The 71,595-nt window shown below is 54.1% G+C and overlaps 1 non-coding gene and 1 pseudogene across 1 annotated transcript; one reads left to right on the top strand and one right to left on the bottom strand.

Moving 5' to 3' along the window:
- The first annotated feature begins 11,735 nt into the window (after positions 1-11,735).
- On the top strand, positions 11,736-11,807 carry TRNAA-CGC (transfer RNA alanine (anticodon CGC)). Its single transcript has one exon. It is a non-coding gene; the product is annotated as a tRNA-Ala (tRNA).
- Positions 11,808-14,900: 3,093 nt separating this feature from the next.
- LOC142076284 (scavenger receptor cysteine-rich type 1 protein M130-like) lies at positions 14,901-55,868 on the bottom strand (annotated as a pseudogene).
- Positions 55,869-71,595: the final 15,727 nt, after the last annotated feature.

The raw sequence follows: 71,595 nt of genomic DNA, 5'->3' as shown, positions 1-71,595 counted from the left end.
TCCTGTTTCCTTTCAATAGCTTTTATCCCGTTTCCTTTCAATGGCTTTGCAGTTAAGCGGGGGATCGTCACCGGATCGGCAATTGCCGACTTTATGGCCCTTCAGACAGAATGTCCCTGGCCCTGTTCGGGCGCCATTTGTGGTGAATAAGGACACAGACTCCGTCTGAGAGGGCACAAAGACGTAGATGAAAATCCCGTATTATACAGCACAAGCGCCTTTTTATACCTCACATTATGCCACGTATGCACTTCAAAGAATTCCCTAGTACATCCCCTAAGCAAAGGTCATCTCGACACTCTTCCGCTAATTTCCTTATCTTTGTCACGCCCTCAGAACCGTTAACTGCCACCTCTTATCTCCCTTTTTCCCAGGGCTTCATTCACTTCCCATCTTCCCATGGCTTCTTGTTTACCAACGCTATGATACTGCTTGTACTCTCAGACATTGATTCCTCCACACCAGCCCATGTCCTGGCTCTGACCCACGGGGTTTGGCGTGCCCTGTCCCTCTCTGGTCCATGACCTGTGGGGTTTGGGCTTGTCCAGCCCATGTCCTGGCTCTGACCCACGGGGTTTGGGGTGCCCTTTCTCTGTCTGGTCCATGACCTGTGGGGTTTGGGCTTGTCCAGCCCATGTCCTGGCTCTGACCCACGGGGTTTGGGGTGCCCTTTCAATGTCTGGTCCATGACCTGTGGGGTTTGAGAGTGTCCTGCCAGCATCCTAGCTGTGACCCACGTGTTTTGGGGTGTCCTGTCCCTGTCTAGACCATGATCTGTGGGATTTGGGGTGTCCTGCATGTGTCTTCGCCTTGAGCCACAGGGTTTGGGGTGCCCTCTCCCTGTCTGGTCCATGACCTGTGAGGTTTGGGGGAGTCCTGCTCATATACTTGCCCTGACACACCAGGTTTGGGGTGTCCTGTCCCTGTCTGGTCCATGACATGTGGGGTTTGGGGATGTCCTGCCCATGTCCTGGCCCTAAGCCACGGGGTTTGGGGTTCCGGGTTGCTATCTGGTCCAAGACCTGTGGGCCTTGGGGGTGTCCTGCAGGTGTCTTGGCCGTGAGCCACGGGGTTTGGGGTGCCCTGTCCCTCTCTGGTTCATGACCTGTGGTGTGTTGAGGTCTCCTGTCCCCATCATGGCCCTTACGCACGGGGTTTGGGGTGGCCCGTCCCTGTCTGGTCCATGACCTGTGATGTTTCGGGATGTCCTGCCCATATCCTTGCCCTGACCTACGGGGTTTGTGGTTCCGGGTGCCTGTCTGGTCCATGAGCTGTGGGGTTTGGGCTTATCTAGCCCATGTCGTGGCTCTGACCCATGGGGTTTGGGGTGCCCTTTCTCTGTCTGTCCATAACTTGTGGGGTTTGGGAGTGTCCTGCCAGTGCCCTAGCTGTGACACACGTGTTTTGGGGTGTCCTGTCCCTGTCTAGACCATGACCTGTGGCGTTTGGGGGTGTCCTGCACGTGTCTTGACCCTTCGGCAAGGCTTTTGTGGTGCCCCGTTCCTGTCTGGTCCATGACCTGTGGGTTTTGGGCTTGTCCAGCCCATGTCCTGGCCCTGACCCGTAGGCTTTGGGGTGCCCTTCCTCTGTCCTGTCCATGACTTGTGGTGTTTGGGGAGATCCTGCCCATATCCTTACCCTGACCCATGGGGTTTGGGGTTCCAGGTCCCTGTCTGGTCTGTGACCTGTGGGGTTTCGTAATGTCCTGCCCATGTCCTGGCCCTGAGCCACAGGGTTTTGGGTTCACTGTCCCTCTCTGGTCCATGACCTGTGGGTTTGGGGCTGTCCAGCCCATGTCGTGCCTCTGATCCATTGTGTTTGGGGTGCCCTTTCTTTGTCTGGTCCATGACCTGTAGGGTTTGGGAGTGTCCTGCCAGTGTCCTAGCTGCGATCGACGTGTTGGGGTGTCCTGTCCCTGTCTGGTCCATGACCTGTGGGTTTCGGAGTGTCCTGGTTTCAGCTGGGATAGGGTTAAATTTCTTCCTAGTGCTGTGTTTTGGATTTAGTACGAGGAGAATGTTGATAACACACTGATGTTTTCAGTTGTTGCTAAGTGCCCTCCTAGTCCAAGGACAGCTCCCGTGCCTACTGACTGAGCTAGGTACACAAGATGGGAGGGAACATAATCAGGACAGCCAGCCCAGCTGGCCAATGGGGTATTCCATACCATGTGACGTCATGCTCAGTATATGAATGGTAGGCGTGATCCAGGAAGTACCGATCGTTACTTGGTTATCGGTCAGCGCGGGTGGTGAGCAATTGCATTGTGCATCACTCATTTTCTATATTCTATCATTATTTATTAATATTATTTTCCCTTTTCTGTTCTATTAAACTATCTTCATCTCAACCCACGAGTTTTTCTCACTCTTACCCTTCCGATTCTCTCCCCGTCCCGCTGGGGATGGGGGGTGTGAGTGTGCGGCTGCGTGGTATTTGGCTGCCTGCCAGGTTGAACCACAACAGTCCTTTTTGGCGCCCAATGTGGGGCTCGAAGGGTTGAGATAACGATAGATCTGACCAAAGGGTATTAAGGCAAAATTGTTATAAGCATTCGTTATATTGATTGGTCACAATGTTGATGTATTGGCTGTCAAAGTTGTGGGGCTGGCTCTCAATGTTGGGTCATGTAATACCTTGCTTGCAGTATATGTTCCCTTTTGTGCTGTTTATCATTAGTCGGAACTGGGCCAAGATTATCATTTTGCTGCTGTTTTATGAGGTGATAAAATCATTGGTCATAAGTCTAATCTGGTATCTGTACTCGGCACTGCCGTCATTTCTGTACCTCGGGAATCACCTCTTAGAAATTATTGGTAATTGCACTTGCTTCTCCTCGGAGAATGAATTTAAGGGGGAGACGGGATGGGACACTTTCTCCCACTTGTTCATCTTCCCTTCCATATCGTCAGAAACTCCTTTTTCTTCTATCCTCTTCACGAAGATGTCCACAATATTCCCTGAGAATTTTGAATATCCTTGTGATGTTCAAACAAGCATGTTCATATTGCTATGTCTCCTGAATGTGGTTCAGGTCTTGTTTAGGGTTAAACAACTATTCAGGAATACTGTCCAGAGATCAACCCCGGCAACAGACACGGTGACTACTCAAACCCCCACGACAGGCACTGTGGCTACTTCAACCCCCACGACAACCACTATGGCTACTCAAACCCTGGCAACAGTCACTGCAGTTACTCCAACCCCCATGACAAGCACTGCAGCTACCCAAAACCCAGCAACAGGCACTACAGCTGAACCAGAGGACCAACCCTTGCTGGTATCCATCGCCCCTGTACAGAAGAAGAAATCTTGGAAGCGGAGGTCAGGTCATTTAGAAAGGGATAATGGAAAAGCAGGGCCATCACGAGGAGGGGAGGAAGAAGAGGAAGAACTCATAAATGAAATGGAAACCACCTGATCCCTATCCCTTAATGAGCATATTGTTACCTGGCTGCTCCGATGCTGGGATAATGGGGCCAGTAGCCTGGAATTAGAGGGGAAGGAAGCCAAACAGCTGGGATCCCTTGCTAGGGAAGCAGGTATTGACAAAGCAATTGGAAAAGGGACACAGGTCCTCAGCCTCTGGAGGCGACTGCTGTCAGGCGTGAAGGAAAGGTATCCCTTCAAAGAAGATGTTATATATCGCCTAGGCAAATGGACCACTATGGAGAGAGGTATCCAGTACCTGAGAGAATTAGGCGTGCTGGAGGTGGTTTATAGTGACCTGGACAACAACCAAATGCCCAAAGATCCAGATGAAGTCCAGTGCACACGACCCATGTGGTGGAAGTTTGTACGGAGTGCACCAGCGTCGCATGCCAGTTCGTTGGCAGTACTGTGCTGGAAAAAGGAAGAAGCACCAATGGTGGATGATGTGGTTAGCAGACTCTGGGATTTCGAAGAAACTGTCGCCTCCTCCCTTGTCTCAGCTGTGGAGAAACTGTCCCGAGAGCTCCAGCAACTCAAAGACGATGGGTCCTATCCGCCACTTGTACGGACCAGTATCTCAGCCATTAGGAGTCAGCGTTTTTCTCCTCAAGAGAGAGGATATAGAAAGTACACACCACGGGGCACCCTGTGGTTTTACCTGCGTGACCACGGAGAGGACATGAGGCAGTGGGATGGAAAACCTACCTTCATCCTAGAGGCACGGGTGCGCGAGTTGCAAGGAAAAACAATGACACAAGGGGGTTCTCCAAGGAAGAATGCTGCTCCAGTTTTCAGTAAAAATCTGTCTCACGATGGTCATATTCCAGTGAGCAGTTCCCCAGACAGAGTAGAAGGGCTGATCTTACTTTGAATTGTAATCATGATGAAGAAATTCTTGACTCACGTTTGCAAGAAGTGAGAGTTGGTTACTATGACCAGAACTAGAGGGGCCCTGCCTCCGGCCAGGTGGAGGAAAGGGGCAACCAGGTTTACTGGACTGTGTGGATTCGATGGCCTGGCACATCAGAGCCACAGGAGTATAAGGCTCTCGTAGACACTGGTGCACAGTGTACCCTGATGCCATCAAGCTATAAAGGGGCAGAACCCATCTGTATTTCTGGAGTGACAGGGGGATCCCAAGAGTTAACTGTATTGGAGGCCGAAGTGAGCCTAACCGGGAATGAGTGGCAGAAGCACCCCATTGTGACTGGCCCAGAAGCTCCGTGCATCCTTGGCATAGACTACCTCAGGAGAGGGTATTTCAAAGACCCAAAAGGGTACGGGTGGGCTTTTTGTATAGCTGCCCTGGAGACGGAGAAAATTAAAGAACTGTCCACCTTGCCCGGTCTCTCGGAGGACCCTTCTGTTGTGGGGTTGCTGAGGGTTGAAGAACAACAGGTACCAATCGCTACCACGACGGTGCACCGGTGGCAATATCGCACCAACCGAGACTCCCTGATCCCCATCCATGAGCTGATTCATCGACTGAGAGCCAAGGAGTGATCAGCAAGACTCGCTCACCCTTTAGCAGTCCCATATGGCCAGTGCGAAAGTCCAATGGAGAGTGGAGACTAACAGTAGACTACCGTGGCCTGAACGAAGTGACGCCACCACTGAGTGCTGCCATGCCGGACATGCTGGAACTCCAACAGGAACTGGAGTCAAAGGCAGCCAAGTGGTACGCCACCATTGACATTGCTAATGCGTTCTTCTCCATCCCTTGGGTGGCAGAGTGCAGGCCACAGTTTGCTTTCACTTGGAGGGGCGTCCAGTACACCTGGAACCGACTGTCCCAGGGGTGGAAACACAGCCCTACCATTTGCCATGGACTGATCCACACCGCACTGGAACAGGGTGAGGCTCCAGAACTCCTGCAGTACATTGATGACATCATCGTGTGAGGCAACACAGCAGAAGAAGTTTTTGAGAAAGGGGAGAGAATAATTCAAATCCTTCTGAAGGCTGGCTTTGCCATAAAACAAAGTAAGGTCAAGGGACCTGCACAGGAGATCCAGTTTTTAGGAATAAAATGGCAAGACGGATGTCGTCAGATCCCAATGGATGTGATCAACAAAATAACAGCCATGTCCCCACCAACTAGCAAAAAGGAAACACAAGCTTTCTTAGGCGTTGTGGGCTTTTGGAGAATGCATATTCCAGATTACAGTCAGATTGTAAGCCCTCTCTATCACGTGACCGGGAAGAAGAACGACTTCAGATGGGGCCCTGAGCAACGACAAGCCTTTGAACAAATTAAAGGGGAGATAGTTCATGCAGTAGCCCTTGGGCCAGTCCGGGCAGGACAAGATGTGAAGAATGTGCTCTACACCGCAGCCGGGGAGAATGGCCCTACCTGGAGCCTCTGGCAGAAAGCCCCAGGGGAGACTCGAGGTCGACCCTTAGGGTTCTGGAGTCGGGGATACAGAGGATCCGAGGCCCGCTACACTCCAGCTGAGAAGGAGATATTGGCAGCATATGAAGGGGTTCAAGCTGCTTCGGAAGTGGTTGGTACTGAAGCACAGCTCCTCCTGGCACCCCGACTGCCGGTGCTGGGCTGAATGTTCAAAGGGAGGGTCCCCTCTACACATCATGCAACCGATGCTACGTGGAGTAAGTGGGTCGCACTGATCACACAACGGGCCCGAATAGGAAACCCCAGTCGCCCAGGAATCTTGGAAGTGATCACGGACTGGCCAGAAGGCAAAGATTTTGGAATATCCCCAGAGGAGGAGGTGACGCATGGTGAAGAGGCCCCACTGTATAACAAACTACCAGAAAACGAGAAGCAATATGCCCTGTTCACTGATGGGTCCTGTCACCTTGTGGGGAAGCATCGGAGGTGGAAAGCTGCTGTATGGAGTCCTATATGCCAGGTTGCAGGAAGTGCTGAAGGAGAAGGTGAATCGAGCCAGTTTGCCGAGGTAAAAGCCATCCAGCTGGCCTTGGGCATTGCTGAACGAGAAAAATGGCCAGTACTCTATCTCTATACTGACTCATGGATGGTGGCAAATGCCCTGTGGGGGTGATTGCAGCAGTGGAAGCAGAACAACTGGCAGCGCAGAGGTAAACCCATCTGGGCTGCCGCGTTGTGGCAAGATATTGCTGCCCGAGTAGAGAATCTGGTTGTAAAAGTACGCCACGTAGATGCTCACGTACCCAAGAGTTGGGCCACTGAGGAACATCAAAACAACCAGCAGGTGGACCAGGCTGCTAAGATTGAAGTGGCTCAGGTGGATCTGGACTGGCAACATAAGGGTGAATTATTTATAGCTCGGTGGGCCCATGACGCCTCAGGCCATCAAGGAGGAGATGCAACATATAGATGGGCTCGTGATCGAGGGGTGGACTTAACAGTGGACACTATTGCACAAGCTATCCATGAATGTGAAACATGTGCTGCAATCAAGCAAGCCAAGCGAGTAAAGCCTCTTTGGTATGGAGGACGATGGTTGAAATATAAATATGGGGAGGCCTGGCAGATGGATTATATTACACTCCCACAAACCCGACACAGTAAGTGCTATGTGCTCACCATGGTGGAAGCAACCACCGGATGGCTGGAAACATACCCTGTGCCTCATGCCACTGCCCGGAACACCATCCTGGGCCTTGAAAAACAAGTCCTGTGGCGACATGGCAGCCCAGAAAGAATTGAGTCAGACAAGGGGACTCATTTCCAAAACACCCTCATAGACACCTGGGCCAAAGAGCATGGCATGGAGTGGGTCTATCACATCCCCTACCATGCACCAGCCTCCGGGAAAATCGAACGATACAACGGACTGCTAAAGACAACACTGAGGGCAATGGGTGGTGGGACATTCAAGCATTGGGACACACATTTAGCAAAGGCCACCTGGTTAGTCAACACCAGGGGATCTGTCACTCGAGCTGGCCCTGCCCAATCAAAACTCTTACGTACTGTAGAGGGGGATAAAGTCCCTGTCGTGCACATAAGAAATATGCTGGGGAAGACAGTCTGGGTTACTCCTGCCTCTGGCAAGGGAAAACCCATCCGTGGGATTGCTTTTGCTCAAGGACCTGGGTGCACTTGGTGGGTGATGCGAAAGGATGGGCAAGTCCGGTGTGTACCTCAAGGGGATTTGATTTTGGGTGAAAATAGCCATAGAACTGAACTGTATGATGTTAAATGTTATATGATATTATATATCATTATTTCTATGGTTGCTATCAATGGTATAGCAGTAAAAATCACCCAGATTAATGAAGAATGAACTAACTGTGATGAAACTGAGCAAAGTGCAACGATGATAGAACCAGACAAGCGCAGCAGTACCGAAATGAGAACTGGCTTCAGGATGCAACAGTCCAACACCACACACCATCTCTCCTGCCCTGAAAGACTGTTATGACAGATGGAGCCCAAAGTCATGGACTAAATGAACTCAATGGACATTTTAGAGGGATGTCCCTTGGACTAAGAGAATCATATCTGTGTGTATATATAAATATAAAGACAAGAAAGGTGATGGTGATAAATTGGAATGTATTGGAAATTATGAAACCTAAGCATGACGTAAATGGTATAGCATAAGGGGTGGATACTGTCCTGGTTTCAGCTGGCATAGAGTTAAATTTCTTCCTAGTGCTGTGTTTTGGATTCAGTATGAGGAGAATGTTGATAACACACTGATGTTTTCAGTTGTTGCTAAGTACCTTGTCAAGGACAACTATCCTCTGCTACCAAGCTAGACTGGGAGGAGGGAACACAGCCAGGACAGCCAGCCCAGCTGGCCAACGGGGTATTCCATACCATGTGACGTCATGCTCAGTATATGAATGGTAGGCGTGATCCAAGAAGTACCGATCGCTACTTGGTTATCGGTCAGCGCGGGTGGTGAGCAATTGCATTGTGCCTCACTCATTTTTTATATTCTATCATTATCATTATTATTTTCCCTTTTCTGTTCTATTAAACTGTCTTCATCTCAACCCACGAGTTTTTATCACTCTTACCTTACTGATTCACCTCCTCTTTTACTAGCAAGACCGGCCTTCAGGAATACCAGGTGCCAGAGATGAGGGGGGCAAGTCTGGAGCCCAGCAGACATACTCCTGGTGCAAGAGCATCAGGTCAGGGAATACTTACGTGACCTGGATATACATAAGTCCATGGGCCCTGGTGCGATGCACCCATGAGTGCTGAGGGAGCTGGCAGATGTCCTTGTGAGGACACTCTCAATAATCTTTTATCAATCATTGAAACTGCGGGAAGTGCCTGAAGACTGGAAGAAATCAAATGTCACTCCTATTTTCAAGAAGGGCAAGAAGGAGGACCTGGGGAACTACAGGCCAGTCAGCCTCTCCTCGATCCCTGGGAAGGTGATAGAGCACCTAATCCTGGAAAATATTTCCAGGTACATTGCACTGGTTTTGTCTGAGATGGAGTTAATTTTCTGCAGAGTTTTCTGCAGCTCTCACAGACCATAGGTGCTATGGTTGGGATTTGTGACCAACACAGTGTTGGTGTGGTCACACTGCGACCACATCACATTGGTATGTTGTAGCTATTGGCTGGACAGTGCTTTCACAGCATCAAGGCCTTCTCTGTTTCTCTCTCTTCCTTCCCAGCAACTAGGTTGGATTTCTTGATGAGGGAAGAGCAGGGGATGTCATTTAGCGAGGCAAAGATTTACACGGCGTATTGGTGTCCATGTCCAGGTTTTGGTAGTGAGGGGGCTGCATGTGTGGCCTCTGTGAGGTAAGACCAAGGGCTGCCTCCGTGCTGGACAGGGCTGGTTCCAGCCAGCTTCAGAATGGACCCACCGCAGGCCAAAACTGAGCCCATCAACAAAGCTGGTGGAACCCCTGTGACAAAGTATTTAAGAAAGGGAACAATCGCCAGACTGGGATAGGACTTAGGAGAAAAAAAAAGTGTGAGTAACAGCCCTGCAAGCACCGTGGTCAGTGAAGAAGGAGGGGCAGGAGGTGGTCCAGGCACCAGAGCACATATTCCCCTGCAGCCCATGGAGAATACCCCAGCAGAGCAGGTCTTTTCCTGCAGCCCATGGAGAAGACCATAGTGGAGAAGGTAATCCCCGCAGTCCGTGGAGGAGCCAACACCAGAGAAATTGAATAATTCCTGGAAGAACTGTGGCCTGTGGAGAGCCCACAGTGGAGCAGGTTCACCTCGAAGGACTGTAGCTTGTAGGAGGGACCCCATGGGAAAAGTGTGAGAAGGAAGGAGCAGCAGAGAGGAACTGTTATGGCCTGACTACAACCCCCATTCCCCATCTGCTAGCGCTGCTCAAGGGGGAGGAGGTAGAAGAGCTGGGAACAAAGGAGGGAAGTTGAGCTGGGGCAAAAAGGGTGGGGAGGAGGCCTTCCATGGGGAAGGAGATAAGGTCTTCCAACAGCCCCACACTTCTTCCACCCTCAGCCTGTGCAGTTACACGTGCTTGGCCTGCCCCCTTGCTTTGCCACTGTCGTGTTGGTACTAAAGTCCCCCACACATTTTGGCATGCTCCAAATCTGGAGCCCACCTGGCCATGGAGGCAGGGAGAGGCCAGGTGCCCTCTGCCCAGGGCTGGGAGCAGCTTTTCCTGGGCTATAGTCCCACAGCAACGTGCATGTTCTAACCCTGTGCAGTTCTGGTGCCTCATAGCCGGCTCCTCAGGGATGCACCTCCAGAGAAGTTTGGCTTTTGTCGTGAGTGATCGCAAGTGCGAGGAGGGGAGAGGGAGAGACTGTCTGTCCAAGCAAAGTTACTGTCTTGTCAACTTTGAGCACGAGCTTGAAAATGCTTGGCCGCAGGGGTAGTGCCTGCAGGATTATCACTGCTCCAAAAGAGTCCTTCTAGATCTTCCTTGAGCAAGAACGGGAGAGTCATTGCTGAGGATAGGCTTTGGGGCCATGTATGCAAAGCAGAAGAGATGAGCAGTCCATCCCCTTAACTCCACTCAACGACTCCAGAAGTTCACAGTGACTGTGGTCTGGTTTTGATTCCCCTAAACCCTCTCTGCTAGGCAGGGGCTCAGCAGGGAAAAATCTATGGCATTGGGCAACACAATTGCCCCAGCTGTACCACCATGAGGACACCATCCCTGCGTGTGGTTGTCCTGGTTTCAGCTGGCATAGAGTTAAATTTCTTCCCAGTGCTGTGGTTTGGATTTAGTATGAGAAGAACGTTGATAAGACACTGATGTTGTCAGTTGTTGCTAAGTACCCTGCTAGTCAAGGACTTTTCAGCTTCCCATGCTCTGCCAAGTGCACAAGCCGCTGGGAGGGAGCATAGCCAGGACAACTGGCCCAGCTGGCCAATGGGGTATTCCATACCATGTGACGTCATGCTCGGTATAAAAATAAGTGGTGTTTGGGCATTGCTTGGCAGGTGGTGAGCAATTGCGTTGTGCATCACTTATTTTGTATATTCTATCATTGTTATTATTGTTATTATTATTATTTTCCATTCCTTTTCTGTTCTATTAAACTGTTGTTCTCTTAATCCCTGAATTTTACTCATTTTCTGATTCTTCCCCCCGTCCCACTGCGGGGGGAGGAGTGAGCGAGCAGCTGTGTGGTGTTTGGCTCCCTGCCGGGTTAAACCACTCCAGCGGTCAAACCCTCACCTTTGAGTTAACAGCTGCACATGCCCACCCCCCCTGCCACAGAGACCCCAGCCAGGGCCGTCCAGGGCACTGCTTTGCTGTCAGGACAGTCACCAGTGCTGGAGGAATGGGAAGGTCCCTGAGCCCGACCCACATCCCCAGCCCCGTGGAGATGGAAGCCTGTGGTCCAACTCACCTCCAGGGAGGCTGGGAACAGCGGGGTGCAGGGGGAGGCCCGGTGCCCGGAGGAGGGCGTGTAAGATGTCTGCCTCCATGTCCCCTCCATGGCATGCCCTGGGATGCCATCAGAGCCTGGGGGCACATCAGCCCAGGGAGCGCATTTCCCTCACCCTGCTGCACTGCTCCTGCTGTGGAGTTCGGGACAGATGTGGCCCAAAGGGGTGTTGCTCTGGGTGGCAGAGGAGGCTCAGGGGAAGGGGTTTTCTCCTCTTCATTGACCCATGCTGGAGTGGGCCCGAGCGTGGGAGCAGCACCCGCAGCAAGAGCCTTCTCCTGCCCCCTTGCCCTGCAGAGACGTTGAAGGGGCAGCGCTCTGCAGTGCAGCCCTGTGCCAGGATCAGACCCCAGCGGAGATGCAGTCCCAACTTCCGCCATCTCAGGAGGATTCGAGTGCTGTTTTCTGCAGAGGGTCCCTGGGCACCCAGGGGACAACAGGGCTGTGCTGTCATAGACACGTCACGGGAGGAGGGTGTCTCTGCCGCTGGCCGGTGTCAAGGGGATGTAGCTCAGTGGCAGAGCGCCTGCTTCGCGTGTGGAAGGTCCTGGGTTCAACCCCCAGCATCTCCAGGGGTGCTTTTGCCCTGACTCCCCAGCCTCAGGCAGGTGTGGGCTGGAGCTGGGCACTGGTCCTCCTGCCCACCCAGGGCTTGGCTGTGAGGTGAGGAGGGCTGTGGGAGGGCTGTGTGCCCTGCTGAGTCCTCTCCTGGAGGAGAAGCTGTGCTGGACCTGAGCTCAGGGTACTGCCCTGCGCCACAGACCCACCCCACCCACCGCCCAGGGACAATGCTTGGCAGCAGAGTGTGCTTGTGGGGAGACCCAGGGAGGGGACAGATGTCAGCAGCACACTACAATCGTTTCTGGCTGCACCGAGAGATGTGGTGTGAGGGTGCTGGTCCAGCCCAGGTGTCCTCTGGGACCAGGGCCACTCTGCCCTGGTGGCTTTCCAGGGGTAAGGGTCTGAGATTGTCTCCAGGTGGAGACCCCATACCACATGGGAAGCACCTCTCTGTGCCAGCAGGTAGGGGCGTCTGAGTTGGACAAGCCTGGGCAGGGCTGTGGGACTCCCAGCTGGAGGAATGACATTTCTTACCCTGAGCCTGTCTCCAGGTCCTTCTTCCACCATCACCGCTGGCTTGAGCAGAGCCTCAGCTCAGGGAACCTGGAACTGCTGAGGTCAGGCACAGCCCTGCAGAGGTGGGACTGGTGGGGCCGGTGCCCACCTCTTGTTCCTGGGGTGTTTGGTGTCTCTGTCGACGCTGTGCCGGTGGGATCAGGGAGGCACAGGCCTGTCCACAGCCGTGCACAGGTGGGGAGGGCCAGATGGTGCCTCGGCTGCTCCCCCGGCAAAAACACCCGCAACAAAAATGGGGAGTGAGACACCTTCCACTGCAGGGTGCCCAGCCCCTGGGAATGGTGACCCCAGACTAAGAGCAATAAGGCTGCTCTCCCATGGGCTTTGACAGCTGTGCTCTGCCTGGCGTGGGGCAGCAGTGCTGAGGGTTGGTCTCCCTGTGACCACCCTCAGTTCCCCCTCGGGAGCTGCAGGAGAAACCACAGGTCTGGGGCACAGCGAGAATCCTGCTTTGCTGCAGAGAATGGACCCAGCCTGCAGGGCCAGACTGTTCAGACCCCAAAATGCCATGAAACAGGCTCTTTCTGCTCAGGTGTGCTGCCCCCAAGCACACCCAGGCCTGTGGCTTATCTCCATGAGGAATAGGAGGCAAACCTTTACCAGGTGCCAGAGTAAGGGAGAAATATTCCACCTGTGGGAGGGCAGAGCTGGTGGAGAGGTGGCACAGGACAGGCACTGGGCTCTTCTCCCTGGTCCCCACTTGGGCCACCTTGAGTCTGCAGGTCAATGTCCATGCTGCCCATAGGCCCCCACCGTCCTGCGTTCAGAAGAGAACACTCCCCTCTTCTTCTTTACTTCACTTTTATAACGTATTTCTCCGAGATGCAGGGCTGGAGCTTACCCTAGTGGGAGTTTTCCAGGGGAAGTAGGCTGGGTTTGCAGTGCCCATGTGTGTCACCCATCACCGTGGGAGTCTCACCCTGGGCACGCTGCTCTCCCATAGGGGCTGCCAGCAAAAAGGCTCCAGGGTATGGAGCAGAGGGATGTGGCAGCCTGGGCCTCCTCCAGATCCCCCCAGGGTGACCCCAGGGGTGGAGTAGCTCCCAGCAGGGAACGGGGCAATGATGAAGTGGGAGAGGATGTTGGCAAGAGCTGCCTCCTGCCCTCTCCTCCTCCAGGGCCAGACCCTGCTGTTTGCAGCAGTCCTGAGATGCAGCAGCTCCCCACAGGGAGCCAACGCACCTTCCAGCCTGCAGCAGAGGAGCCTTTCAGGGAGGAGCCGGAGGGTGTGCAGACCCACCAGCGGGAGAGGGAGGGCACTTTGGGCTCCAGGTCCTGCCCAAGTGCAAAGCCTTCTCCCCGCCTGACTCCTGTGTAAGAGGGTTTTCTGCCCATGGGCACTGGGGCTGGTGAAAGCCCTGGCCAAGGGAGAGGGACCCTGGCTCAGCTCCCAGCAGCACCTCTTTTAGGGGAGGGACACAAAATCTCCTCTGCCACAGAAACGTTCCCGCATGAGCGTCCTCCTGGATGGGCCCTTCTCCAGGCCAGGGGCTAGACCATGGCTTTTGGCTGCTGCACGCGTCTCACGGGGATCCTTTCTCCATCCCCGTGGCCCTCCAACAGTGCTGAGGGAAAGGTGCCCCCAAGCCCCCTGCTCCCATCCCTCCTGTACCTGCACACGAGTGCTGCCCCGACACAAACCCAAACGGACGCCTCTGGCGAGGCAGCAGGAGGACAAGGGTGGGGGCTGGAGGGGAGCAGGGGAAGGGGGTCTGAGGGCTGCTGTGGGGCCTTACAGCCCCTGCTCAGGAAGAAGGCAGCTCTGTGGCTGTGACAAGAGCGCTCGGGCTCTACGAGGGCCCAAGGCAGCAGGAACAGCTCATGGAAAGTGGGGCACTGGCAGAGCATGAGGAGAGGGAATCCCAGCCCCGTGTGTCCCAAAAAGTGGCTCTGCACCCTGTGCTGGGGCAGTGGGGAGCAGAGCTGCCTCTTAACCATTGTGGGAGTTAATCCATGGGCCGTGAGGTCCCCTGGGGCTGGCTGGGGTGTTCAGGGCACTGCGGCCACCTTCGGGCTCACTTGTGTGGGGCCACAGCCCAGGGCTTACCCTGACACGGCAGCTCTGTTATGGCCTCTGCACTGTGGGCCCAGCGTGGCCCGGACAGGGCCTGGGGGAAAGAGGAGCTGGAAAGCCAAGGGTGAGGAAATGGGTGCTCCCGCTGGGGTGCATCACGGGACCATCAGAGAGACACTTGGACTAGAAACTGGCTGTGGGCAGCAGGATGGAAATGCCTCTGTCAGCAGGATTATTCCCCAGGGACCATGGGCTCTCGCAGCCCCACAGCCTGACCCCAAGCCTGCTGTCCCTGAGACGCGCCCCTTCCCTACCACCGTGTCCTTCTTCTCTGCGCCCCCTGATCAGACTCAGGGAGACAACCCGACACCTGGGCCCGCCAGCACCAGCTCTGGCTCAAAGCCCTCACAGACTTTTCATAGGAACAAATATGGATGCACCGTGTAAAAATGGGAATAAAGATAGAGGAAACGCCAGGCGGTGTCTGCTGCCCATGGCACAGGGAGATGTTTCACAGCTCACAGCTCTCCCAGCTGCACAGACCTCTCCTCCCTCCTGGCGGCACCCAGCGGCACAGCAGAGATGGGCTCTGCTGGCCTGGGGCTCAGGGACGGTTGCGTAGCAAGCTCTGGTGTCACAGCCTTTGTGTCCTCACGGGGATGTGCCAGAGACACCTCTTCAGCATCGTCATAGCCCATGCTCCCCAGGGTCAGGGATGAGGTGTCTCCTTCAGCTCCAGGGACCCCGTCACTTCTCCGGGAGCACAGGCTACCCCCTGCAAGCAGCAAGGCAGGACACTGCAGTTCGTCCCATGGGGTCTGTACATCACCTTCCTCCCTGCTCCTCACCACATTCAGCTCCTTATCCCACGCCCAGTCCCTCCAAGGAAAACTCCTGGGTCACGTTCCCCCTTCCCGGGAGGTTTGGGTGTCAGTACAGTAGAGACCTGGGTGGCACCAGGGACGGCACCCCAGGAACCAGCAGCGCGCTCTTTTCCTCTCACCTCCCAGAGCATCCTTGGGCCCTGCTCCCTCCTCTGGTGCCCTGGGCATTTCCCAAGCTCCCTGCCCAGGGGCAGCACCATCGCCAGAGTCAGAAACCTCCCTGGCATCATCATAGCCATCTGCTGGGTCACCTCCGGGCAGGACAAGAACATCTGAAAGGAGAGGGGAGCTGGTGACAGGGAGAAGATAGGTCCTGCAGAGCAGAGGAGGGGAGGACGAGCAGGGACAGAGGGCTGAGACAATGCTGTTGGCAGCACCATGTCCTCCCCATCTCTGACGGTGACGCTCAGTGACATCCCTGTCTATCACATGTCTGCAGGGAGATCAACCCCTTCCTGCCTCCGTTACCTGGTGCTGATCCCAGACCATCCTCCTCCTCGGTGTTCCCAGGGTAGGGCTGCAGCTGGCTCGGGGATTCCTCTGAAGAGGAGTCTGGAGAGATGCACAGCGGGGGTCAGGCAGTGAGCCCCACTGCCCTGCCGCATGGTCAGCACTGCGGGGGAAGGGGGACCCACAGAGCTGGGGCTGCATGGGGAGGAAGGCTGGGAATTGACCCTGCTCCCCTGGGACAAACACTGTCTCAAAGCTGCTCCCAGAGCTGCCCTAGGACAGCCCCTTCCCTCACTCCTCGGGTGCCCCATTGGGTGCAGGGGCAGGAAGAGAGGGGCTGTCCAGCTGGTTGGCGGAAGCTCCTCTCCCGGGCCCAGGACCTCGATGCTCTCCCCACAGACCACATGGCCCCAGCGCTGCAGGAACCATGGGCTGGGGGGCTTCAGGGGATCAGCCCTGGTTGGGGCCAGGGGAAAGGGTCCTGCAGATGTGCCTCCCGCTCAGGGAGGACCCCCACCCACCTGAGCGACCAAACCTTTCCTGCTTCTCCCACGCTGGGCTGTAACTGATCTCCTCATACACGGCCTCGGGGAAGAGCTCCTGAGCTCTCCTGGAGCCTGTGGACAGAGACAGGGCTGGCCCAGGGAAAGGCAGAGGGGGATGGGACCTCACTGTGCTCCCCCAAACCTGTTCCTTTGGCCAGCCCAGGGCTGGTCCGACAGCACAGCCCAACTGTGCCGTCCAGGCACATCGCCCGTGAGGGCAACGTTGCTGTGGAGATTATCTGGGGCAGCGTCACCCTTGCATCATCCTTTCGGAGACAGCGCTCATGCCCCTCTGGCCCCTGGGTCCTGCCTCCCTTGTCTGACCGCGGAGCAGCTCCCATGTCTCCTCTCCACCTGGAGCTGCCCCCTATCTGCCCCACGGGTCTATAGCAGGGCCCCTGTCCTGCCGGGTGGTGGGCAGGGCTGGGCAGAGGGACAGCCTGGGGGCCTGACACCACGGAGATGGACCCTACTGCCTCACGCTCCTCCTGTTCTCTCCCTTGCCCCAGAGCCCCCTCCAGCACTACCCAGAGCGCTGCCAGCCTTGGCCATCCCCACTCTGCCATTTCCCTGCTCGCCCCATCGCGAGCTCCCCCCGCCTCCGGGCTCTCTCCACCCCTTGCTGCTCGTGCCCCACAGCCAGGCAGTCAGTGGGGTGGTGCATGAGGCAGATGGCAGCACACAGCCTCATCCCCCCAGCCCTGCCTGTGCCTGACAGCCCGCAGCACCCCACAGCCCTTCCAGCAGGCTTCTCCCCCTGGCACCGCTGTGGAAGGACCCACCTCTGCGCCCAGCCCTGGCACGGAGCACTTGCCCGGCCAGGAAGGCCAGGAGCAGGCAGAGGAGGGCCCCCAGGATGATGCAGATGATGACGGGCACTGAGACTCTCCCGCTGCTGCTCAAACGGCCCCGGGTGGGATCTGCATGGGCGAGAACATGGAAGGGGCAGCACCAGGCCTGGAGAGCTGGGGGCAGCCCCACTCCTGACTCCCATCACACACGGCAGCAGTGGGTGCAGAGCCCCAGGGGTGAGTGATGGGGAAGCTTCCACCCTGCTGAGCAAACTAAAACCCTCCCCAACCCCCACCACCACCCCAGTGCCTCCTCCTGGGAGTTTCACACCCCAGCAAGAAGCCCCTTCCATCCAGCAGTGGGGCACAGCCTGGCCCCGGGGATACCCAGCCCCAGCGGGAGGACAAATTACCTGCTCGGGGTGGGGATGCTGTTGTCCTGGGTGTAGCTGCAGAGGAGGAAAAGGAGAGCTGGGCTGAGAGGGTGGGGGTGTGGGTACCGGGGAGCCTCCTCCCCAACACACTGTGTGTGTGTCTGTAGATGTCCCTGGCACATCCCACCCAAATTGCCCCTCCGGTAGTGCTAGAAAGGGAGGCCGGGACAGGGTGCAGCGCCGCTGCTCTGGGCAGCAGGCAGGATGGCACAGGCAGCCCAGGGCATAGCCCTGGGGCTGCAGGGCCCCATGGGCAGTGGCCGGAGGACACCCAGTCCCATCACGGCTGCTCCCCACCTGGCACCAGGCTCCTGCACTCTGCAGGAACCTTCGTGCTCTTGGCAGGTCAGGGGCCATGCCAGCACCAAGCGGGCGAAAGGCCTTCCCCAGCTCCCTGCCAATACGCGAGCAAGGGGTCCCAGCCCTGCCGCTCACCTGAGCAGCGTACGGCCGCGTCTTCCTTATGCCGGCAAGCACCGCCATCCCCGGGCCGGGCCCAGCAGTCCTGCAGGGACGGCTCCGTCCCCTGGCACTCCACCTGCTCCAGCCAGATGGGGCCTTGCCCCATCCCAAATGCAGCCTCCTTCAGGGCAGACAGCGCGGGGCCACAGCCCAGCTGCCTGCACGCCACCTCGGCATCCCGCATGTCCCAGGAGTCGTCGCACACCGTCCCCCAGGAGCCACGGTGCCAGACCTCCACTCTGCCTGAGCACCCATCCTCGCCTCCCATGGCGCGAATCTTCTCCCTGTCTGGAGAAAGCAAAGACCTCCCAAGGCACTGAGACAGCCCACAGAGCCCTGCCAGACAAGAAGGGTGCACAGGGGAGCAGCTCAATACCTGTGCAGCTCGTGGAGTTGGGGCACGGGGCCAATGGGGCTGGGGACCTTTCTGGGCGTCCCCCTGAAGAGAGAAACACTGTAGTGAAGGGGCTGGTTGGGGGATGGTGCAGAAGAGAGCGAGGCTGAGCTCTGCTTGTGCCTCCCCGTACCATCTTTGTCACGGCAGCAACTGAACCCCGGTCATTCAGCGGGCATGCGCAGGCCTGGGGGGACCCTGATTGCTCAGCCCCTAAAGGTCCCTGGTTCACAGAGCAGCAGTAGTGTGTCTGTGGAGGGGAGGCTCTTCTGAGCCCTGTCTGGTCTCTTCTGAGACCTCACCTGGGGATGCCTCTGCCTCCACCAGGCGCTGCTGGCAACCTGGGTGGCAACTGCTGCTGGATGTGTGTGGCTGTGGTCACATTTGTGCCACCGGGGTGACATGGAAAGGAAAAGCCCCTCCAAGCTCTTTCTCTGCCTTTGGCTGTGCCCAGCGGGGAGCAGGATCTGGGGTGACACTGGTGCCCGAGTGGCTCAGAGTTACCTTTGCAGGTGATGTGGATCTCGTCTCGCAGGTCTTCGCATGACTGCGGGTGCCAGGGAGTGGAGGGACACTGCCAGAAGGAGCTGGTTTTCTCCCCACACTGCACATTATCCAGCCACGCAGGGCCAGACACCCTGCCATAGGGCAGGCGTGTTTCCAGGGATCCTCCGTCCCCGCAGCCCAGCTCCTTGCATGCCAGCGACACCGTATCGAGAGTCATTGAGTTGGAGCAAATGCTCCCCCACGTCCCGTTGTAGAAAACCTGCAGGCGCCCGGAGCAGCCGTCGCTGTTCTCCAGCCTGAGGGCCATGAACTCTGGGAGGAAAGGCAGCAAGGGGGAAGAGGCTGGTCTGGGGCTGTGGGAGAGGGGACGCCTCTGCGCTCGCCAGGCCCTCAGCCAGGCAGGGGCACGGCCAGCACGTCCCCCTTGCACCCAGGGGCAGAGGGAGGGCCCTGAGGGGGACTGAGGGTCCGCAGGACAGGCTCGGGCAGGAGCTTAGAGGCAGCCAGGGACAGCCTTGGCCATGCGCGGCTCTCCCCATGTCCTGGCCTCCCCGGGAACCAGGCTCCCACCACACCACCCAGCACAGACCTGAGCAGATGACTCCCGCGTCCTCTTTGTGCCCACAGTCGTGCTGCCCCCAGGGCCCCGCAGGGCAGTCCCAGAGAGCAGCTTCGGCCCCAGAGCAATTCACGGCACCCATCCAGATCTGCCCAGAGCCTTCCCCGAACCGAGCGGAGCCGGCCGCCTCCACCGCCCCTCCACAGCCCAGCTGCTGGCAAACGACGGCAGCATCAGAGAGGTCCCAGCCATCATCGCAGACAGTCCCCCAGCTGCCCTGGTAGTAGATCTCCACTCTCCCGGCGCAGCGCCCGGCCCCGTTCACCAGCCGGACCTGCCGGCTCCCTGCAGTGGGGAGAAACCCCAGTTGCTGCCAGGGGCTGGCTGCCCACCCACCCCATCATCTGGGGGGCCCGGGCAGTGCCGCTCACCCCGGCAAATGACTCCCACGTCCTCCGCAACCCCTGCTGCCAGCGCACTCTCGGGCAGGGAGGTGTTGCAGAGGCTCAGGTTGGGCTCATGCCCTGCGCACCGGACCCCTCGCAGCCCTACGGGGCCCGTCCCTCGCTCGGGCTTTGGGGGGTTGTAGGCTGTCTCTGCCTGTCCGCACTGCAGCTGCCGGCACACCACGTTGGCCTCCTGCACATCCCACTGGTCATCCAGGACTCTGCCCCAAGTCCCGCGCTGGAAGATCTCCACTCGCCCGTCGCACCGGCTCCCTCCACCCACCAGCCGCAGGGATGCAAAGCCGGCTGACCCTGCGGAGAGCAGAGATGCCACGGCCATTGGCGGCACTGGGGAGCACGGCACCCTTCAGGAGCAGGGTGAGGGGGAATTCTCTGACCAAACAGGACAAGATTGAGCCTTGGGCTGACGAGAAGTGAGGGCAAAGCATGGGCCCACTCTGCAGCTCACACCCAGCTCTGCTGCTGCTGAGGCACCCAGGAGCTCCTGCCTGGGTGGTGGGATGAAGCTCTGCAGGGCGCTCTGTAGAGGTGGGATGTGGTTGTCTGCAGCCAGGGGGTGGAGCAGAGCCCCGCAGCCCCATCCTGGATTCATCCCACAGTAGGAAAAGCCAGGAGGCCAGGCCTGGCAGTGGCGCTGCCCTGGGGGCAGATGCCTGCTTCTGTTCAGCCCTCAGCTCTCCCACAGTAGAGCAGTCAGTCTGAGCAGGCAAAGCCCTCCAGAAGGCTCCTGGGGAAGCAAGGGTTTCTCCAGGGAGAAATTCAGCCTGGGGCTGCTCTGGGAGTCCTGCTTTGGGTGGCCATGGAGTAAATGGAGTTAATGCAGCATTTTCCCGGCACTCACCTGAGCAAATGACAGCGGCGTTGTTCCCATGGGAGCAGGGTGAGGCCCCCAGGGTGATCACTGGGCACTGTCCCAGGTGGGCTTCAGTCCCGTCACAGTGGAATGAGTCTCTCCAGACAGGTCCGGTTCCTCTCCCAAAATGCCCTCCTCCAGGAATGGACTCAGCAAACCCGCAGTTGAGTTGACGACAGAGAACGTGGGCATCCGAGAGATGCCAGCGGGAGGCACAGAGGGTGCCCCAGGTCCCCAACACCTGGACCTCCACTCTCCCCGCACACGCCGTGCTGCCATTCACCAGCCTGAACCCTGTGTACTCTGGGGACAGAGGAGGAGAACTGAGGGTGGGCCGGTGCTCTTGTACCCTCGGTAGCTGGCGGAGCGGCCAGCGGGACAGCATGCCTTTCTTCTCCTTCTGCCCTATTTTCATGCTGCAGACAGCCCATCACCCCTTCTGTCCTCGTGCCCGGCCCAGCACGGTCCTTGCTCTGTTTCCCACCCTGGGGTTCAGCACCCCACCCTGAGTCCTTACGTGTGCAGGTGACAACAGCGCTGTTCATGCGGGTGCAGGGCTGGTCCCTGGGGGACCCCCTGGGGCAGGAGGCGAGGAGGGATTCATTCCCCACACACTGCAGCTCTCCGGCCCAGATGGGACCCACCCCTTCTTCAAAGGGAGCTGGCCCAGCCACAGGCAGGGCCACACCGCACTGCAACTCCCTGCAGACCACACCAGCAGCTTTGGCACCAAAGTGGGAATCACAGACAGTTTTCCACTGGTCCCCGTCATGGACCTCCACACGTCCTGAGCAGTGGCTCTTCCCTTCTACGAGCCGGACAAATCCTGGAGAAACCGAAACACCTGAGAGCTTTCTGGCAGTTAAATGCCCACTTTCCCACATCACCTCCAAGCAAGCTGTGACCAATTTACCCATTGCACATCCCAGAGGAAGCTGTTGGGGGAGTGTTGGTAACACAAACACGTCCAGCCCCCCAGCACCCCTTCTCTACACCATCACAGCACTAGAGGGTCTGTGTCTATTGCAGACACACAGCAGACGCTGCAGACCATGGTGGCACCTTTGGGACCAAGGTGTGAGTCACAGACAGTTTTCCAAGGGTCCCCATCATGGATCACTATATGTCCTTAGCAGGGGCTATTCCCTCTGACCAACCAGCCAGATCCCGGAGCAACCAAAGACCCCTGGGAGGTCCCACAGCCCTCTGGCAGTCCCCTGACCACATCCCGCGTCCAAGTTGGCCGAAGGCAAAAAGCGCCACGACCACCCCAGCGGCTCTCAGGGGGTGCTGATGGCACAAACAGAGCAGGGCCCGCCTGCCGCTCCTCAGAAATCAGCCCAGCACTTGTGGGCTTGCTTCTCTCCCAAACCCACTGCCACAGGCACTGCTCAGACAAACTGCTGCTGCCCCACAGGCCTTGGGCTGCCCGGCACTGGTCCCTGGGCACTGCAGCTCCCAGAGCACTTGGGCTCCAGGGAAATGAGCCCAGGCGCTGTTGCCTGCTGCAGCTTGCTCTGCCCCATGGAGCTCAGGGCCAGGCATGAGGAACCTCTTGGTGCCACCAGAAACGTGCCCTGTTCCCAGGGGGGTCTTGGGCTGTGGGGCACTGCTGGTAGATGGGACATGGCACAGGGCAAAAGTAGAGTGAGGCTGTACCTGCGGTGGGTGTCTGTGCCAGCCCCTGCTCCAGCACCTGCCCAGCAAAAAGGTCCTCAGCCATGGCCAGAGTGCGCTGCTGGATGCTCATGTCCCTGGACAACAGCCAGGCGGAGGGCAGGAGAGTGGACAGAGAGCAACCCTGGGCTTACACGAGCTCCCAGTGCAAGGGCAGGCACAGGGGAGTGCCAGTAAATGCTGGCAAACCCAAAAGTGCAAGGCAGCCAGGGGCTGGGACAGACATGAGAGGCTGGGCAGCAGGTCAGCCCTCCTGGACGGGGCCATGTCCCCACGGGCAGGCTCTCATGGGGTGACCCTGGGAAAGGTGCCACATGCCACCCCGCTCCTCAGACCAGGCCAAGCGCTCCTCCTCTCCAAGCAACCCCTTTGATTCAGCCAAGGGACTTGTGTCTGCCAGGGAGCACAACCCCACAGTATCTAGCCATCTCACGCCCCTCCCCGGTACTGTGGGTGGCCACAGGAGTCACTCTTGGTGCCTCTGCATGGGGGGACCTGGCCCTTGGCACTGCCAGACAGGTCCTGGGTGAATAGGAGGAGAAAGATGGGAATCAACAGACAATGCAGGGCAGGGTGGGGGATTAATCAGAGTCACCGCAGGGTCAGGCAGGTAAGGGCACCCTTGGGCAGGTTCCCACTGGGCTTTCCCGAGGGACAGGGGACACCAGCAATGACAGTCCCAGCTCGGCAGTGCGACCGGCCACGTTGAACAATGCTCCGGTGCCCACTTGTTGCTCCCTGAGGACAAGCCAGGTCTCTTCCCCCGTCCCAGCCCCACAGAAGGGGAATAGGCTCTGCCCTTACCTGAACACATCACTCCAGCGTCATAAGCATGAACGCAGTTATGTTCACCCCATCCGCTGTGTGGGCAGTCAGACAGGGAAGATTCGGTGCCATTACAGCCAACATCATCCATCCAAATGGGGCCAGATCCTGGCCCAAAGTGTCCGTACTGAGGAGCTCCAACAGCAGACCCACAGCCCAGCTGCTTACAAACCACTGCCGCATCGTTCATGCTCCAGTACTGACCACACACGGTCCCCCACTGGCCCTGTTGTTTCACCTCCACTCTCCCAGCACAGCGCCTGCCGCCATCCACCAGCCTCACCTCTGCAGCACCTTCAAACACTGACACAGGACCAGTCAGGACAGCGCTGAGCCCCCCAGCACTGTGGGGCTGGGGGAACCCCTGCCCGGGTGGAGTCAGAGGTGCCAGGGTGGGAGCCCACGCCCCTCCAGGCTGTCCCCGGGGTAGTGCAGGGGTCCCTTCTATCTCCATGGGCTGTGCAAGGCTGGGGATGCCCAGCTCCAGCCCTGCTGGCTCATTCGTGGCCCCACAGACTTTGGCACCCCAGCTTTCCTTCCACCCCAACGGCCCCCTGCAACCTGCCCCCGGCCCATGCCCACCCAGGGCACCCGCTCCTCCCCAGCCAGCACCCCGAGAAGAGACCTGCCCCCACCAGGACTCCCCCAAGCACACACTGCTGCTTCCGCCCAGGGCCCCGAGCTCTCCTGGACCACAGCCTGCCCTGGGCATCTGCCAGGACATCCTCCACCCTCAGGCCTTTCTGTGTCCCCTGCGGTGCAACATGGTGATCCCAGTGAGCCCTCCCAGCCCATGGCCCCTCCTTGTCCTTGGGCATCAGCCCAGCCCTGCCCTTGTCTGGGATCCCCCAGAAGGTCACCTCTCTGCCAGCCTGTGGGAACACACACCCCAGTTCCCTTGTCTCCACAGGCACAGCCTGCACCGCCTCAAGCTGGAGCTCACCCCAGTGTTCAGCACCCCACCCTGAGTCCTTACGTGTGCAGGTGACAACCGCGCTGTTCATGTGGGTGCAGGGCTGGTCCCTGGGGGACCCCCTGGGGCAGGAGGCGAGGAGGGATTCATTCCCCACACACTGCAGCTCTCCGGCCCAGATGGGACCCACCCCTTCTTCAAAGGGAGCTGGCCCAGCCACAGGCAGGGCCACACCGCACTGCAACTCCCTGCAGACCACACCAGCAGCTTTGGCACCAAAGTGGGAATCACAGACAGTTTTCCACTGGTCCTCGTCATGGACCTCCACACGTCCTGAGCAGCGGTTCTTCCCTTCTACCAGCCGGACAAATCCTGGAGAAACCAAACCAACTGAGAGCTCTCTGGCAGTTAAATGCCCACTTTCCCACATCACCTCCAAGCAAGCTGTGACCAATTTACCCATTGTGCATCCCAGAGGAAGCTGTTGGGGGACTGTTGGTGACACAAACACGTCCAGCCCCCCAGCACCCCTTCTCTACACCATCACAGCACTAGAGGGTCTGTGTCTATTGCAGACACACAGCAGACGCTGCAGACCATGGTGGCACCTTTGGGACCAAGGTGTGAGTCACAGACAGTTTTCCAAGGGTCCCCATCATGGATCACTATATGTCCTTAGCAGGGGCTATTCCCTCTGACCAACCAGCCAGATCCCGGAGCAACCAAAGACCCCTGGGAGGTCCCACAGCCCTCTGGCAGTCCCCTGACCACATCCCACGTCCAAGGTGGCCAAAGGCAAAAAGTCCCACGACCACCCCAGCGGCTCTCAGGGGGTGCTGATGGCACAAACACAGCAGGGCCCGCCTGCCGCTCCTCAGAAATCAGCCCAGCACTTGTGGGCTTGCTTCTCTCCCAAACCCACTGCCACAGGCACTGCTCAGACAAACTGCTGCTGCCCACAGGCCTTGGGCTGCCCGGCACTGGTCCCTGGGCACTGCAGCTCCCAGAGCACTTGGGCTCCAGGGAAATGAGCCCAGGCGCTGTTGCCTGCTGCAGATTGCTCTGCCCCATGGAGCTCAGGGCCAGGCATGAGGAACCTCTTGGTGCCACCAGAAACGTGCCCTGTTCCCAGGAGGGTCTTGGGCTGTGGGGCACTGCTGGTAGATGGGACATGGCACAGGGCAAAAGTAGAGTGAGGCTGTACCTGCGGTGGGTGTCTGTGCCAGCCCCTGCTCCAGCACCTGCCCAGCAAAAAGGTCCTCAGCCATGGCCAGAGTGCGCTGCTGGATGCTCATGTCCCTGGACAACAGCCAGGCGGAGGGCAGGAGAGTGGACAGAGAGCAACCCTGGGCTTACACGAGCTCCCAGTGCAAGGGCAGGCACAGGGGAGTGCCAGTAAATGCTGGCAAACCCAAAAGTGCAAGGCAGCCAGGGGCTGGGACAGACATGAGAGGCTGGGCAGCAGGTCAGCCCTCCTGGACGGGGCCATGTCCCCACGGGCAGGCTCTCATGGGGTGACCCTGGGAAAGGTGCCACATGCCACCCCGCTCCTCAGACCAGGCCAAGCGCTCCTCCTCTCCAAGCAACCCCTTTGATTCAGCCAAGGGACTTGTGTCTGCCAGGGAGCACAACCCCAAAGTAGCTAGCCATCTCACGCCCCTCCCCAGTACTGTGGGTGGCCACAGGAGTCACTCTTGGTGCCTCTGCATGGGGGGACCTGGCCCTTGGCACTGCCAGACAGGTCCTGGGTGAATAGGAGGAGAAAGATGGGAATCAACAGACAATGCAGGGCAGGGTGGGGGATTAATCAGAGTCACCGCAGGGTCAGGCAGGTAAGGGCACCCTTGGGCAGGTTCCCACTGGGCTTTCCCGAGGGACAGGGGACACCAGCAATGACAGTCCCAGCTCGGCAGTGCGACCGGCCACATTGAACAATGCTCCGGTGCCCACTTGTTGCTCCCTGAGGACAAGCCAGGTCTCTTCCCCCGTCCCAGCCCCACAGAAGGGGAATAGGCTCTGCCCTTACCTGAACACATCACTCCAGCGTCCTCAGCATGATCGCAGTTATTTTCACCCCATCCGCTGTGTGGGCAGTCAGACAGGGCAGATTCGGTGCCATTACAGCCAACATCATCCATCCAAATGGGGCCAGATCCTGGCCCAAAGTGTCCGTACTGAGGAGCTCCAACAGCAGACCCACAGCCCAGCTGCTTACAAACCACTGCCGCATCGTTCATGCTCCAGTACTGACCACACACGGTCCCCCACTGGCCCTGTTGTTTCACCTCCACTCTCCCAGCACAGCGCCTGCCGCCATCCACCAGCCTCACCTCCACGGCACCTTCAAGCACTGACACAGGACCAGTCAGGACAGCGCTGAGCCCCCCAGCACTGTGGGGCTGGGGGAACCCCTGCCCGGGTGGAGTCAGAGGTGCCAGGGTGGGAGCCCACGCCCCTCCAGGCTGTCCCCGGGGTAGTGCAGGGGTCCCTTCTATCTCCATGGGCTGTGCAAGGCTGGGGATGCCCAGCTCCAGCCCTGCTGGCTCATTCGTGGCCCCACAGACTTTGGCACCCCAGCTTTCCTTCCACCCCAACGGCCCCCTGCAACCTGCCCCCGGCCCATGCCCACCCAGGGCACCCGCTCCTCCCCAGCCAGCACCCCGAGAAGAGACCTGCCCCCACCAGGACTCCCCCAAGCACACACTGCTGCTTCCGCCCAGGGCCCCGAGCTCTCCTGGACCACAGCCTGCCCTGGGCATCTGCCAGGACATCCTCCACCCTCAGGCCTTTCTGTGTCCCCTGCGGTGCAACATGGTGATCCCAGTGAGCCCTCCCAGCCCATGGCCCCTCCTTGTCCTTGGGCATCAGCCCAGCCCTGCCCTTGTCTGGGATCCCCCAGAAGGTCACCTCTCTGCCAGCCTGTGGGAACACACCCCCCAGTTCCCTTGTCTCCACAGGCACAGCCTGCACCGCCTCAAGCTGGAGCTCACCCCAGTGTTCAGCACCCCACCCTGAGTCCTTACGTGTGCAGGTGACAACCGCGCTGTTCATGTGGGTGCAGGGCTGGTCCCTGGGGGACCCCCTGGGGCAGGAGGCGAGGAGGGATTCATTCCCCACACACTGCAGCTCTCCGGCCCAGATGGGACCCACCCCTTCTTCAAAGGGAGCTGGCCCAGCCACAGGCAGGGCCACACCGCACTGCAACTCCCTGCAGACCACACCAGCAGCTTTGGCACCAAAGTGGGAATCACAGACAGTTTTCCACTGGTCCCCGTCATGGACCTCCACACGTCCTGAGCAGCGGTTCTTCCCTTCTACCAGCCGGACAAATCCTGGAGAAACCAAACCAACTGAGAGCTCTCTGGCAGTTAAATGCCCACTTTCCCACATCACCTCCAAGCAAGCTGTGACCAATTTACCCATTGTGCATCCCAGAGGAAGCTGTTGGGGGACTGTTGGTGACACAAACACGTCCAGCCCCCCAGCACCCCTTCTCTACACCATCACAGCACTAGAGGGTCTGTGTCTATTGCAGACACACAGCAGACGCTGCAGACCATGGTGGCACCTTTGGGACCAAGGTGTGAGTCACAGACAGTTTTCCAAGGGTCCCCATCATGGATCACTATATGTCCTTAGCAGGGGCTATTCCCTCTGACCAACCAGCCAGATCCCGGAGCAACCAAAGACCCCTGGGAGGTCCCACAGCCCTCTGGCAGTCCCCTGACCACATCCCACGTCCAAGGTGGCCAAAGGCAAAAAGTCCCACGACCACCCCAGCGGCTCTCAGGGGGTGCTGATGGCACAAACACAGCAGGGCCCGCCTGCCGCTCCTCAGGAATCAGCCCAGCACTTGTGGGCTTGCTTCTCTCCCAAACCCACTGCCACAGGCACTGCTCAGACAAACTGCTGCTGCCCCACAGGCCTTGGGCTGCCCGGCACTGGTCCCTGGGCACTGCAGCTCCCAGAGCACTTGGGCTCCAGGGAAATGAGCCCAGGCGCTGTTGCCTGCTGCAGATTGCTCTGCCCCATGGAGCTCAGGGCCAGCCATGAGGAACCTCTTGGTGCCACCAGAAACATGCCCTGTTCCCAGGAGGGTCTTGGGCTGTGGGGCACTGCTGGTAGATGGGACATGGCACAGGGCAAAAGTAGAGTGAGGCTGTACCTGCGGTGGGTGTCTGTGCCAGCCCCTGCTCCAGCACCTGCCCAGCAAAAAGGTCCTCAGCCATGGCCAGAGTGCGCTGCTGGATGCTCATGTCCCTGGACAACAGCCAGGCGGAGGGCAGGAGAGTGGACAGAGAGCAACCCTGGGCTTACACGAGCTCCCAGTGCAAGGGCAGGCACAGGGGAGTGCCAGTAAATGCTGGCAAACCCAAAAGTGCAAGGCAGCCAGGGGCTGGGACAGACATGAGAGGCTGGGCAGCAGGTCAGCCCTCCTGGACGGGGCCATGTCCCCACGGGCAGGCTCTCATGGGGTGACCCTGGGAAAGGTGCCACATGCCACCCCGCTCCTCAGACCAGGCCAAGCGCTCCTCCTCTCCAAGCAACCCCTTTGATTCAGCCAAGGGACTTGTGTCTGCCAGGGAGCACAACCCCAAAGTAGCTAGCCATCTCACGCCCCTCCCCAGTACTGTGGGTGGCCACAGGAGTCACTCTTGGTGCCTCTGCATGGGGGGACCTGGCCCTTGGCACTGCCAGACAGGTCCTGGGTGAATAGGAGGAGAAAGATGGGAATCAACAGACAATGCAGGGCAGGGTGGGGGATTAATCAGAGTCACCGCAGGGTCAGGCAGGTAAGGGCACCCTTGGGCAGGTTCCCACTGGGCTTTCCCGAGGGACAGGGGACACCAGCAATGACAGTCCCAGCTCGGCAGTGCGACCAGCCACATTGAACAATGCTCCGGTGCCCACTTGTTGCTCCCTGAGGACAAGCCAGGTCTCTTCCCCCGTCCCAGCCCCACAGAAGGGGAATAGGCTCTGCCCTTACCTGAACACATCACTCCAGCGTCCTCAGCATGATCGCAGTTATTTTCACCCCATCCGCTGTGTGGGCAGTCAGACAGGGCAGATTCGGTGCCATTACAGCCAACATCATCCATCCAAATGGGGCCAGATCCTGGCCCAAAGTGTCCGTACTGAGGAGCTCCAACAGCAGACCCACAGCCCAGCTGCTTACAAACCACTGCCGCATCGTTCATGCTCCAGTACTGACCACACACGGTCCCCCACTGGCCCTGTTGTTTCACCTCCACTCTCCCAGCACAGCGCCTGCCGCCATCCACCAGCCTCACCTCCACGGCACCTTCAAGCACTGACACAGGACCAGTCAGGACAGCGCTGAGCCCCCCAGCACTGTGGGGCTGGGGGAACCCCTGCCTGGGTGGAGTCAGAGGTGCCAGGGTGGGAGCCCACTCCCCTCCAGGCTGTCCCCGGGGTAGTGCAAGGGTCCCTTCTATCTCCATGGGCTGTGCAAGGCTGGGGATGCCCAGCTCCAGCCCTGCTGGCTCATTCGTGGCCCCACAGACTTTGGCACCCCAGCCTTCCTTCCACCCCAACGGCCCCCTGCAACCTGCCCCCGGCCCATGCCCACCCAGGGCACCCGCTCCTCCCCAGCCAGCACCCCGAGAAGAGACCTGCCCCCACCAGGACTCCCCCAAGCACACACTGCTGCTTCTGCCCAGGGCCCCGAGCTCCCCTGGACCACAGCCTGCCCTGGGCATCTGCCAGGACATCCTCCACCCTCAGGCCTTTCTGTGTCCCCTGCGGTGCAACATGATGGTCCCAGTGAGCCCTCCCAACCCATGGCCCCTCCTTGTCCTTGGGCATCAGCCCAGCCCTGCCCTTGTCTGGGATCCCCCAGAAGGTCACCTCTCTGCCAGCCTGTGGGAACACACCCCCCAGTTCCCTTGTCTCCACAGGCACAGCCTGCCCCCCCTCAAGCTGGAGCTCACCCCAGTGTTCAGCACCCCACCCTGAGTCCTTACGTGTGCAGGTGACAACAGCGCTGTTCATGTGGGTGCAGGGCTGGTCCCTGGGGGACCCCCTGGGGCAGGAGGCGAGGAGGGATTCATTCCCCACACACTGCAGCTCTCCGGCCCAGATGGGACCCACCCCTTCTTCAAAGGGAGCTGGCCCAGCCACAGGCAGGGCCACACCGCACTGCAACTCCCTGCAGACCACACCAGCAGCTTTGGCACCAAAGTGGGAATCACAGACAGTTTTCCACTGGTCCCCGTCATGGACCTCCACACGTCCTGAGCAGCGGCTCTTCCCTTCCACCAGCCGGACAAATCCTGGAGAAACCAAAACAACTGAGAGCTTTCTGGCAGTTAAATGCCCACTTTCCCACATCACCTCCAAGCAAGCTGTGACCAATTTACCCATTGCACATCCCAGAGGAAGCTGTTGGGGGACTGTTGGTGACACAAACACGTCCAGGCCCCCCAGCACCCCTTCTCTACACCATCACAGCACTCAAGGGCATGTGTCTATTGCAGACACACAGCAGACGCTGCAGACCATGGTGGCACCTTTGCGACCAAGGTGTGAGTCACAGACAGTTTTCCAAGGGTCCCCATCATGGATCACTATATGTCCTTAGCAGGGGCTATTCCCTCTGACCAACCAGCCAGATCCCGGAGCAACCAAAGACCCCTGGGAGGTCCCACAGCCCTCTGGCAGTCCCCTGACCACATCCCACGTCCAAGGTGGCCAAAGGCAAAAAGCGCCACGACCACCCCAGCGGCTCTCAGGGGGTGCTGATGGCACAAACAGAGCAGGGCCCGCCTGCCGCTCCTCAGAAATCAGCCCAGCACTTGTGGGCTTGCTTCTCTCCCAAACCCACTGCCACAGGCACTGCTCAGACAAACTGCTGCTGCCCCACAGGCCTTGGGCTGCCCGGCACTGGTCCCTGGGCACTGCAGCTCCCAGAGCACTTGGGCTCCAGGGAAATGAGCCCAGGCGCTGTTGCCTGCTGCAGCTTGCTCTGCCCCATGGAGCTCAGGGCCAGGCATGAGGAACCTCTTGGTGCCACCAGAAACGTGCCCTGTTCCCAGGGGGGTCTTGGGCTGTGGGGCACTGCTGGTAGATGGGACATGGCACAGGGCAAAAGTAGAGTGAGGCTGTACCTGCAGTGGGTGTCTGTGCCAGCCCCTGCTCCGGCACCTGCCCAGCAAAAAGGTCCTCAGCCATGGCCAGAGTGTGCTGCTGGATGCTCATGTCCCTGGACAACAGCCAGGCGGAGGCCAGGAGAGTGGACAGAGAGCAACCCTGGGCTTACACGAGCTCCCAGTGCAAGGGCAGGCACAGGGAAGTGCCAGTAAATGCTGGCAAACCCAAAAATGCAAGGCATCCAGGGGCTGGGACAGACATGAGAGGCTGGGCAGCAGGTCAGCCCTCCTGGACGGGGCCATGTCCCCACGGGCAGGCTCTCATGGGGTGACCCTGGGAAAGGTGCCACATGCCACCCCGCTCCTCAGACCAGGCCAAGCGCTCCTCCTCTCCAAGCAACCCCTTTGATTCAGCCAAGGGACTTGTGTCTGCCAGGGAGCACAACCCCAAAGTAGCTAGCCATCTCACGCCCCTCCCCGGTACTGTGGGTGGCCACAGGAGTCACTCTTGGTGCCTCTGCATGGGGGGACCTGGCCCCTGGCACTGCCAGACAGGTCCTGGGTGAATAGGAGGAGAAAGATGGGAATCAACAGACAATGCAGGGCAGGGTGGGGGATTAATCTGAGCCAGCGCAGGGTCAGGCAGGGTATGGGCACCCTTGGGCAGGTTCCCACTGGGCTTTCCCGAGGGACAGGGGACACCAGCAATGACAGTCCCAGCTCGGCAGTGCGACCGGCCACGTTGAACAATGCTCCGGTGCCCACTTGTTGCTCCCTGAGGGCAAGCCAGGTCTCTTCGCCCGTCCCAGCCCCACAGAAGGGGAATAGGCTCTGCCCTTACCTGAACACATCACTCCAGCGTCCTCAGCATGATCGCAGTTATTTTCACCCCATCCGCTGTGTGGGCAGTCAGACAGGGCAGATTCGGTGCCATTACAGCCAACATCATCCATCCAAATGGGGCCAGATCCTGGCCCAAAGTGTCCGTACCGAGGAGCTCCAACAGCAGACCCACAGTCCAGCTGCTTACAAACCACTGCCGCATCGTGCATGTCCCAGTTGTCATCACACACGGTCCCCCACTGGCCCTGTTGTTTCACCTCCACTCTCCCAGCACAGCGCCTGCCGCCATCCACCAGCCTCACCTCTGCAGCACCTTCAAACACCAACATGGGACCAGTCAGGAGAGTGCCAAGGCCCAGCTCTGCAGGTCTGGGGTAACGCCCTGGCCATGTCTGAGATACCAGGGTGGGAGCCCTCTCCCCTCCAGGCTGTCCCAGTGCAGTGCGGGGGTCCCTTCTATCCCCACGCTCTGCACAAGGCAGGGGGTGTGCAGTTCTGGCCCTGCTGGGTCATTTGCCATCCCACCACACAAGGCACCTTTGCCCACCCCAATGGCCACCTACCCCCTGCCCACGCACACCTCCACGCTGTGCCCAGCCCTGCACAGGGCACCCGCTCTTCCCCAGCCCACCCCTCTTCCCCTGAACAGCCCCGTGTACCCAGGCCGGCTTCCCATGCAAACCACCTGCCCCCGCACCATCCAAACCCACCCCCACCCCCAGGGCTTTCCGAGCTCCCACCGAGACGATTCCAATGATCTCCCCACCCACAGCCCCTCCTTGCCCCTGCTGTCAGCCCAGCCCCTGCAGGCACCCCAGAGGTTGACAGTGCCCTGGGCATCTCTGGGTGCTGCCATCGCCAGCTGGGCCGGCAGCAGAGGCCACCGGCTCCAGAGGCCACCACCGGCTGGGGAAGAGAGGGTCCCAAAAGGGTGTCTACGAGGGTCTATGAATCCAGCCCGGCACAGGCTGCCCTAAACGCCCAAGCCCTGGAAAAGGAGATTCTCTCTCCCACCCAGACAGGCAGGCACAGGGTCCATGGACTCGAGCACCTTCTGACCCTCAGCTCAGTAGCACCTCAAAGAAACCCATTCCCAGGCAGATCCTATGACCATGCTGGCGCCCGCTGGCCCTGGGCTGTGGGACAAGGGAACGGGCACTTACCGCTGCACAGCTGTACCCAGAGGAGCAACCACAGCATCTGAGGGGACAGGAGTCCCTCTGTGCCCATCCTGAGCCTCCTGCCCTGCCAGCACATCCCTGCTGCGCCACGCTCCCTGCCTCAGCTCCTGGGGCCTCCTGGGGACAATGATGACAGGAGGGCAATATATCTCTGCAGATCCCAGCCCAGCTGCAGGAGGAGCCAATCAAAGCAGCAGGACCTTTTTAGACATTATCGGGAGCTATCTCCCCTCCGACACAGCCCAGCCCTCCAATGAACTTCTCCAGCGCCGTTCGTGACCATATATGAGAGACGGCTCTGCTGCAGGTGTCACGTCACTGTGGTGGGGGGCCCTCACAGGACAGGGCAGGTTGTTGGGGGGGAAATGGGGTTTTCACCCCTTGAACCTCTTGTGTTGACCAGGAGCACTGAGCATCTCCTACGCCAGGCCCATCCAAGAGCCCAAGGTGAGAGAGTCCAGCCGTCCCCGTGCCAGGGGGACCCGAGGGCTGGGATTGCAGCAGGGTCTGTGTCAGGAAGGGAAGGAAACAGCCCCTGCCCCTGCTACAGACCCCCCTCTGCTGGCAGCAGCAGCTGCGAATGGGCCTTGGCCCAGGCCAGAACCTCATCCCAGCAGTGCTGGCTCCCCCTTCCTTCCCTGGAGAGCCCATGGAAGACCCCTCCCAGGAGCCAGCGCTGGGACACGTCCCTGCCCTGGCAGCAGACGTACAGCCCAGAGGCTCAGACACATCCCTGGCTCTCAGCGTGTCACCACGGGGCCGTTATTCCCCGCCGGCGCATCGGGAGCCGCAGCCTGCAGGTGCACAAACCACAGCCCACGTGGCCTCACGGCGCTCGCCGCGCTCCCCCCGCAGCGCCCAGGCAGGAAGTCTGTGGTTTCCTCGTGGCACCGTGCCCGGGCACAGCCCTGGGGTGCCCCCGAGCCACCCCCACCCCGACTGCTCCAGCCAGGGCTGCAGGGGCTGCTCCTTCGGCCTCGCAGACACAGGGCCGGGCAGCTCCCATCCCCCGGGATGCCCTTGTGGCAGCACACGGCCGCTCTGCACCGAGCCCCACAGCCACGGGGTGCCATCGGTGCCACGGCTGCTGCCACCCTCCTCCTGCCACTGCTGCGTGCCCATGAGTTATACTGGTGGTGACCTCACACCCTCCTACTGCCGACACCATGTGTACGAGTTACGCTGTCACACGTGTGCGCGGCGTACGGACTTCTGCTGACCTTGGTTCTTCCAAAAGGCCGCATTTGGGCATGGCCTGAATATTATTCTGGTGACATCAGAAGCACCTACACAAGCTATGTGCCAGCTCCTGGCCTATCAGCTACTGAGGCACCAGTGACAACACAAGCTCCTACACAGCCCCTGGCTTATCTGTTACTCAGCCACAGATGATGTCATAGCATCCGCCTCTCATATTGGCCTGCTCCTGGCCTATGGGCTATTCAGGCACCAATGACCTCATACCACCTACAGAAACTATGGGCCTGCTCCTGCCCTATCAGCTCCTCAGGCAGCAATGACATTATAAGCACCTACACATGCCGTGGCCTATCTGCTACTCAGCCACAGATGATGTCATAGCATCCGCCTCTCATATTGGCCTGCTCCTGGCCTATCGGCTCTTCAGGCACCAATGACCTCATACCACCTACAGAAACTACGGGCCTGCTCCTGCCCTATCAGCTCCTCAGGCAGCAATGACATTATAAGCACCTACACATGCCATGGCTTATCTGCTGCTCAGCCACAGATGACGTCATAGCATCCGCCTCTCATATTGGCCTGCTCCTGGCCTATGGGCTATTCAGGCACCAATGACCTCATACCACTTACAGAAACTACGGGCCTGCTCCTGCCCTATCAGCTCCTCAGGCAGCAATGACATTATAAGCACCTACACATGCCATGGCTTATCTGCTGCTCAGCCACAGATGACGTCATAGCATCCGCCTCTCATATTGGCCTGCTCCTGGCCTATCGGCTCTTCAGGCACCAATGACCTCATACCACCTACAGAAACTACGGGCCTGCTCCTGCCCTATCAGCTCCTCAGGCAGCAATGACATTATAAGCACCTCCACATGCCATGGGCCTACTCCCGGCCTGTGAGCTACTCAGGCATGAGTGACCTCATAAGCACAGACACAAGCCATGGGCCTGCTCCTGCCCTATCAACTACTCAGGCACCAGTGACCTCAAAACAACCTACACGTACCTGTCGTGGTTTAACCCCGGCCAGCAGCTAAGTCCCATACAGTCGCGTGCTCACTGTTTCACTAAATAGAAAGTTAATTCTGTCCCAGCCAAAACCAGTACAATGCCAGGTGCCTGCTCCTGCCCTATCAGCTCCTCAGGCACCAGGGACCTCACAAGAACATGTACACCCATTTGCCGTGTACTTGCTGTTGAGGTCCTCAGCCTCCGGTGACCTCACAAGCACCTAGAAAGGCCATGCACCCGGTCCTGACCTATCAGCTATTCAGCCAAGAGCGACATCACAAATACATACCCAAGCCATGTGCCTCCCTCTTGCCTATCATCTACTCAGGCATCAGTGACCTGACCACCACAAAGCCACCTACTTGCTACCTACTCGCCTACAAGATGTGAAGGTACAAGTGACCTCACAAGCTACGTGCCTACTCTTGGCCTATCAGCTACTCAGGTATCAGTAGTGTCACAACCACTTACACAAGCCATGTGCCAGCTCTCGGCCTATGATCTACTTAGGCACCAGGGACCTCACAAGCACATACCAACCTATTTGCTATGTGCCCACGTGGTGGAGTGGCCCCATGTGGCAGCCCCCACCCAGTCACTTGCTCACTCCCCACCAGTGGGATGGAGGAGGGAACTGGAAGAAAAAAAGCGAGAAAAAGAAATCTCCTGGGTCGAGATGAAGACAGTTTAATAAGTGCAGAATCAATCGCTCACAGCAGGAGATCAATGCCCAGCCAGTCTCTGAGTAAAGGCCACTTCAAAGAACACACCCTCCTCCCCAGTTTTATTGCTGACCATGACATCACGTGGTGTGGAATATCCCTTTGGTCACTCGGGGGTCAGCTGTGCTGGCTTTGTCCCCTCCCAGCCTCTTGCCACCCCCAGCCCCCTCACTGTTGGGGCAGAGGGAGAAACAGAGCAGGCCTTGACGCTGGGCAAGCGCTGCTCAGCAATAGCTACGATGTCAGTGTGTTATCAGAGCTGTTTGGGCCACCAAGGCAAAGCACGGCACCAGAGGGGCTGCTAACAAGAAAATTCACTTCATCCCAGCCAGACCCAGTACAACCTCCACCCCTTATTCCATACCGTGTGCATCCTGCTCAGGTCCTACATTATTCAGTACATTTACATCCACCACCACCACTCCCTTCCCCATCCCTTGGCATGACATGCACACAGCATACTGGGTTTGGCTGGTGTGGCTCAGGTGGACGTGGGCAAGTGCCAGCACCCTCCTGACTTCTCCCCTCACTCAGTCAGCCAGAGCTTTTTGAAACATGCAATCAGGTCATCAACCTAAGGACAAGGAAACCTATATAGCCCCCACCTGCACCCCACAGGGGTCTTACAGGTAGCTGTCAGATCCCCCACAACCACGGGGAAAGGGAGTTCCCCACCAGCACCCTTCCTCTCTCTTTGGCACCTCGAAATCCAGTTTGGAGTTCATGGGCTGATTGGCTGGTTTGTCTGGCTCACGTGATTTTTTGGGGGATTCCCTTTGGCTCTTTTCCATATTGTCCCCATGCACATCTTCTTCTGAAGTTGGCATTTTGTCCTGGTTTTCCACGTTCGCAGACAGGGCTTCCACAGGTCTGTTCCATGACCTGTGGAGTTCGGGGGTGTCCAGCCCATGTCCTGGCCCTAACTCACAGGGTCTGGGTTTTCCTGTCGCTCTCTGGTTCTGGTCCCCTTTTTCTGGTCCATGACCTGTGGGGTTTGGGAGTGTCCAGCCCATGTCGTGGCTCTGACCCATGGGGTTTGGCGTGCCCTTGCTTTGTCTGGTCCATGACCTGTGGGGTTTGGGTGTGTCCTGCCAGTGTCCTAGCTGCGACCCACGTGTGTTGGGGTGTCCTGTCCCTGTCTGGTCCATGATCTGTGGGTTTCGGAGATGTCCTGCACGTGTCTTGTCTCTGAGCCTTGGGGTTTGGGGTGCCCTGTCCCTTTCTGTTCCATGGCCTGTGGGGTTTGGGGATATTCTGCCAGTGCCCGTGCGCTGAGCCATGTTGTTTGAGGTGTCCTGTCCCTGTGTGTTTCATGACCTGTGGTGTGTTGAAGTGTCCTGTCCCCATCGTGGCCCTTAGGCACGGGGTTTGGGGTGGCCCGTCCCTGTCTGGGTCATGACCTGTGAGGTTTGGGGTTGTCCTGCCCATATCCTTGCCCTGACCCTTGGGGTTTGTGATTCCGGGAGCCTGTCTGGTCCAGGATCATTGCGGTTTGGGGAAGTCCTGCCCATGTCCTGGCCCTGAGCCTCGGGGTTTTGTGTTCCCTGTCCTTCTCTGGTCCATGACCTGTGGGCTTTGGGCTTGACCAGCCCATGTTGTGGCTTTGACCCATGGGGTTTGGGGTGCCCTTTCTTTGTCTGGTCCATGACCTGTGGGGTTTGGGAGTGTCCTGCCAGTGTCCTAGCTGGGACCCACGTGTTTTGGGCACTCCTGTCCCTGTCTAGACCATGACCTGTGGGGTTTGGGATGTCCTGCATCTGTCTTGGCCCTTAGCCTCGGGATTTGGAGTGCCCTGTCGCTTTCTATTCCATAGCCTGTGGGGTTTGGGGATATCCTGCCAGTGTCCTTGCGCTGAGCCATGGGGTTTTTGGTGTCCTGTCCCTTTCTGGTCCATGACCTGTGGGGTTTGGGGATGTCCTGCACATGTCTTGCGACTGAGTCATGGGGTTTGGGGTGCCCTGTCCCTGTCTGGTTCATGACCTGTGGGGTTTGGGGATGTCCTGCCCATGTCCTGGCCCTGAGCCACAGGGTTTGGGGTTCCGGGTCCCTGTCTGGTCCATGATCTTTGGGGTTTGGGGATGTTCTGCCCATGTCCTGGCCCTGAGCCACGGGGTTTTGGGTTCCCTGTCCTTGTCTAGTCCATGACCTGTGGTTTTGGGCTTGTCCAGCCCATGTCGTGGCTCTGACCCATGGGGTTTGGGGTGCCCTTTCTTTGTCTGGTCCATGGCCTGTGGGGTTTGGGGATATCCTGCCAGTGTCCTTGTGCTGAGCCATGTTGTTTGGGGTGTCCTGTGCCTGTCTAGACCATGACCTGTGGAGTTTTGGGTGTCCTGCACGTGTCTTGGCGCTGAGCCACGGGGTTTGGGGTGCCCTGTCCCTTTCTGGTCCATGGCCTGTGGGGTTTCGGGGTGTCCTGCACGTGTCTAGGCCCTCAGCCACGGCGTTTTGGATGCCCTGTCCCTGTCTGGTTCATGACCTGTGGTGTGTTGAAGTGTCCTGTCCTCATCGTGGCCATTACGCACGAGTTTTGGGGTTGCCCGTCTCCGTCTGGTCCATGACCTGTGGGCTTAGGGGGTGTCAAGACCATGTCCTGGCCCACACCCACAGGATTCGGATTTCCCTGTCCCTCTCTGGTCCATGACCTGTGGGTTTTGGGCTTGTCCAGCCCATGTCGTTGGTCTAACCGATGGGGTTTGGGGTGCCCTTTCTCTGTCTGGTCCATGACCTGTGGGGTTTGGGGATGTCCTGCCTATGTCCTGGAACTGAGTCACGGTGTTATGGGTTCACTGTCCCTGTCTGATTCATGACCTGTGGGGTTTGGGGCTGTCAGACTCATACCCTGGCCCTAACCCACAGGGTTTTTGTTTCCCTGTCCCTCTCTGGTCCATGACCTCTGGGGTTTGGCCTTCTCCAGCCCATTTCATTGGTCTAACTGAAGAGGTTTGAGGTGCCCTTTCTTTGTCTGGTCCATGACCTGTGGGGTTTGGGAGTGTCCTGCCAGTGACCTAGCTGCGAACCATGTGTATTGGCGTGGCCCGTCCCTGTCTGGTCCATGGCCTGTCGGGTTTGGGGATATCCTGCCAGTGTCCTTGTGCTGAGCCATGTTGTTTGGGGTGTCCTGTGCCTGTCTAGACCATGACCTGTGGGGTTTTGGGTGTCCTGCACGTGTCTCGGCCCTGAGCCACCGGGTTTGGGGTGCCCTGTCCCTGTCTGGTCCATGGCCTGTGGGGTTTCGGGGTGTCCTGCACGTATCTTGGCCCTCAGCCATGGGGTTTGGGGTCCCGTGTCCCCGTCTGTTTCATGACCTGTGGTGTGTTGAAGTGTCCTGTCCCCATCGTGGCCCTTACACACGGGGTTTGGGGTGTCATGTCCCTGTCTGGTCCATGACCTGTGAGGTTTGGGGTTGTCCTGCCCATATCCTTCTGCTGACCCACAGGGTTCGACGTGTCCTGTCCCTGTCTGGTCAATGGCCTGTGGGTTTTGGGCTTGTCCAGCCCATGTCGTGGCTCATACCCATGGGGTTTCGGGTGCCCTTTCTATGTCTGTCCATGACCTTGGGGTTTGGGGACGTCTTGCCAGTGCCCGAGCTGTGAACCACATGTTTTCGGGTGCCCTTTCTCTGACTGTCCATGTCCTGTGGGGTTTCGGAGGTGTCCTGCCAGTACCCTTGCTGTAACTCACGTTTTTTGGCGTGTCCTGTCCCTTTCTGTGCCATGACCTGTGGGGTTTGGGGATATCCTGCCATTGGCCTTGCGCTGAGCCGTGTTGTTTGAGGTGACCTGTCCCTGTCTGGTCCATGACCTGTGGGGTTTGGGCTTGTCCAGCCCATGTCGTGGCTCTGACCCATGGGGTTTGGGGTGCCCTTTCTTTGTCTGGTCCATGACCTGTGGGGTTTGGGAGTGTCCTGCCAGTGTCCTAGCTGCGACCACGTGTGTTGCGGTGTCCTGTCCCTTTCTGGTCCATGACCTGTGTGGTTTGGGGGTGTCCTGCACGTGTCTTGGCGCTGAGCCACGGGGTTTGGTGTGCCCTGTCCCTGTCTGGTTCATGACCTGTGGGGTATGGGGATGTCCTGCCCATGTCCTGGCCCTGAGCCACAGGGTTTGGGGTTGCGGGGCCCTGTCTGGTCCATGACCTGTGGGTTTTGGGCTTGTCCAGCTCATGTCGTGGCTCTGACTCATGGGGTTTGGGGTGCCCTTTCTTTGTCTGGTCCATGGCCTGTGGGGTTTGGGGATATCCTGCCAGTGTCCTTGTGCTGAGCCATGTTGTTTGGGGTGCCCTGTCCCTTTCTGGTCCATGGCCTGTGGGGTTTGGGGGTGTCCTGCACGTATCTTGGCCCTCAGCCATGGGGTTTGGGGTGCCCTGTCCCTGTCTTGTCCATGACCTGTGGTGTGTTGAAGTGTCCTGTCCCCATCGTGGCCCTTACACACGGGGTTTGGTGTGGCCCGTCCCTGTCTGGTCCATGACCTGTGAGATTTGGGGCAGTCCTGCCCATATCCTTGTCCTGACCCACAGGGTTTGGTGTGTCCTCTCCCTGTCTGGTCCATGACCTGTGGGGTTTGGGGATGTCCTGCCCATGTCCCAGACCTGAGCCACGGGGTTGAGGGTCCTGGGTCCCTGTCTGGTACATGACCTGTTTGGTTTGGGGGTGTCCAGTCCATGTCCTGGCCCTAACCCACAGGGTTCGGCGTTACCTGTCCCGCTCTGGTCCATGACCTGTGGGTTTTGGGCTTGTCCAGCCCATGTCGTGGCTCTGACCCATGGGGTTTAGGGTGCCCTTTCTATGTCTGTCCATGACCTTGGGGTTTGGGGACGTCTTGCCAGTGCCCGAGCTGTGAACCACATGTTTTCGGGTGCCCTTTCTCTGACTGTCCATGTCCTGTGGGGTTTCGGAGGTGTCCTGCCAGTACCCTTGCTGTAACTCACGTTTTTTGGCGTGTCCTGTCCCTTTCTGTGCCATGGCCTGTGGGGTTTGGGGATATCCTGCCATTGGCCTTGCGCTGAGCCATGTTGTTTGGGGTGCCCTGTCCCTGTCTGGTCCATGACCTGTGGGGTTTGGGCTTGTCCAGCCCATGTCGTGGCTCTGACCCATGGGGTTTGGGGTGCCCTTTCTTTGTCTGGTCCATGGCCTGTGGGGTTTGGGGATATCCTGCCAGTGTCCTTGTGCTGATTCATGCGGTTCTGCGTGTCCTGTCCCTTTCTGGTCCATGACCTGTGGGTTTTGGGGGTGTCCTGCACGTGTCTTGCGCCTGAGTCACGGGGTTTGGTGTGCCCTGTCCCTGTCTGGTTCATGACCTGTGGGGTTTGGGGATGTCCTGCCCATGTCCTGGCCCTGAGCCACAGGGTTTGGGGTTCCGGGTCCCTGTCTGGTCCATGACCTGTGGGGTTTGGGGATGTTCTACCCACGTCCTGGCCCTGAGCCACGGGGTTTTGGGTTCCCTGTCCTTGTCTGGTCCATGACCTGTGGGGTTTGGGCTTGTCCATCCCATGTCGTGGCTCTGACCCATGTGGTTTGGGGTGCCCTTTCTTTGTCTGGTCCATGACCTGTGGGGTTTGGAGGTGTCCTGCACATGTCTTGCGCCTGAGTCACGGGGTGTTGGGTGCCCTGTCCCTGTCTGGTCCATGACCTCTGCGGTTTGGGGGTGTCCTGCACGTGTCTTGCGCCTGAGTCACGGGGTTTGGGTTGCCCTTTCCCTGTCTGGTTCATGACCTGTGGGGTTTGGGGATATCCTGCCTATGTCCCAGCCCTGAGCCACGCGGTTGAGGGTCCCGGGTCCCTGTCTGATCCATGACCTGTTTGGTTTGGGGGTGTCCAGCCCATGTCCTGGCCCTAACCCACTGGGTTCGGCGTTCCCTGTCCCGCTCTGGTCCATGACCTGTGGGTTTTGGGCTTGTCCAGCCCATGTCGTGGCTCCGACCCATGGGGTTTCGGGTGCCCTTTCTATGTCTGTCCATGACCTTGGGGTTTGGGGACGTCTTGCCAGTGCCCGAGCTGTGAACCACATGTTTTCGGGTGCCCTTTCTCTGACTGTCCATAACCTGTGGGGTTTCGGAGGTGTCCTGCCAGTGTCCTTGCTGTGACCCACATCTTTTGGGGTGCCCTGTCCCTGTCTGGTTCATGATCTCTGGGTTTTCGGGATGTCCTGCCAATGTCCTGGCCCTGAGCCACAGGGTCTGGGGTTGCGGGTCCCTGTCTGGTCCATGACCTGTGGGTTTTGGGGTTGTCCAGCCCATGTCGTGGCTCTGACCCATGTGGTTTGGGGTGCCCTTCCTTTGTCTGGTCCATGGCCTGTGGGGTTTGGGGATATCCTGCCAGTGTCCGTGCGCTGAGCCATGTTGTTTGGGCTGTCCTGCGCCTGTCTAGACCATGGCCTGTGGGGTTTTGGGTGTCCTGCACGTGTCTTGGCGCTGAGCCACGGGGTTTGGGGTGCCCTGTCCCTTTCTGGTCCATGGCCTGTGGGGCTTGGGGGTGTCCTGCACGTATCTTGGCCCTCAGCCAAGGGGTTTCGGATGCCCTGTCCCTGTCTGGTCCATGACCTGTGGGTTTTGGGCTTGTCCAGCTCATGTCGTGGCTCTGACTCATGGGGTTTGGGGTGCCCTTTCTCTGTCTGGTCCATGACCTCTGCAGTTTGGGAGTGTCCTGCCAGTGTCCTAGCTGTGACCCACATCTTTTGGAGTGTCCTGTCCCTGTCTGTTCCATGACCTGTGGGGTTTGGGGGTGTCCTGCACGTGTCCTGGCTCTGACCCATGGGGTTTGGGGTCCCGTGTCCCCGTCTGTTTCATGACCTGTGGTGTGTTGAAGTGTCCTGTCCCCATCGTGGCCCTTACGCACGGGTTTTGGGGTTGCCCGCCTCTATCTGGTCTATGACCTGTAGGGTTTGGGGGTGTCCTGCCCATACCATTGTCCTGGCCCGCGGGCTTTGGGCTTCTGGGTCCCTGTCTGGTCCATGACCTGTAGGATTTGGGGATGTCCTGCCCATGTCCCAGCCCTGAGCCACGGGGTTGGGGGTTCCGGGTCCCTCTCTGGTCCATGACCTGTTTGGTTTGGGGGTGTCCAGACCATGTCCTGGCCTAAACCCACAGGATTTGGATTTCCCTGTCCCTCTCTGGTCCATGAGCTGTGGGTTTTGGCCTTGTCCAGCCCATGTCGTGGCTGTGACCCATGGGGTTTGGCGTGCCCTTTCTTTGTCTGGTCCATGACCTCTGCGGTTTGGGAGTGTCCTGCCCTGTCCTAGGTGCGACCCACGTGTGTTGGAGTGTCCTGTCCCTGTCTGTTCCATGACCATTGGGATTTCGGAGGTGTCCTGCACATGTCTTGGCCCTGAGCCTCGGGGTTTAGGGTACCCTGGCCCTTTCTGGTCCATGGCCTGTGCTGTTTGGGGATATCCTGCCAGTGTCCTTGCGCTGAGCCATGGGGTTTGGGGTGTCCTGTCCCTTTCTGGTCCATGACCTGTGGGGTTTGGGGGTGTCCTGCACTTGTCCTGGGTCTAAGCCACGGCGTTTGGAGTGTCCTGTCCCTTTCTGTTCCATGGCCTTTGGGTTTTGTGGATATCATAGAATCATGGAATCATTAAAGTTGGAAAAAACATCTAAGGTCATCGAGTCCAACCATCAGCGTAACACCACCATACCCGCTACACCATGTCCCTAAGGGCCTCATCTACACGTCTTTTAAATACTTCCAGGGATGGTGACTCAATCACTTCCCTGGGCAGCCTGTTCCAAGGCCTGACCACTCTTTCAGTAAAGAAATTTATCCTAATGTCCAGTCTAAACCTCCCTTGCCGCCACTTGAGGCCATTTCCTCTTGTCCTATCGCTGTCACTTGGGAGAAGAGACCAACACCCACCTCGCTACAACCTCCCTTCAGGTAGTTGTAGAGCGCGATGAGGTCTCCCCTCAGCCTCCTCTTCTCCAGGCTAAACAACCCCAGTTCCCTCAGCCGCTCCCCATCAGACTTGTGCTCCAGGCCCTTCACCAGCTTCGTTGCCCTCCTCTGGACACACTCCAGCACCTCCATGTCCTTCTTGTAGTGAGGGGCCCAAAACTGAACACAGGATTTGAGGTGCAGCCTCACCAGTGCCCAGTACAGGGGCACGATCACCTCCCTGCTCCTGCTGGCCACACCATTTCTGATACAGGCCAGGATGCTGTTGGCCTTCTTGGCCACCTGGGCACACTGCCGGCTCATGTTCAGCCGGCTGTCAACCAGCACCCCCAGGTCCTTTTCCTCCGGAATATCTCAGATAGGGACCCTTGTCAAATGCTCACAGCTGCTTAAAAGTCGAAGGGGTAAGGAAGCTTTCAATTTTCAGCTAAAAAGGATTTTAAAATATATATTTATTTGAGAAGGAAGCATCACTACAGGAAACGTCTTTTCAGTGTGGCTTGTAAATTAATCAGTTAACGTCTCATCATTTGTAAACGCACATGGTTATGCTTTTAGGAACACAGTAGTTGCCTGTCAAAGGAAAGCACAGCCGTATCAGCCCTGAAAGATGAACTCTGCCCCTCCTGTCAGTAAGTTTAAAAATGCAACCTCACCAGACCCCACAAAACCCAAATAAAAACACCAGTCCAAGACATCAGCCATAAAAGGAACCCACCACTTTGTCTAGAAAAAGAATAAACTGCTCAAATTATTGAATTAAAGGGCTTTACCGTGAAGGAGTAGCCTTCAAAAACTGACAAAACTGATTTCTTGTATTTTATTAGGCCACAGGCCGTACTATCCAAATAGTTTGGGCAGTGTGAGAATTTAATAGTATTCTCCTTGCTATCAGACCCAAACCAATTTTTAATAATGATGAAAACATGGGTTCAGAGCACAATCCTGTGATTTTTTTCTCCATTGCAACCACACTCCTGCCTCCCAACTCCCTACTGGAAGAGCTTGCAGGAACAAAGTCCTCAGGCCACTGGTTAGTAATGGGCTGCAGTGCTTATTGAGGACTAATACTGACGTGCAGTTTTTCCACAAGTAAAAAGGGTAACTCGTATCTTGTTCCTTTTCCAGTATATCGAATTATATTATGCCACAAGCAGCAGTTAAGCTGACCCTAGTAAAACATTATCAGAAAGACACTTGAATCACTGCTTATTATGCCTCAAAACCATAGAATGTAAATGCAACTGCTCTCCTCAAGAGGTCACTAAACTGATCAGAAGAGAGATTAAAACCCTTCCTTGGAAAAAGCTCTTGTCCTTTATTACCTAATGCAGTGGAAGAATTCAAGGGAGCAGTTTTTGCAGACTATGGGGAAAAAAAAAATCTACATGCAAAAGATGATTCCTCACTCCAGTTCATCATGCCTTCTCTATACGTTTAGGAAAGCACATCCAACAGTACTGTATTACGAACTCAAGAGTTCTTGAAAATGGGCCTTTGGAGAGGAGCACCCAGATCTGGAAAAAAAGACCTTCTTTCAAATTTCCTTCTTTTCAGAATGTTTTGTACCTAGTTATGATAAAAAGGAAGCCTGATCAAGTATTTTGCAGCTTCACGCTCCATATGCCACTCCTTTTTACATGTGGAAAAACAGCCTATGTTCCCTCATGGCAGGCACAACCACTGTCATTTAGTGGTTTTTCAGAAGCAAACAAGAAGTTAGGAAAGCTCTCTGTTGAAGTCTAGCATGAAACAGTCTAGTATTGACCAGTAACTGAAACAGAACAGTTCATAAACTATTAACTAGTTCTTGTCTTTTTTAGGAAGCAGTTATTATATGGCCTGCAGGCAACAGACTAATTTCTTAAAGGAAATGATTGCATAACAACAATTATCAAAAGCAGCAGATAGATAATTAATGTACTATTTAGTACGTTTGCCCAAAGGCCATCTTCCAATGATCCTACATTCTTGTGTCTTTTTTTTCCCTTTAAATTTCTACTGAAGTAGAATTTCTTCCTGCCAGTTCCTCCAATCAGTCAAGTAGAAACAACATCTCCATGGAACTTGTATACAGCCCTCAGATAATACTGCAGAAGAATTGGGAAAAAAAAACCAAACCCAAAAAACAAAAACCAAACCCAAAACCCCAGCATCGACAGTCAATGTATTCACTCCCATTTCAAACAGAAGACTAAACAGAAACTAACACAAAGCAAGTGGGAAAGGGGACAGGAAATAGGAGGAACAGGCTGGTCTCACTGCTGGAGTGCTACATTTAAATTACAGTGGTTTCCTAAAACCCGATAGCTTGGCTAAACTAAAGCTTCAGCCAGGAAGGAGCGCAGTGGTGCTGGACGGCGCTAAAACAACGGGCATGACTCTGCATTTCTGCAGCCTGTAAGGACAAATACCAACCAGAGACCCTTGCAGTTACTGAACTAGTAACACTAAAACAAAAAGGATCCACTTTCTTGATTTGGCTGTAGTAACAGTAGGACAGCAGCACAAATTTGGAAGTGTAGAATGACAGCTAACAGAAGAGCAAGACAATGAAGAAATATTCAAAGTATAACCTTTTGTGCATCCTCTTTAAAAAAATCTCAACTAATTTTAATTTTGCTGCTTTACTGTTCAACAATAATCGGTGAGCTTTGCAGTGATTTATTCCTACCACACTAAGATCCAGGTTCTGCTTTGAAATACATACAGAAATATGTGTATTTAAAAAAAAAACAAACAAAAAAAACCCCACCACACTTTAGACCAAGACTTGAGTTAGCTTTAAGAATAAAGCTAATTGTGTCTCCAACACCAGAAGCACCTGAGGCCGCAGTGCTTCTACAGTGAGAGAGAGAGAGGACGTGTAAAGAGAGATGCAAAGCTTCCACCCTCCCTATGGCTACCCACAACCCAAATCAGGTACAGTCAGAGCAAACAAGAAGGAATGTTTTTGCTTTGTCTTTCCTTTACTTTAATTAGTTCTAACTAACACTAAATCTTCCCTCCCATTCCAGGATTTTTCCTTTTTTTAAATTTTTTTTTGAGACATCTATGTTAGCTTATGGCAAGGTGCCACTTAGACATGTAATACAGACATGCCAGGGAACACACGAGACTAAAGGAATGTTAACTTTATTTATGAACACGTGATTTGTGTTTATGCACATGCTAGCAAACAAAGAGAAAAATAACTTGTCAAGAAAGAAAACCCCATCTGAATCAGATCAAATACTTTAAATGCGGTTTACATAAATGCATTACATTAACTGCTAGGGTCACTGTTAAACTAACTCAAACTCCCAATGAGAGGCATTCATGTCCAAAAAGGAATTCAAACCAGTCAGTGATAGAATTACGGATGCCAGATTTAGACTTAGTGCTTTCAGACCTACCTACGAAAAGTTTTTGATTTTAAGTTGATTGTGTACCATTCCACGAGAATCAGAGGCTGTATTCTTCACAGAACACAGACCCAGAGTTCATGAATTTCTAGATTAAGTTATCCTAACAGCTTATCAAGTGATCAGATCCAGTGATCCAGGGTCAGTGTAATGCCTCACGCTATTCTAGTGAAGAAAAAGCAGTTATACTTAAAGATTAAATAAAAAATACCACATAGTAATTTTTATCCTATAAGGACTATTTTGAAATGTGTAGTTACAGATAGTATTTGACCCAAGCGGCAAATCAAGATCTAGACCATTACCAGCCAAGTATTTCCTTGTGTTACTTATTTCTATTTTAGCAGCAGAACGACAGTGTTTTCAAACCTGAAAAAAAATGCTGCCCCTTTTCCAAATGTAAATTCAAAGTGGCGGTATCCTAAAGAAAAGCTTAGCCTTTGGGAAATTAAAGCAGCATCCAGCCCTGAAGTCACCCAGATCCAAAAATGTACTGCAGGCGGAGATTAAGAAAAATGACAGGGATTTTTACCCACAAATGCACCAGGCTCTAACCTTGTGCCAAAATTTGTACACTGGGTTTTAGGTGTTCTCATTTGCAAACAAACTATTAAACTAAACTGCTTCGACAGATAAAGTGGAAAGATCAAATGCAGAACTTTAGCATACCACTCTGTGTAGCAACGATATTTACATTCACGGCAATCTGTTAAAGACATTTATGCACTCGGAGGGGCCCAAACAATATCACTTCAGTTAACACAGTTTTAGGAACAAATACCCAAGTCTTTAAGGACATGAAAAGGAAGCATTCAGCTGCACGGAACTGTCCTCAGAACGTATGGGATATGTTGGTTTTGGTATTTGTTTGAACCCCCAAGTCAAAAGTAAGAAACAGTACCAAGTTTAACAATAATGGTTTCTCAGTGGTTTTTGATAACATTTTCAAAAACCATTAGGCAAAAAAAAGTATTTAAAAACAAAACCTAAGTGATACAACGTCAGAATGGCAAAAAATACACTCCAAACAATTTTTATTGCAAGAAGCAAAAAGCACACAACAAGCTACACAAACATACTTATTCCTAGCTATACACAGGCAGATGTAGGACATGGCACCATGTTCAGTTGTGCAAACCTTGAACCTGCGTGATCTAAAAACGATCGTGCATTACCTGCAGAACACAAAGTCATTCAGGAAATAGTCTGGCGTATCCAATATGAAATACAATGCATTACTAGGCACGAACACCAATAGCCACATTGGAACTGTGCAAATGATGGCATTACTCAGTTTTGACTATGCTGAATCAAATACATTGTATTTACAACATATACTATGTTTTACTGGAACACATATTAAGTTAATGTTTGGAAAATTAATCCAAGGCTACATTGTTTAGAATTAAGTGCAGTGTGCAGAAAAAAGGGTGAGATTGTGTTTTTACATACTGCTTTTGGTGTTCCACTCCCTGGCTCAGTTTGACTTCTAGAAGAAGAAATAAAGGTGATCAGAACTTCAAATAAAGCACTTGTACCAAAAACATAAAGCAGTGAAAACAGATTATAAAACCTGAACATCAAACCATTATGTTCTGATAGTCTAGTGAATGTGGAAATTTATTCGTATAAATAACCTGCTCTCTCTTGGTACATTCAGTGCAACTAAAAAAAACCCCCAAAATCCTATTTCGACTTTGTCACAAATTACTCTAAGACTTACAGGTATAGAACACAACAGTGCAAGAGGAAGTCCTCAAATATTTTGTCTCTGCCATGTATCAAAAATATGAAGTCTGTACAACAGTTTTGTGTTCTTAAATAATCAACCATCAAAATACGAAGGTAACTTCAGCCAACCTGTCTATCGCTAGTATTACAAATAGGTACCAGATAGAGTCCTTTAGTTTCTAAGAAAGAACAGTGATAGTCTAGACACTTCCAAGTGCACGTTTACTTAAGTGAAATAAACCAGTCACCTGACAAATAACAAAAATGTCAGCAGCATCGTCTTTAGAACAGGGTTTCTCTGTGGAAGCCCAAGCACTGTTGGCTTAGCCATGAAAGTGCCAAAATACTAAATGTGTTACATATGCTATATTGACTAAAAACAGTGGTAGAAATGTCACCTGAAAGCAGGTCCTAGGCCTTTATATGATTTAGGAGACCTGTGACAAAAGAAAAAAGGTCTTTGCCAGAATTTGCTTCAAGATAATCTTGAAAATGCTACGATATTTTAGGAAATATTTATTAAATTTGAAAACTTGCTGAGATTCCACATACTCATTGATCTGTATCTGCACGCTACTCATCATGAATCAGCCATGCAACCATTGATATCGTTAACAAACAATTCACACATCATCCAAAGTGTCCCATGAGCAGAGGCAATTCAAAGGCTGCTGTGCAACTGGTGTACAAATAGAAAGGCGCACGCTCCCTGCCACTGCTAGAACACCACCAGGCTCGCAATGACAGCCACGGACCTCCTGAAGTTGAGGAAGGACAAGGACATCCTTTAGATTACCACAGCATGGATTCTTCATACATTTACCTTCAAGAGCGTACTAAAAGGAGAGTAACGCATTTTTGAAGGCCTCTCCACCATTACAGCATACATTCATCATTCCCAAACATTCACCACTCTACCAGTTGTTTCTGCAATGTTCACAGCTGAAAGACTAGAAAGCTAATCTGCCTGGTTAATTTTCAACGCTAGAACAGCAGTGCCATTCCTTCCTTATCCCCTTATACATACAGGTATGTATCTGACCTTTGATGTTAGCAGCATCTATCCTCTCATTTTAGGGCAGCATTACAGTACCAGGAGAGGGTGCCATCCAACCAGAAACGCAGGATGTACTGACAAGACAGCACTAAGCAGACATGTTTAAATTAACCCCCAAAACAAGGCCATGTTTATAAGCACAGTGCTGCGGTGTCCAGAATTACTAGAGGGTGCCTGAAAACACTGCAACAACTACTGCAGGAATACACCCAAAGTTTACCTGCAGAGCCACATAAATTCAGGGTTTTTTGCTTGCAGATGCCTCGTGGGTACCGGGAGGCTGCTGTGCTGTTTGTTCGAGACACAGTGTAACTCATCCGTCTACTTGATTTATTGAGAACCAACATTAGAAAGACATGGCAAAACCACAAGCTAATAATATCTACTAATTGTGGTGGAGAGGCCTATCTTTAAGAAGGCTGGACCATTCAAACCAATGCTAATGTAGCTGATACAGAACTGGACTGTATGAATACATAAATGACAGCAATAATCCTCTAGTTAGGATTGCATTTGAATAGCTGTAATTTTAATCAATACACCTAATTCTCTGTCCTCTGTAAATCTTAGGAATACAGAATTAAAACCTGGAGCACAGATATCAGCTTAGGGTAAAAACAGACTTAGAAAGATAACTACTAACATTTGGTAATGTGCTAAACTGCTTACTGAGTTTCAAGTTTGGAAAGGATTAACAATTCCTTCATCGTACTCGCACAAAAGGCCATACGCTTTAGGAGATTGTTCTTTTTCTCTTGCCTGAAATGGACATTGTCTTTAGGAAACTAATAGGAATCACTTACGAATGGAACTTTTTGTTCGCGTGGTTCGCCAACTGTCGTGGTTTAACCTGGCAGGCAGCCAAATACCACGCAGCCGCTCGTTCACTCTCCCCCCCACAGTGGGACGGGGAAAGAATCGGAAGGGTGAGAGTGAGGAAACAAACTCGTGGGTTGAAATAAAGATAGTTTAATAGAGCAGAAAAGAGAAAATAATAATAACAATAATAAATAATATATATAAAATGAGTGATGCACAATGCAATTGCTCACCACCCGCGCTGACCGATAACCAAGCAGCGATCGCTACTTCCTGGATCACGCCTACCATTTATATACTGAGCATGACGTCACGTGGTATGGAATACCCTGTTGGCCAGCTGGGCTGGCTGTCCTGGCTGTGCTCCCTCCCAATGCTTGGGTTTTTTTTTTTTAAGCTGAATGTCTAGCAGGGTACTTCGCAACAACGGAAAACATCAGTGTGTTATCAACATTCTTCTCATACTAAATCCAAAACACAGCACTAGGAAGAAATTTAACTCTATCCCAGCCGAAACCAGGACACTTGGTCTTTCCTCTATAGCTAGTACGCAAAAAAAACAGATTTGGGGAGTAAGAATACCTGCCATATCCCCCCCAACTGCAAGAAATAGTCAAACGCTGAGAATCAGACTCTTCTGAGACGGGAACAAAGTATGCGTTTATGCTACAATGCGTATCTGTCTTTACTATAAAAGCAATAAAAGCAAACACATATAATAAAGAATCTCCGCACATAGAGGAAACAGGATCTAGAATTTGGGTCTCAGAACAATCAACCCCAAGAACAAACCCAATAGAATAATCTTAAAAGTTGCCATGGTTGGAGTTCAAACTTCATGTCCCAGCAGGCCTAAAAATGTAAGTCTGCTTTGGGACAGATACATTAAAATCTACTCCCTGACAACAAAAATTAACAGCAGCTTTAACAAGAAAGAACGCCTCTGTAAACTAATATCCATAAAAAAAGTTGACACACTGAAACCCCTAACAAAGAATACAATGCTTTATGGATACTTACATAACATCGGTTTTGCCGGTAGCTTTAACTCCTCCAACAGGGATTCTTCTAACAATGACCGATGAGTTCTCAGGAATGAGGGCATTCTCATCTGTGTATTCTGAAAACAACATACAATTCACAAGAATGTATATTCATATGTAATTACATAGCACTTCAGAGAATCCCTTTACAGATATAAAAGCAAAATTTTATATGTATCATCGCGCTTTTATCGTCTCAACACACTAACAGTATATTTCAAGAAATCTTCGGGTTTGAGAATCAAACACAAGCAGCAAAATCTTTTTCCTTTTTTTAAAACAGTTTGAATGCCAACAGCAAAATGGACTCAAAGGTCACGAAAGGAGAGTCTGCTAATGCACGAGGTTCTTTCCTGACCTTGCTTAAGCTGCTTTTGCTTCCGTTAGGCTACAAAACCCATAGATCTTTGGAGAAAAACAAACCACAGCAAAGTCTCCCCTGCCTAAACCAGACTCTAAAGTCTGACTAGCTTGCCCTGCAACCAAACAGGCACTTAGCTAAAGCACGAGAACTCTGCGCCATTGCTTTCATAGCTGTTAACTAAAAACCAGTCACCTGTGCTGCCAGTGCTCAAGCCTGACAGAACACAGAAGAGAGCCTGCCGCCTCTGCCTGTTTCTTGGAGCTTAATCCATCAACAACCACACTTTTCAGCTGCTCAGGGCTTTACGTTTGAATGGAAACAGAACTGGCAGTGCTAGAATTTGGATCACAGACATTTGGGGGTTTTTTTGAGCTTGCTTTCACAAGTAGGGCAGAATTGGCTCAAACTCAAGTGGTATCTCCCCTCTTAAGCTAATCATCTAGTTTGAATTAACCAAAGGGACGTGAATTCGTTCGATTCCCTTTTTGCAGAGCAGAGAGGCCCAAACAAAATTGCTTACGAAGACAGCCTTGAAAAGCCTTTCAGGAACAGCGTGTGCCTGAAGCTCTCCATGCTTTGCCTTGGCTTACACCCTGTTAGTCTTCTGAAGAGGAGGAAAGCCTTCTGACCTTTTACATACGGCCCAAACAAAAAAACCAACTACCTGAGACACTTGGACTGAGTAAGCTTAAAATGCAAAGATCTCTCCAGGAGAGTGCTTTTTCTATTGTACTTACACAAGCTGGATAGGACTGAATATTTTAAAGCACTATCAGCAGGCATCCCCTGTAATCTGCCTACAGTTTTAAATATTCAAAGCCCTTACCTTTGCAGAGCGAATCAGAACAATGGTCTGAAAACCAAAGATGCTGATACCTCCTCAAGCCCTGTCAGGGTGGTTTTGCTCAGTGATCACACACAAAATAGGAATATTTCAGCATTTATGCTCCATTTTTCAGTATATTATTCCTACGGGCAGGAATCTTTCTTAGACCAAAACATACCTACCAGAAGATATTATTTCAACCATGAAATGAAAATTTTACTTCGATTTCCAGATGACAGAATGCTTCTTCAGAAAACTGAGAAATCATTTTGCTGAAACTCACTCCTGCTCTTCCCCCCTAGGAACAGCGAGCTTCCTCTGGACTTCAGAGCAGTTTCAAACTGTAGGAGAAAGGACTACCAATGATGAGAACAGAAGCTTTTACAGAAGTCATATCCTGAAACCGACCCCTAGAGCTCTTCTCAAAAGGGAAATCTCACCACTGCACCGCCACCTGCCAAGAAAGCCTCACTGGGACTTTTTGATGGAGAAGGAGCTCACCCAGTGCTGAGGCCCAGACAAACAACGGGGAGATCCCGCCAGCTGCAGCTCTAGAAGCCCACAGCAGCTGTTCCTACCTGCTGAACGGAGTCACACAGAGTATTCCTTCTGGTCCAGATCACAAACCACTGGATTGAGGCCAGTTCAGAGTCCCACTGTTGGGTGTTTTTTTTTTTTTTGTATTTTGCCTGATAAGTAGAAGAGCGCATTCTCCAGGTGTTTGGGGTCAGAATGTTACAGGGCAGGAAAGAGTACTCAAGGAACCGGAGGTCTGGAGTTCGCGGTTCTTCCACAATATTGCGAATTTATTATAAAAGAGAGGTCAAGAAATTCAGATCAAATTAAAAGGAGGCAAGTTTAAATGCATCATTCTTGATTATAGGCTTTTTGAAGGGAATTCTGCCTTTGTAGAACATGCCTCTATAGCAAGCATGGGAGAGGACACATTCCCCCTCCCCCACCTTTTAAAATAGGTCCCATTTTGCCTTCCCAGCATCTTAGAAAGAGTCCACCATATAATTTTTTTCCACTGATATTCAAAATCCTGTTTACTTTTAGCTTATATTAGCATTGCTTCTATTACCAGATTTCCATTATGAAAAGTAACAGTTTCTGAACTGTAAAAGGTTAAAGTACTCGAAAAAATCTGAACAAGTAGGCCATCTTCACTCAAGGTTCACTTTGTTCTTTCCGAGATCTTTTCAACATTTAGTCAGGACTCCCGCACAGACCAAGTTATAAAAAACCAATACTTTATGTCCACATGTAAGAATTCCAAACACCCCATTTAGGCAGAATATCCGGGTCTAGTTTTTTCCTTTATCTTCTGAAGGTGAGTTTAAGCATCTACATCTGATTAATAAAAAATGAAATTCACGGTTATGCATATAAACCAAAAATACGGCGTACATATATATTACACTGAAATGTGTTCTCTAGCTTTGCTCTGTAAACCACTGGGGGATTTTTGCCTTTTCACATGGAAAACCACCCTTACGAAAGCTTCAGTAAGCACCTGTGTCACTAATATACCAAGTTCAAAACTTTATACTCATTTTACAAAGGTCAAAGTGCAACACAACCTACCTAGAGGAGGATCTTGTCACTGTTAAACAAGAGTGATGCTCTTTAAAGTATGAAAGATACTCCTTCTCTAACTTCACCGTTAGGCAACACCACATTTCACAGAACCCAGTGAAGCAGATGCTTTTTATTCACTGGATTCCGATTACATATGAAAACAAAGCAACACACTTTGTAAAACTGGTATTATGTGTATTAGAGTAACACTTTATGGGGTAACATATTTATGAGCATAAATTTTTCTTCTAAAACTTTCCTTTCTGTTCCTCACCTGCTATAACAGGTGGAGCGTGGAGCACTTTGTCCCCTGGCTCAAGAACCCCTCAGGGTTCTGGCTCACTTGGTGGGCACGTTGTTGCCGTCAGATGCCCTGCGCTTGCTGCTGCCCGCTTGCTGCCTGCTGCTGCCTGCTGCCGCACCGTCCCCATCCGGCTTCCCCGCCCGCAGGGTTTTTGAGTGTTTTACCACCCGGCGCACCACCATCTTCTTCCTCTTCTTGGGTGGCGTGTTGTCCCACGGGGAGGTCTCTTGTGTCCTGGGGGTGCCGGCTGGCGCGGGGCGCTTGGCCTGCTGGCCACCCGCCTCACCCGATCTGGGCACCACCCGGCGGGAGACGATGCCCAGCGACAGCGGCAAGCGGGTCAAAACCACCCGGGGCTGCCTCCGCAGCGCCTCCTCCGCCAGTTGGGCCATGCGGGGCGGATGGCGCTGGGGGGCAGCCACGGGGCTCAGCAGAGGACACTTCAGGGGATTCTCCGGAGGACTCTCTGGGCGACCCTTCAAGGGACTCTCCACGGGACTCTCCACAGAAGTCTCCACGGGACTCACCGTCAGCCCCGTGGGGAGGACCGCTGCCACCCCGCCCTGCTTCCCCTTGGTGTCCAGCAAGGGGGAAGTCACCACCCCCGAGAAGGGGTCGGCGTCCCCCAGCATCGTTGCTGCCACTCAGCCCACGGGGCATTCGCCCTCCGCCCCGTGCTCTGAGAAGTCGGGGGGCTGGTTGGGGAAGGCGGTGCTGGTGAGACTGTCGGAGATGTCGAGGACATCAGGGATGGTGTCCTCGCTGTCCCCCAGCCCCGCCACTGACGCTGGCTCCTTGGGGCAGCTGCCCTCTGCCACGCACTTGGAGAGCTCGTTGAGGAGGGCGGTCAAGGTGCAGCTCTTGGGCTCATCAGGGGTGGTGTCCTCGCTGTCCCCCAGCCCTGCGGCTGCCGCTGGCTCCTTGGGGCAGCTGCCCTCCACCACGTACTCTGAGAGGTCGGGGAACTTGTTGAGGAGGGCGATCAAGCAGGGGCTAATGGGAACTTCGGGGACATCAGGGACGGTGTCCTTGCCGTCCATGGTGTCGAGCCAGGTGAGCGTGTCGGTGATGTCCACGGTGAACGACTGCTCGTCCTGAAACTGCAGGTTGTCCCCTGCCAGCTCAGGAAAGGCCTCAGCAAAGGCATCTGGCCCCAGGTCGGGCAGGTCCAGGGGCTTCTCTGGGGCCTCCAGGATCGTCACCCCTGCTGAAAAAACAATCAAAGCCAGCCCAACCCCGGGGCAACGCAAGCTTTCCTGGGCACGGGATGCCCGCCTGCGGCCTCTGCCATCCCCCAAACCTCACCTTTAGGCTTTGTCTTGGTTCTGCTGGGTGGCAGAGCCGGGGCGGGCCAGTGGGGGCTGGCAGCAGGGACGTTGTCCTCGATGACCACCACGTCATTGTCAGAGGCCTCCAACGGCTGCTTGGTGCTGCCGGGCAGGGTGTGGACCACAGGGAGGCCCTGCACCCAATGCTGAGCTATCAGCTGGCGGGGCACCAGCGTCCCCGTCACCACCTGCTGTCCCCAGCCATAGGCAGGGGGACAGGGAGCAGCCACGGGGGTAAGCGGCACCACGCCGGGGAGCTGCACCACCTGCCCCGGGGCCCCCTGGGGCCCTGGCACCCCCTGCAAGGCGGTGTCCTGGGCCAGCTGGGAGGTGACGATGTGGAGCTGGGCAGGCTCACAGGACACCGGCAGCCCCGGGACAGGGGGCAGCATGCCGGCAGTGACCCGTGGCGGCATGGCTGAGGTGGTGAAGCTCACGCCGGGCACCTCTGACGCCATCGGGAGCCGGAGAGGGAACCTCTCTGTTAGGGGAAGCGAAGAGAGGTGATGGGGTGAGATATTGGCGGGCAGCGCGGGTTGGGGGGTTACCCGGGGGGCAGGAGCACCAGGAGGAGCGGGAGCCTGCTGCTGTACCTGCCGTGGCGGTCGGTCAGAGTGGGGTTTGTTTGGGGCAATCAGCATTCCGGGGGTCCGTCCCCATGGCGATCATTATGACAGAGCCTGCTTCAGCCAGCCTTGCGATGGTTTCATTTTTCATAGCACAGCAACTTCCCATCTCAGTGGTTTCCCATCCTGCTGCTGATGTCCTGTCCTCAATGCTGATTTCGCATCCCCACCATGGTTTCCTATTTCAACGATGTCTTTTTTTGGGAGGTGATTTTTGTGTCCAAGGAGAAGGCATGGGGCCAGCACCACTGGTCCTGCGTTGCTGACATGTGTGCGCTGCCCCATCTTCCACGATGGCGGAGATGGGAGGGGGGCTTGGGGCACTTTTGGGTTGTTTTTGTCCTCCCCCCTCTCTGGTCTGGGCCAGAGGTCAGTCTTGGTCTTGCTGTCGGGGAAGCGAAGCTCTGTGACGTTCGTGTGGCCCGTGGGACTCTAATGGTATCTTTCTTAGCAGATCAGTCAGCCCCGATATTAAGAAACACTTTTCTAAGTATGTGCCAGGATGGCAGGCAAAGGACTGGATGAAATAGTCAGCATTGCTACATCCGTGTTTAATAGAAAAGATGAAAGACAGCTCAAGCAAAAGGATAAAAAAAAAAAAAATAGGAAAAGAACAGGAACAGCGAGCTAGTCTATTGGCAGCAGGGTTGAAGAATAATCCTAGATTAAGGGGACAAGGAGATGGAGATTTCCAAGGTAGGGGCAGAGGAGAAAGTTCTAGAAGCAGTGGATCTCAAGGAAGAGGAGGCTGTTGTAAACTGTTGTAATTATTGTGGACAACAAGGGCGTTGGAAGTGGGAGTGCCCAGTATGAGAAAACAAAACGAAACAAAACAACAACCACCAACAAAAACCAGCCTCCGAAAAGGACCTCTCAATCCGATGCTGCAATCTTTCCCTGCTCTATGCAGCAGGGGCAGCTAGATTTCACCCCCGATTGGCAGTTAGCAGGGACCTATGGTGCAGTCACTGTAGGAGCCTCTGAATATGAAATACTTTCCCTTCTGATGAGAATCCGGTCTTAAACCTTTCTATTGATGAACATCATCACCCCTGTCTAGTAGATACAGGGGCAACTTTTCCTCCCTTAAATCCGTATACCTATTCATCCAGCCGTTTGCATTTACCTGGGGAAAGATAGAGCTCACACGGACAAGGCTCCCTCAGGGCTTTGCTGGGCTGTCCACTACTTTTTCTAAGGATTTTAGTAAAAGACTTGCAGGATGCTGTGTTTAAAAATGTACATTTTGGTACAATCTGTTGACGATTTATTAGTAGCCAAGGAATCTTACACAGCTGACAGCCGTACCTTGCTGTTTGCCTTTGCTGAGAAGGGCCATCGGGCTTCTCCACCTAAGTGACGATGTTTGTAAGAGAAGTGTAAAATGCCTGGGTTACATTCTCCAACAAGGGGAGTGTCGTTTATCCAAGGACTGTATTAAGGCCATTCAAAATCTTCCCCGACCAGTTACTAAAAGCAAATGCGAGCCTTTTCAGGTGCTGTAGGATTCTGCCGCCCCTCGATAGCTGCTTCTGGGGAAATGGCCAAACCCCCGAGACAGACCGCTGCTCAAGATGCTGGAGCACCCCTTCCCCGGACAACAGACAAGGTAAAGCCATTTGAGATTTTTGAAGCAAGCGGAGTGACTGCACTGCTCTGGGATTGCCAGACTACCTGGTTTGTACATGAAGAAATTTAACCATCCTGTCCAAACCCAGTAGAGTCTGGTAGCTCAAGGATCCTTTGCTTGTGTCCCTAGGACAGCTGCTGCAGCTCTCCTAGTTGGACGGAGTGAAAACGTGGTGCTTGGATCCCCGCTAGCAGTACCAGTACCAGATGAAATTGAAATGCTGCTGTTGCAGCACCTTACCCAGGCACTGTCACCACGGCGAGTACACCGCTGTGATGAGAGAAGGGATTAAGGAATTTTAGTAGTTGAATGATTAATAGGAGTTAGAAGATTGAATCAGTAGGTAGGGGCTTGATACTTTGCTCCTCACAAGGCCGGCTCAGCCTGATAAGGCCGACTTAGCTATGGCGTAAATTAACTGAGGCGCCTCACAAGGACAGCTCCTGATAAAGACTAAAAACTTGTCTCAAGAAGCCAGCTAAAACTGACCCTGCGCTATGGACAAAAGTAAGAAGGCAACTGAGCCTGCGCAAGAACAAAAGGTCACTAGCGGTGACGAAGAGGAACTATCAGCCTTCATCCCCACGACCCCCGACGACCCCCACTAGGAGGCAATGTGCAAGCGCAGATGGGAGGGGTCTATGGAAATGACTTCTTGGAACTCGTTTTAATACAAAGCGGGGACAGGTCATGCATATGTATAGGCGTATTACAAAACTCTATGAATATGTAATATTTTACTGTATATATTTATGGTGAGTGCCGCATTGAGGCGCGCACGACTTTGGTGGGACTACCCCCCGTGCCGCCCAGCGCTGAATAAACATACCTACTTTACAATCTCATAGATTGTGGAGTCCGGTTTCCGCAAGTCAGCTTTGGCGAGCCAGGCAGGAGACTCTCTGCTTCACCGCGGGATCGGCTGGGGAGCGGACGCCCCTGGGCGCGCCCCGAGCATTTCCTCGGAGGGGACTCCGCTGCCAGCCGCTCACCGTGGGAGTAGACAAGAACCTCCTGAATCCGCGGAAAGGAAAGGTATGTTTTAGGAGAGGGGTCTGTAAGTCGTACGCATGGCTGGGGCTGCTGGTAAATCGCACAGAGACGTCTGGCGTGCAGCATAGTCCCCGTATGGTAGGAGGGTACCCTCACGGTAATAGGGGGATCCGCTGACCGATAGAGCGGCCGCTAGCGATCTTGGGAGTAGATCGAGTGGATCCGAGGTTTCTGCTGTATCCCAGTGTTGGGAGCCAGGACGGACCTGCTCATGACTGGTATATAAGAAGCAGGAGAAGGGTAAGCGGACCTCCTTGCAATTGCGATTGGGTCATCTTTACGGTTGCAGCTGCTGGGTGGGAGTACAACTAGTCTGAGGAGTTGTACGTGGCATGGCCATAAATATTATCATCTGTTGCAACAACTTATTGTGTGACTGAGTGTCTGTGTTGTATGAGTGAGACGCAGCACAGCTGCGAAGCGAGTGCGGAGTTCTGATCCACGGTTCTGTAATCTCTGCAGGGAGAGCGGCCGGAGACGAACGAAGTGAATGATAGCATAGAGCCTTCGTCTTTCGTGTACGAAAACATTGTAGAATTTTGTGGAAAAGCAGTATTGTATATCTAGAGGGTTCTATGATAAGAAAACCTCCGATAAAATCACTGAGACAGTGCGGGAAGGAAAACCAGTCCCGGCATCTTATTAAAGGTTAAAAGAAAAGATCAATAAAGGGAAGACTCGGACGAAACTTCCACCCCCCCGGACAGCCCTGTATCGTCCCGCACCAGAAAGAAAACTGCCCCAGTAGCCTTACAGGCACCTCTTCGAGAGGCGGTGGCGCCTGATGGCGGGACGATGCTAATCAAGGTACCTTTTTCCACTGCTGATTTAGGGGAATGGAAAAGGAATTGCAAAGGATTATAGGAGCGATCTGATCAGTGTAACTAAACATTTCCAGTTTATTGTGAAACAACATAACCCTGATTGGAAGGACATACAATTATTATTAGACTATATGGCTGAAACAGAAAAGCAATTGATTTTAAAAACAGCAGGGAGTTTGGCTGATGAATACTATAGGACTACAGGAGGGGATGTTAAGGAATATTTCCCTCTACAAGATCCAAAATGGGATGCGAACAGATCTGAAGAAATGGTAAAACTACAGGGGTATCAGGAGTGGATTTCGAGAGGAATGGAAAAGGCTATACCCAAAACCATAAACTGGTCAGCCCTATATGCAATTAAGCAAGGTCCCTCCGAGTCCCCATCTGAATTCCTGGATCGACTGAGGGATGCAACGCGCCGTAACACACCGCTGGATCCTGGATCCGAGGTAGGAATACAACAACTAGTCTCTCTGGTTTTGGGTCAGTCCACAGGGGACATTAGGCGCAAGCTCCAGAAGCTACGCACTACAGAAAGTAGAAATTTGGAGGTGTTGCTAGATGAAGCACGGAGAGTATTTAGTAACAGAGAAGAAGCATACAAACAGGTACGAAGGAGAACAGTGGCAGTTGTAAGGAAAAAAGAGGAAAGGAGACAAAGGCAAGAACCGCTCGCTTAGAAAAAAATCAATATGTGCACGATGCAAAAAGTTTGGTCATTGGAAAGGAGAATGTCCGATGAATAGGGGAAGAGGACGAAGTTATCAGGCAAGGGAAGTGGTAGCTCATGTGAAAAAGGACTGACGGGAACCTGGGGAATCCACCCTAGCGGATCCACTGGTTATAATAAAGCTAGGGAAGGAACAACAAGAGGTAGAATTTTTAGTTGATACAGGGGCAACATACTCAGTTTTGAATCAAGCCTTGATGCCCCTGGAGAATGATTACATCATGGTAAAGGGGGCAACTGGCCAAAGTGAAAAGGTGTATTTTTATAAACCTTTAAAATATAAACTGGGAAAATAATGGGGAATTCACAGATTTCTATATATGCCCGACTCTCCAAAGGCCCTATTGGGAAGAGACTTGCTAGAACAATTAGGTGCAAAAATTATATTCGAAAAAGAAGAAATTTCTCTGAAAGTAAAAGATCAAGAATACATTCAAATCCTGAGTTTATTCTTAACCAGTCCTTCCATAAAAGGAGAAATTAGGGAGGAAGTCTTAAATCAGGTATACCCTGGGGTATGGGCTACCGATGTACCCGGAAGAGCAAAGAATGCATTACCTCTTGAAGTTAGACTTAAAAAGGGAAACCAACAACCAGTGAGGATTAAGCAATATCCCCTAAAGAGAGAAGATAGAGAAGGGATTTGGCCGATAATTGAAAAATTTTTACAATTCGGACTATTAAAAGAATGTGAGTTTAATTTTAACACACCCATATTACCAGTTCGTAAGCCTGACGGGTCGTACCGTGTGGTCCAGGATCTACGGGCCGTAAACAAGGTAACTGAGGATCTCTACCCCGTGGTGGCGAATCCATATACTCTGTTGACTACACTAACACCTGAATTAGCCTGGTTTACTGTTATAGACTTGAAAGATGCCTTCTTTTGCCTCCCTCTCCATGAAGCCAGCCAAAGATTGTTTGCATTTGAATGGGAAAACCCCAAAACCGGTCGCAAGACTCAACTCACCTGGACGGTGTTGCCACAGGGATTCAAAAATAGCCCTACCATTTTTGGCAATCAGCTTGCAAAGGACTTGGGATCATGGGAAATCCTGTCTGAAAAGGGAAAACTGCTACAATATGTGGACGATATCCTGATTGCCACCGAAACAGAGAACGATTGTATCACCTGGACGGTGAGTCTATTAAATTTCTTGGGGCTCCAAGGGTAGCGGGTGTCTAAGAAGAAAGCCCAAGTAATACAGCGCAAAGTGATTTATTTAGGCTATGAAATCAGTGCTGGGGAAAGAACTTTGGGACAAGCCCGCAAAGAGGCAATCTGCCAAACCCCGAGACCTCGAACAGTGAAAGAGTTACAGACTTTCTTGGGAATGACTGAGTGGTGTCGACTGTGGATTTATAATTATGGACTGCTTGTTAAACCATTATATGCCCTAATAACTACCAGCCAGGGACACTTTGAATGGAACAACCAGGCCGTACGAGCCTTTGAGAAACTAAAGAAAGCCTTGATGTCAGCTCCAGCCTTGGAGCTCCCAGATGTGAGTAAGCCATTTCTCCTCTTTTCCCATGAAAAACAAGGGGTTGCTCTGGGGATACTAGCACAGCATTTGGGTCCCGATCGACGAGCAGTTGCCTACTTTTCCAAACAGTTGGATACAACTGCGAAGGGCTGGCCTGGGTGCTTGCGGGCAGTCGCAGCTGTAATACTAAACATACAAGAAGCCCGAAAATTCACTCTGGGTCAGAAAATGACTGTGCTGGTGTCCCATACAGTATCTGCAGTACTGGAAGCGAAGGGCGGACATTGGCTTTCTCACCAAAGATTTCTAAGATATCAGGCTATATTGGTAGAACAGGATGATGTGGAAATAAAAGTCACTAACATTGCCAACCCAGCTTCCTTCCTAGAGGGAAACACAGAACCAGTGCATCATGACTGCTTAGAAACCATTGAAACAACATACGCAAGCCGACCAGATTTGAAAGACAGCCTTGTAGAAGACAGAGAGAACTGGTTCACAGAGGGAAGCAGCTATGTCCTGAGTGGTAAAAGATACGCGGGATACGTTATTACCACTCATCAGGAGATAATAGAATCAAGGCCTTTGCCCCTAAATACCTTGGCACAGAAAGTGGAGATAATCGCTCTAACCCGTGCCTTGGAATTGGCCCAAGGAAAAATTGTGAACATTTATACAGACTCAAGATATGCCTTCGGAGTTGTGCATGCACATGGAGCAATCTGGAAAGAGAGAGGGTTATTGAACTCTCAAGGGAAGAATATTAAACACGCAGAGGAAATTTTGAGACTGCTGGAGGCAGTACAACTCCCTGAGAAAGTGGCAATTATACACATCAAGGCACACCAGAAAGTGAGCTTGGAATTGGAAAGGGGAAATGAGCTGGCAAACAGAGAGGCAAAACAGGCAGCCAAGGCAAAGGTAAAAATAGAAGGGGCTTTAGTCCCTGACGGGCGAATCTCCCTAGAAGGTAAGCCAGAATATACAAAAGAAGATCAGAAGCTTATTGCAGATCTAGAAGGGTCATATAATAGAGAGGGGTGGGCTCTCACCCCACAAGGGAAACTAATCATTCCCTCCTATCTAACATGGTCTCTGATAAGGGAAGAACATAAGAAGAGGCATTGGCGGGCGGAGGCTCTATATAAACAACTAATCAAAGAAATCGTAGCTAGGAATCTATACACTACTGTAAGGCAAGTGACACAGCAGTGCCATCTCTCTCTCCAGACAAATCCCACGAATACCCCCAAACCAGAAATGGGCCAAATCGGAAAAGGCAACGAGCCTGGGCAACAATGGCAGATCCATTTTTCAGAACTCCCAAGGAAAGGGGGGTATCGATATTTATTGGTATTAACTGACACCTTTTCAGGTTGGCCAGAGGCATTCCCTACCAGGACAGCCAAGGCTCGGGAGGTAACTAAAATATTAATACAAGAAATAATACCACGTTTTGGGGTTCCAGCAACCATATCTTCTGACAGAGGACCACATTTCGTCTCCAAAGTAGTACAACAAATTAGCCGCCATTTGGGCATAGATTGGCAGCTTCATACCCCATATCGCCCTCAGTCGAGTGGCCAAGTAGGAAAAATGAACCACTTAATCAAACAGCAGATTGTGAAATTGGGACAGGAAACTAACTTGGCCTGGCCTCAGTCTCTTCCTTTGGCTCTTTTGCGCATACGAACTAGGCCAAGAGCAAAGGAAGGACTGAGCCCTTTTGAAATCTTGTATGGACGACCCTATAGAGTACAGAAAGGGATGTCCACACAAGTTGGGGATGAAATCATGACCTCCTACATGGTTGCATTGGGGAAACAACTCAGGAAGGTTGAGAAATATGTGGTTGGGACTCGAAGCAGGGGTTTGGATGGGCCTCTACATAATATACAATCTGGAGACTATGTGATGTAAAGTCTCTTGCAGAGAAAACTTTGGAGCCGCAGTGGGAAGGACCATTCCAAGTACTCCTCACCTCCTTCACAGCAATCAAAATCAAAGAACAGAATGCCTGGATCCATCATACCAGAGTGAAGAAGGCACACAAATCTCCATGGAAGGTCACGCAAGCCCAACCGGGAAAATTATTTTTTTCACGGTCATAATTATGATTTGGGGATGGGAAAGCACTTCTAGCCAGGATAATACTAAGCAGCTTTGGTCTCAGACTTATATCAAATATACCGGATCCATGGGGAAATTGTCTGATCTGAGAGGCTTAAACCTATCTACTGTGGTCATACACGGAAGCCAGGTATACTTGAGAGGGGAATGGGGTAACACTACAGAAATTCATCAGCTCCAGGGGACTGTAGGAGAAGAAATCGAAGTGGGATGCCGAATGACTAATGGGACGACTACCCATAAAAAGGCATCCCAGATTAGTAATCGGAACATCTGTCCCATAGGTGATACCACAGAAGTCTGCCCTAAAAACAAGGAGGACTGCATGACAAATACAGTCTGCCCTCCAAATAACATAACGGCCTGTACCGGAAGGGAATTAGAATGTTGGCATAACTTCACACTAATACGAACCACTGAGGTGGTTTGTCTCTGGGCCAGAGATAACATTGGACTCTCATTTAAATTTAGGATAAATGCTGTGGCAAGGCCTGTTGCACCGGTCACACCGGTCACACCGGTCACACCTCATGCACTCAAGCTCAAACCTAGAGTGTATGAAGTCGGGCCATATGTAATAAGGAATACAGGACAACAACAAATGCTATTTAACCCGGATTGGTCCCTTAAACAAGTTAAATAACAAATGCAGAACAATGTCTCAGAAATTCAACCGGCCTGTTCTCCTTTTTTGCAAACCTCTTACGAGGGGTGGACTACCTGGCTGCATAAAAGACGAATATCAAGAGACTTAACTGGTATTTTAGGTACAGGGTGAGGGGTCCTAAATAGCATTGACGCAGAGGTAATAATGAATGAATTGGCTGCCTCTACTACCGAGCCAACAAAATTACACCAGCCTTTACGATCTTCCCTATTGGCTCTGGGAACCCATCAGTGGCTACTGTCAAAAGTGTTACCTGATTGGGAAAGAATAAACAGAGGAGACCATGAGATAATCATGAACTCACTCGGTGGGCTCCAAAATAATGTTTCTCTAGCTCTCAGCTGTATTCAGGCACAATTGTGGATGCAATCAGTAACTGCTTCAGTCCTAAGAGAGGGTGAAGAGGGCATCTTCCCCACTGAAATTCGGAAAATAATTTGGGACAACGCAAATGACTTCGAAAACAAACTTCAGTCTTAATGGAACTTAGTGAATTTTACTTATGATCCTGCTACAAACACAGTTGAGGCTTTTGTATTAACTATTAGCAAAGCTACAGTATATATGATCCACCCTATTATAGCGTTAGGACTGAATCACAACAAGACTCTACTTTACCCTTTTGAACATACGGCAGGGGCTCGAAAAACAGGGAATGAGTGGCAAACTGTAAATTTAGAATCTTGCATTGTACGAGAACAACAAGGGTTCATTTGTGAGAATAATGCTATCGATACGCAAGATATTTGTCTTGACACTGATCAGAAAGTTTGTCATTTTGAAATTCACCCCAATGCTGACCTTAAAACCATATTAATATACACTGCAAAGGTTGCGTATGTTTGAGAACTACTTGTAGTTTTATATCTGTAGAGGACACGAAGGTAGACACTAAAAATCACTCAAATTTTTGCATTTGCAATTTTACTAAAATCATTGGATGTGACTTTAATTATATAGCTCCAGTCATATCCCATCAGGTTCTTAGATCTAATTATAGATGTATAGATTACTGTGCTCCCTCAGTAAGTTTGCAGACAACACCAAGCTGGGCGGGAGTGTTGATCTGCTGGAGGGTGGGAAGGCTCTGCAGAGGGACCTGGACAGGCTGGATCGATGGGACGAGGCCAACTGTATGAGGTTCAACAAGGCCAAGTGCCGGGTCTTGCACTTCGGCCACAACAACCCCAGGCAACGCTACAGGCTTGGGGAAGAGTGGCTGGAAAGCTGCCCAGAGGAAAAGGACCTGGGGGTGCTGATCGACAGCAGCTGAACATGAGCCGGCAGTGTGCTCAGGTGGCCAAGAAGGCCAACGGCATCCTGGCCTGTATCAGAACTGGTGTGGCCAGCAGGAGCAGGGAGGTGATCGTGCCCCTGTACTGGGCACTGGTGAGGCCGCACCTCGAATCCTGTGTTCAGTTTTGGGCCCACCACCACAAGAAGGACATGGAGGTGCTGGAGCGTGTCCAGAGGAGGGCAACAAAGCTGGTGAAGGGCCTGGAGCACAAGTCTGAGGAGGAGCGGCTGAGGGAACTGGGACTGTTTAACCTGGAGAAGAGGAGGCTGAGGGGAGACCTCATCGTGCTCTACAACTACCTGAAAGGAGGTTGTAGCGAGGTGGGTGTTGGTCTCTTCTGCCAAGTAACAAGTGACAGGAGAGAGGAAATGGCCTCAAGTGACGGCAAGGGAGGTTTAGATTGGACAATAGGACAAATTTTTTTACTGAAAGAGTGGTCAGGCCTTGGAACAGGCTGCCCAGGGAAGTGGTTGAGTCACCATCCCTGGAAGTATTTAAAAGACGTGTAGATGAGGCGCTTAGGGACATGGTGTAGTGGGTATGGTGGTGTTGCGCTGATGGTTGGACTCGATGACCTTAGATGTCTTTTCGAACCTTAATAATTCTATGATTCTATGATTCTATGATATAAACAAACCCCACAGGCCATGGAACAGAAAGGGACAGGACAATCCAAACACCGTGGCTCAGGGCCAAGACACGTACAGGGCACCAGCAAACCCCACAGGTCATGGTCTAAACAGGGACAGGACACCCAAAAACACGTGGGTCACAGCTAGAACACTGGCAGGACACTCCCAAACCGCACAGGTCATGGACCAGACAAAGAAAGGGCACCCCATACCCCACGGGTCAGAGCCACGACATGGGCTGGACAAGCCCAAACCCCACAGGTCATGGACCAGAGAGGGACAGGGAACCCAAAACCCTGTGGGTTAGGGCCAGGACATGGTCTGGACACCCCCAAACCAAACAGGTCATGGACCAGACAGGGACCCGGGATCCTCAACGCCGTGGCTCAGGGCTGGGACATGGGCAGGACATCCCCAAAACCCACAGGTCATGGACCAGACAGGGACAGGACACGCCAAACCCTGTGTGTAAGGGGCACGATGGGGACAGGACACTTCAACACACCACAGGTCATGAACCAGACAGGGACAGGGCATCCAAAACCCCGTGGCTGAGGGCCAAGACACGTGCAGGACACCCCAAAACCCCACAGGTCATGGTCTAGACAGGCACAGGACACCCCAAACAACATGGCTCAGCGCAAGGACACTGGCAGGACACACCCAAACCCCACAGGCCATGGACCAGACAAAGAAAGGGCAGCCCAAACCCCATGGGTCAGAGCCACGACATGGGCTGGACAAGCCCAAAACCCACAGCTCATGGACCAGACAGGGACAGGGAACCCAAAACCCCGTGGCTCAGGGCCAGGACATGGGCAGAACATCCCCATTCCTCAAAGGTCATGGACCAGACAGGGACCCGGAACCCCAAACCCCGTGGCTCAGGAGCAAGAGACGTGCAGGACACCCCAAACACCGTGACTCAGGCGCAAGACATGTGCATGACACCCCCAAACCTCACAGGTCATGGACCAGAAAGGGACAGGACACCCAAAACCCCATGGCTCAGCGCAAGGACACTGGCAGGATATCGCCAAACAGCAAAGGCCATGGACCAGAAAGGGACAGGAAACCCCAAACCCTGAGGCTCAGGGCCAAGACACGTGCAGGATACCTCCGAAACCCCACAGGTCATGGAACAGACAGGGACAGGACACCCCAACACACGTGAGTCGCACCTAGGACACTGGCAGGACAATCCCAAACCCCACAGGTCATGGACAGTCAGAGAAAGGGCACCCGAAAACATGTGGTTCACAGCTCGGGCACTGGCAAGACGTCCCCAAACCCCAAGGTCATGGACAGACATAGAAAGGGCACCCCAAACCCCAAGGGTCAGAGCCACGACACGGGCTGGACAAGCCCAAAACTCACAGCTCATGGACCAGACAAGGACTGGGAACCCAAAACCCTGTGGCTCAGGGCCAGGACATTGGCAGAACATCCCCATACCCCAAAGGTCATGGACCAGACAGGGACCCAGAAGCCCATATCCCATGGCTCAGGGGCAGGATATGGGCAGGACATCCCCAAACCCCAGAGGTCATGAACCAGACAGGGTCAGGGCACCCCAAACCCCGTGACTCAGGCGGAAGACACGTGCAGGACACCCCCAAACCTCACAGGTCATGGACCAGACAGGGACCTGGAACCTCCAACGCTGTGGGCCAGGAGAATGGTATGGGCAGGACACCGCCAAAGCCCACAGGTCATGGACCAGACAGAGACGGGCAACCCCAAAACCCGTGCGTAAGGACCACGATGGGGACAGGACAATTCAACACACCAGAGGTCATGAAACAGACAGGGACCCGGAACCCCAAACCCCATGGGTCAGAGCCAGGACACGTGCAGGACACCCCCAAAGCCCACAGGTCATGGAACAGACAGGGACAGGACACCCCAATACAAGTCGGTCACAGCTAGGACACTGACAGGATACTCCCAAACCCCACAGGTCATGGACCAGACAAAGAAAGGGCACCCCAAACCCCATGGGTCAGAGCCACAACATGGGCTGGACAAGCCCAAAACCCACAGCTCATGGACCAGACAGGGACAGGTCACCCCTAACAACATGGCTCAGCGCAAGGCCAATGGCAGGATATCCCCAAACCCCACAGGCCATGGCACAGAAAGGGACAGGACACGCCAAAACACGTGAGTTACAGCAGGGACACTGGCAGGAGACTCCCAAACCCCACAGGTCATGGACAGTCAGAGAAAAGGCACCCGAAAACATGTGGTTCACAGCTCGGGCACTGGCAAGACGTCCCCAAACCCCAAGGTCATGGACAGACATAGAAAGGGCACCCCAAACCCCAAGGGTCAGAGCCACGACATGGGCTGGACAAGCCCAATCCCCACAGGTCATGGACCAGAGAGGGACAGGGAACCCAAAACCCTGTGGGTTAGGGCCAGGACATGGTCTGGACACCCCCAAACCAAACAGGTCATGGACCAGACAGGGACCCGGGACCCTCAACGCCGTGGCTCAGGTCTGGGACATGGGCAGGACATCCCCAAACCCCACAAGTCATGGACCAGACAGGGACAGGACACCCCAAACCCTGTGGGTCAGGACAAGAACATGGGCAGGACTGCCCCAAACCTCACAGGTCAAGGACCAGACAGGGATGGGCCACGCCAAAACCCGTGTGTAAGGGCCACGATGGGGACAGGACACTTCAACACACCACAGGTCATGAACCAGACAGGGACAGGGCATCCAAATCCCCATGGCTGAGGGCCAAGATACGTGCAGGACACCCTCAAACCCCACAGGCCATGGACCAGAAATGACAGGGCACCCAAACCCCGTGGCTGAGGGCCAAGACACGTGCAGGACACCCAAAACCCCACAGGTCATGGTCTAGACAGGCACAGGACACCCCAAACAACATGGCTCAGCCCAAGGACACTGGCAGGACACTCCCAAACCCCACAGGCCATGGACCAGACAAAGAAAGGGCAGCCCAAACCCCATGGGTCAGAGCCACGACATGGGCTGGACAAGCCCAAAACCCACAGCTCATGGACCAGACAGGGACAGGGAACCCAAAACCCCGTGGCTCAGGGCTAGGTCATGGGCAGAACATCCCCAAACCCCAGAGGTCATGAACCAGACAGGGACAGGGCACCCCACACCCCGTGACTCAGGCGCAAGACACGTGCAGGACACCCCCAAACCCCACAGGTCATGGACCAGAAAGGGACAGGACACCCAAAACCCCATGGCTCAGCGCAAGGACACTGGCAGGATATCCCCAAACAGCACAGGCCATGGAACAGAAAGGGATAGGAAACCCCAAACGCCGAGGCTCAGGGCCAAGGCACGTGCAGGACACCTCCAAAACCCCACAGGTCATGGAACAGACAGGGACAGGACACCCCAACACACATGGGTCGCACCTAGGACACTGGCAGGACACTCCCAAACCCCACAGGTCATGGACCAAATAGAGAAAGGGCGCCCCAAACCCTAAGGGCCAGAGCCACGACATGGGCTGGACAAGCCCAAAACCCACAGGTCATGGACCAGAGAAGGATAGGGAAATCCAAATCCTGTGGCTTTGGGCCAGGACATGGGCTGGACACCCCCAAACCAAACAGGTCATGGACCAGACAGGGACGCGGAACCCCCAACCCCGTGGCTCAGGGCTGGGACATGGGCAGGACATCCCCAAATCCCTCAGGTCATGGACTAGACAGGGACCCAGAACCCCAAACCACGTGGGCCAGGATAATAGTATGGGCAGGACACCCCCAAACCCCACAGGTCATGGACCAGACAGAGACGGGCAACCCCAAAACCCGTGCGTAAGGACCACGATGGGGACAGGACAATTCAACACACCAGAGGTCATGAAACAGACAGGGACACGGGACCCCAAACCCCATGGGTCAGAGCCAGGACACGTGCAGGACACCCCCAAACCACACAGGTCAT

The sequence above is a fragment of the Calonectris borealis genome, unplaced genomic scaffold (assembly GCF_964195595.1).
Source record: "Calonectris borealis unplaced genomic scaffold, bCalBor7.hap1.2 HAP1_SCAFFOLD_40, whole genome shotgun sequence".
NCBI classification, from domain to species: domain Eukaryota; kingdom Metazoa; phylum Chordata; class Aves; order Procellariiformes; family Procellariidae; genus Calonectris; species Calonectris borealis.
Note: the sequence above shows the minus strand (reverse complement) of the source record. Positions and strands in the feature narration are given on the sequence as shown.